General features: G+C 38.9%; 2 protein-coding genes across 3 annotated transcripts in view; one reads left to right on the top strand and one right to left on the bottom strand.

Moving 5' to 3' along the window:
• Positions 1–11,991: 11,991 nt before the first annotated feature.
• wdr27 (WD repeat domain 27) lies at positions 11,992–64,913 on the bottom strand. Its single transcript, XM_008280672.1, has 25 exons — positions 64,776–64,913; positions 64,356–64,497; positions 63,894–64,018; positions 63,488–63,601; positions 63,313–63,364; positions 62,689–62,759; positions 62,484–62,598; positions 62,448–62,453; positions 62,221–62,311; positions 60,271–60,362; positions 59,729–59,793; positions 59,010–59,122; positions 57,954–58,027; positions 45,743–45,812; positions 45,043–45,111; positions 44,852–44,955; positions 43,565–43,654; positions 42,550–42,671; positions 39,105–39,238; positions 37,274–37,371; positions 35,383–35,504; positions 32,870–32,967; positions 27,073–27,175; positions 21,934–22,032; positions 11,992–12,105 (listed from the first exon to the last, which is right to left on the bottom strand). The coding sequence occupies exons 1-25, from the start codon at positions 64,911–64,913 to the stop codon at positions 11,992–11,994; spliced, it is 2,421 nt and encodes an 806-aa protein (XP_008278894.1).
• A 1,509-nt stretch (positions 64,914–66,422) lies between these two features.
• psme4a (proteasome activator subunit 4a) overlaps positions 66,423–72,089 on the top strand; it is a 25,902-nt gene continuing 20,235 nt past the window's right edge. The window contains exons 1-5 of one of the 2 annotated variants that reach the window (XM_008280664.1): positions 66,423–67,049; positions 68,262–68,402; positions 68,660–68,776; positions 70,109–70,165; positions 71,633–71,677. In XM_008280664.1, the coding sequence (XP_008278886.1) occupies positions 66,853–67,049; positions 68,262–68,402; positions 68,660–68,776; positions 70,109–70,165; positions 71,633–71,677 (557 nt within the window). In that variant the 5' untranslated portion in view covers positions 66,423–66,852. The remainder of the gene's footprint in view (positions 67,050–68,261; positions 68,403–68,659; positions 68,777–70,108; positions 70,166–71,632; positions 71,678–72,089) is intronic. The other variant, XM_008280665.1, reaches the window with a different exon arrangement.

The raw sequence follows: 72,089 nt of genomic DNA, 5'->3' as shown, positions 1-72,089 counted from the left end.
GTAATGGTCTTTTTAGTTAAGATTTACTTCAAATATCCCCTTTAAGTTAATCCTGCCAAAAGTTGAGTAACGCCAATGAAACAAATTTGGCCAGAATGGCTGGCATTGTAAAATATGCTTGCACAATCTCCCAAATGGAATGACGGCTCTGCTTGCATGACAATTGCACTCGAATGTACAGTATGTATTGAAATATCTGGAGAGAAGCAGCATTTTACAGCTAATACTGTCATCATTAGGCATTTACTGTGCTCTTCACTTACCATAATAGTCAGTGGTGTGTTTGCTTGTGGTTATGGCAGCGGCAATCAAATGAATCTTTACTGCTCCAAAGCCGTTGTGGTCGTTCCCTTCCTCACTTCACATATGTGGATTTCAGAAATATCACCAGTAACATCTCAAACCAATGCTGTCATTCATATAGCATCTTATATGCAAAAGCCGAGTACGTGGCACATTGGCGGCACATGCATGCATCCACACAATTGGTTTGCACGAATGATTCAGTCATTGTGTGCAGCACAAACATTATTACGTCGCATTTTTACTTGTTGGCACACTTACGCCATCAGTGTTTGCTGCTTGCTAAACATCAACATATTAGCATTTTTAGTCTAGCTTTCCTGTAGACAGCTGGTCAATTATGCTGTCTTAAAAGGCATAACAACTGGAGATGCTTTCCTCAAGAGTTCTTAAAATAGCAATTTCCACTGTCAAAATATTATATTGCTTCCTTTGCCAAGCCCAGGTCAGTCACATTTCACTGTCACTGACTTCATTTGTTTTTTGTCTCTTGCCTCAATTTAAACACTTGCGTGCTGCGGCTTATTTTCTTTGTGCAAACTTTAGACAGAACGTATCGTCCTACTTGACCCGGTGACAAAGTTTATGCTTCATAAGCTGATGTATGGAGCCACATCACAGCAACCACCAATCAAATGCTTTGGGCTGCAGAAAGCTGAAAACTGAGAAAAGACTTGAGCACAAATAGATGTTCACTAGCAAAATAAGCTTTTGAGGTTGCTCTCCGGTCGCTAATAAACTCCCTGAAACCTCACTTCTGTGTGTCAGAGTTACATGCTGAGAATATTTCCATGAAAATAATCCCTTCCTGCCTTAAAATTGCTCAGATGTAACTCTACAGTGTTGTTTTCACTAGAATGTGCGGATCTATGAAGTCCTCGCCTTTCTCACCACCGACTCAGTGCAGCTCGAGCACACCAGCTCACCTATGACTCTGCTTAAAAACTGTAAAACTACGCTACACAGTGGAAATTTGTAATATTGGGGTGATTAAGCCATAGACATTCAGACCAGAAACTGATTCTGTAGAGGAAAAAAAAGAATACCGAAAGCTCCACCTGACAAGTTGACAGGATTGGTTCATCTGGGTTGTGACATATGAAACCCCAGATGGCTGAATCCGAGATTTTGAAACCGTTATTAGTATGCTGCAGTTTCAAAGTAGAAATGCTCCATCAAGGCTCAGTTTTTGTGTTTTTGCCAGTTTTTACACATTTCAAGACAAAAGCCAGCATCTACTGGAACACATGATGCTGTTTGAAACACTTGACTGTCATTTGTTTTTGCATTACGTATAAAATGACACTGTTCAAAAACCGCTCGGTTCTGATAGGACCCCTCGAGTTTAGTCTGAATAGAGCTGTCCCCCCCAAAAATTAATTAACTCAGAAACCTTGCTTTCCCTCAATTGCCTGGATTCCACATTATCGTCCACCATGGTTGTTGTTTTTCTTCCTGCTCCCACCTACTTCAACGCAGAATGGTGACGTTTGTTGTGTATCAATGACGTGTAGGTTGGATAAATGCAACCTCACCGTTCAGACAGAAGTCGCATGGCAAAAGATCAGATACCTACCAGATTTAGGACCACATATCCAAGTGGCCTGGGTTGCATTTGAAAAAACTAGATCTGTGTTGTTCAGACTGTCATGAATAGATCAGATACAGGTTGCATAGGGGCAAAAAAAAAAAGGATTTGGGTCACTTTAGCCTGCTGTCTGAACGTAGACTATAGTAACATTCATATCACTCGACCTCCTAAAGTATCTGGAAGAAGTTCTACCTAAAAACCTAGACGTCCCAATCTTATTTCCAACAGGGCATACAGAGCATTTCCCCTCATACTGACTCAGATAGTTACAGGTAGTGATTTACAGCATCTGAGTCACTTGACAGGGTGCTCTTTTTAAAGAAATGAGCCCCATGAATTGTTCTCATAGGTTCAGCGAGGCAATTGAGAAGTCAACGGGGGAGCAAGAAAGCTGTGGAAAACATTCAAGCCGATCTGTACACACCATTAATCATTAAATCGCAACACTGCAAGACTTCTAGTTTGACTTTCTGGCTTCCAAGAAATTCTAACTGCGCACTTGACAGGCTAATGATGTCCACTAGTCATCCTGCACTTTTAACAAACTGAGAAATTAGAAAGGGGTTTTTACTTTCAACAAGGATTTTATGATCTGCTGGAGGAGCAGCATCAGAAAAGCACGCGTTATAATAATACAAGAAGAAGCTCCAAAGAACTGTTTCTAGGACACCACATGTTTGCTTTCAAAGCAGCTAATTCCAGTTTTCATATAAAAATGGTTCACATACCTTGGCTTAGCCTAGGCATTACATCAAAGTGAAACTTCCAATGTTTGACTTGTTCTCTTCTCAAAGATTTATGTGTGACCTCTGTGGGTGGGATTTGTTGATACACGATTTGCAAATTCAACACAACAGAATCTTTCCTGGGTGATTTTATGCTTGGGATCATAACAGAATTAGGGCAACTTTTCAACTTGTTGTTGCAAAGAGTTAGAAAATCAGATAATTCTTCTCGAAAATGTAGACCTGCCAGCTCCTTTGTTTGTGTGCTCAGACAACATCCTCAGCGGAAGGATGAACAGGGGGAATCTTGTTTACTTCCTTTGTTGCCTGCAGGACAGTCGGGGGATGGCAGGCGGTGAGGACCCCATTAATTGCCTGTTGGCTGCACATGTTTGGCGAGGGTCAAACACTGCCAGCTTTTATGCAGCATTGCTTGTCACCATGATGTAATCGGGCCTCTTTCGAGTCAGTGGGCTAAGACTTATTCCCAGATGTGTATTTGAACTGCTGGACCCGAACACAAGCAAAACGTCCCTAAATTGCGGGTCAGAAATAACAAGGATGGGGGTTGAGCTCCCAAACTTCCAAACAAACATGAGATACAGTATAAAATGGAAGGAAGTACTAGTAATAGCAGTGTTTCCCTACATTTACTCATACTTACCTTCATTTGGGTTAATGGGTGGGTGATTACATAAGAACAATCCCCATTATGCTTCCAAACCTCTTTTCTCACAATTGCATTTTCATTTCTGAGATGCAATCATTTGCTAATGACTTCCAGATTCCCCCATTTTCCTCTTTGTGCTGTGCAGAGTTATGGCAGACCAGTAAGATATATTGAGCAAATTTATAAGCGCTTAAGAACTGGGTTCATTTTACCGAAAACGTGTGCAAGTATGACTAAGAAATCTAGAGGGAACAACAACGCAAGAGCCCAGAAGAAAGATTGATGTGTATGGACAGTAAACACAAGCACCATGAAGAGTGTTGTGTGTGTGTGTGTGTGTGTCTGTGTGTGTGTGTGAGAGAGAGAGGGAGAGAACAAAGTGAGAGTGAGATCTCTTCAGAGGAGGAGGAGGAGGAGGAGGAGAAGGAGGAGCTCTGGCCTTGGGTCCCTGGGCACAGAAGGTGCTGCAACATAACTGAAGCTCCGCAGCCTTTACAGACTCATCCTGCATTGTTGTGGCTCACGGAGGTGAATTGAACAGGTTTATGGTAAATGAAGAATTCTATGTTCTATTTTACACCATAGGGTTTTTACAGGTTGTTACACAAGTGGCCAAAAAGTGTATTAATGGAGGTTTCAAGAAAGATTGAAGCATTTCTTACTTGATTGCAAAGTAACTTAATTGAAAAGGTTTGGAAAGACTTTAAATCTTCTCTCCCCCAAGAACACAACACCTTGTACAATATTTTATGGCCATAAACAAAAGTAAAAGCAATTTTTAAAGTGCACTTTACTTCTTATTTGGGATGGCACATCTGAAAGAATGGCCCATTTCTGCTTTAATGTTTAGATTTGTTTTCAAATCTTTGTCATCATGTGCAACAACTGTATATATGGTCCACTGGTCTACTATCTAAAGATCCATAATATAATGATCAAAAATAGAATAGAATAGAATAGAAAAGAAAAGAATAGAATAGAATAGAATAGAATAGAATAGAATAGAATAGAATAGAAAAGAATAGAATAGAATAGAATAGAATAGAATAGAATAGAATAGAACTTTAAACTGAAACCTTTAAATTTTTTTTCTTTAAAAATATGTAATTTTCTAAAACTAGGCATGTGTTTTAGGAAACATCCATCAAAACGAGTAATTTGTGCATTTGTTGGACACTAGATGGAGGCTTATGGAACATTCATCCATCCATCAATTGATCTATCCATCCATCCATCCATCCATCCACTGCTTAATCCTCACTAGGGTCGCAGGGGGCTGGAGTCTATCCCAGCTGACTCAGGGTGAAGGCAGGGGACACCTTGTACAGGTCACCAGTCTATCACAGGGCTACACTTGGAGACAGACAACCAAGCACACTCACATTCACACCTACGGACAATTTAGAATCACCAATTAATCTCAACATGTTTTTGGACTGTTTGGAAGAAGCCGGAGAACGCGGAGAGAACCCACAGAGAACATGCAAACTCCACACAGAAAGATCCCAGGTGTCCTTCTTGCTGCGAGGCAACGGTGCTAACCACCGAGTCAGCATGCAGCCCGCTTACGGAACAGTAGAAGAAAACACAGTACATGAGGCATTGGCAGAAATCCCCATGAATTGAAGCAATAACTTAAATTGTTATAAGAGCAAAGCTGGATAATACTTTACTGGTTGGCACAGGTATAAAAAGAAGCACCTGAGTTGAGAAGAGAATGTACTGCATGTTGGATTTTAAAACAATAGCATAATCATTGAAAACACACTGAGGATAGGTGCAGTTAGCAGGAATGTTATGTTCCAGAGAATTTCCTGCTGATTATTGACTCCAGGTTTTGTAGCTGGCATCTTGCGCTTGTCTCTACACCAAAACTTCTAAGCATTCAGTGTAAATTAGTGTGACGCAGCCATGCTTTCCTGCAATAGCCAGTGCGTTTAGTGTAGCAAATTACATTTTGAGACATTTTCCTTGCTGCTGAACTGGAGTTCATTTGAGGGTACGAAAGCCTGGCACGACATGAAATGGAGAAATGCCACGTACAAGGTTCTTTCTCAAGTTTAAGTTAGCCAGGCAGGTGATAGTCATGGATAGTTGGCAACCACACAACCTGAAAACTCAGTTCAACTACAGCACGACACACAATATATATGAGGTTTTTTTTAATCGTTCACCTGATGTGATTTTGAGCACTGCCAGCACTCCAACCTCGAGCAGTAACTTTGATCACATCATTCTCTTCAAAGCCTGTTTGTTCATTTTATGGCAGAATTAAAAGATTACGGACCAGTGCTAAGTATTGTGTAACAACAGTAATATCAAAAATTCAAAACAGAAAGATTAACAAGCAAGACATGAATACCAATCACATCCATACACTGAAGGGGAGCTCAAACACATGTGCTGTTAATCCTCCAGCTTAGTTTAACATGATTAAAGCGGAAAACATAAAATTGCCTCTTCGAGGAAAGAAATTCAGTCATAAAAAGAAAGGAATTTGCTAATGGTGGAGGTTGATGGTAAAAAGCTATCTTTGTTCAGTGAAAGGTCGGAGTTTAGGTTGACGGGGTGAGTTAGTGAATCTGAGAAATGTGCAGAGACTTGATGGTTTATACTCATATGCCAAACTATCATCTTATCTCACCCCTGCACCTTGGCTTAATGGAGATGACGGAGTGTCTTAACCGTATGTAGACCTTGAGGAAAGATTGTGCACTTAGTGAACTTGTTCTTCTTTGAAAATGAAATCTTTGCGCAACCTTTTCTGAAGCAAAAATCTCATCTTGCAGCATTTGTTCAGACTCATTTACACCAGTCAGTCACAACATTAAAAGTTCAAAAGAAGGTAATATTATTGATCATCTCGTTATGCAATGTTCTGCTGGCAGACTTTGAGTCCTGGCATTCATGTGTATGTTACTTTGGTTTGTTGCAGATCGAGCACAGCAACGGCAACAATACTCCCTTACTTTAGTGGCCTCCCCCCAGAAAGACAAAGCACCTTGCCACATGGCAAAAAAACTGCTCAGCAACAGTTCAAGAAACATAACAAAGAGCCAAAGGCATTGACCCGGTTTCCAAACTCTCTAGATCCCAATCTGATTGAGCATCTGTGGGATGCACTGGAACAAGTCATATCCATGGAGATTCCACTCCGCAACCCACAGGAACACAAAGATTCTGCCGCTAACGTCCTGATGCCAAACAGAGAACATCCCCAGAGGTCTGGTGTCTATACCATGATAGGTCAGAGCTGTTTTGGTGGGAAACCTACACAATAATAAAGAGGTGGTTTGGACTTTGATGGCCATTTGCAAAGAGAACTCAGCCAGGAATCACTGGAGCAAATGTAGCGCTTTACATTATTTTTCAATTTGGAAAGATCAAGATTTTTATTGAAAGAGATGACGTTTGAAGAGATTTTAGAAGCTCGACAGTGTTCCTAAGTGGCCACAGTTTGGTTTAGTGATCTGGCACCTTGTGTTACGTGCTCCTGTTTTCCCCATTTTTCCCGCTAACTCCACAAGGGTCTTGTGTTGATTTATCGGAGTGTTAAGAGCTCGAATGTTTATGCCTTGTACCCTGGATGACACCATCTGCTACTAATCTGTATTTCCGTCGTCGTCTGCACACAGCAGCCCTGAGCTGCTCGGGACAGAGTCAAGTACAGAGACACTGATTTCCCTGTCTGTCTTCCTGTGTGGCTCCATCTGGATATTTCACCAGTATTTACTAGTAACTCTCCAGCTTATCATTCACCTTCATTCTTTACCTTGTATTCTCAGAAAAAAAAAAAAAGGTTACTGAGCACAGAGACATATGCTGCACCATTCAAAGCAAAAATATTCCTTTGTGTAATTCGTAGACCACATAAGGAGAAGCACAATGCAGCTAACACGTGTGCATTTTCTTAATACCTTTTAATCAATATTGATGAGAGGGAAATGTAGGGGATCCACTCAGTTATTCCTTTATCTTCCTGAAAACTGAAACAGACAGAGCAAGTTCTTTTAGGTCATACACAGTTCTGTTTTTCTTTGGACTTTGTCTTGCTGAAGTTTGACTTTCTGCATTGGGTGCTGCTTTGTTTGGCTCTAGTGACTATTGCAGCTGATGCTAAATGTCCAGATAGTCTTTCAAGCAAACTAGTGGTGTTGCTGTTGGAACTACAGCAGTGTTAGTGAGAAAAAAAAGGACAGTATTTTATCAGCTAGATGCACTTTAAGAGCTGATTATGCTGGATGACTTTGAGTAAGTATAGCACGAGTAGACAATGAGTCAACATTCCATCAAAATGTATGCAGTGGATCAGACCATGTGATATTATTTGCCTTCCAAGATAATCAGATAGATGTTCAAACATTCATAAATTTCCATGACCCGGCTAAGTGATAGGAGACTACACGTTGGATCCCGACCAATCATAGTTGGTCGACTTTCAGGACTCACAATAAATACACGAGAGCTCAGAAAGACGGCGCCATGCAAGGACTGACTTCTCTGTTCCACCTAACAGTACTAACAGTCAGTTACATCTCTTTTGCATTCTGTGCTGTGAGTCAACATCATGCAACACATCAGAGTTGTTAAGTATGGCGAAAGAAAACAAAAAAAGTTTCCCACGCTAGTCTTCGGGACTGATGGGACATTTTGAAGTATCCCAGATGCTGTCTCTGTTGGCTTCCACTGTGATACACCAAATGGGAGAAGACAAGCAATTGCTGGAGCCGTGCTCGTTATTGTTACTAATGTCCTATTATTTTTCTGTGGCAGGCAATGACAAGGATAATATCACACAGTCTGATCCAGGCATTAGTGCAGCGTTTTAAAACTCTCATCAAGCAGATTGCCTATAAGCTGAATCAATTTTACGATCCGGCAGTCACAAATAAAACCTAACAAAGCACACAATACACATGTCAAAGATTATCTTTACTACTAATCAGCTCGGCTTTAAACTACTTGTAGCGCATCGTATGCTATTCGGCACAGCTTTGCTAAAGACACAGATGAGTCACAACTGTATGACAACAGTTTTTGACATGTGCACAAATATTCCCCTCCCTTCACTTTGAGTGCATGAAAACAAAAGAGCAGAGATCCTCAGAAGTCTTTGGGGGATCATTAAACTGCACGTGGATCATGATGTATACCATGAGGAAAAGTGAAGGCCTTGCATTCGGAGCTCAGGCCAAGTCAGAGAGCCAGTAGAGTACCAAACCACTTCACAGGCGCAGGCACAAACAACTTGTCTATTTGAATTGTGTGAATTGTGTGAACTGGATGATGCAAAAATGAATGTCTTGATTTTGTGTCCTGAGCTGTACATTCCCTCAGTGCAACACTCTGCTCTGTTCAGGGCCTGTCGTACAGCCAGTGTCCCAGTTCTCAGAAAAGTTAAAAGCAGACAGAGCTCTTCTATCTGTCAAATTGAATGACAAAGCGTTGCGAGACATCAAACTTTGGACCACAATGCATTATGTTGTGCGGGTGTGGCTGTGCTCGAAATCCTTTCATGAACTTTTATTTTCAAGTATAAACACGTCATTCTTTACTGGTGAGATCAATGCAGGGAGTGCACCCAAAATGACCTCACACAGACAAGGAATGTGTGCGTACAGCAATATATTACTTTGGTTTGCGAAAGTGTGCTCTCTGAATTTTAGTGTAGCAGGTTAATTCATTCAGGAGAAGATGATAACTCCCAACACACACACACACGCACACAGCAGTACACAAATGGAGAAAGAACATGCCGACATAAATTTACTCCAAAGACAATTTATTATGTTTTGCGCCGGTAGAACTCTCAGCTGCTTGCAGGAACACTAAAGCTCATCATGACAGGGTCGAGTTAACCTTGCCAGTACATACCTATCTTTGTGGCATAAAAACACGCAAAAATACATACAAAATGTGGTGCATGACAAAGCAGTAGGTACCACCCCATTAATCCAAAGCAGCCTCAGTCTTGTTTTCCTTAAAGTATAACTGCAGTTTTTGTGATAGGAAATCTGGCAGCTGATGTTGTGCAACTTCAAAGTTATATTTCATGGCCTACTTGAGGCTGGTCGAGCACAGAGAACAATCTTCGCAGGCAGTCTGCCTTGGTATCAATTAAAGCACGCAGTCCAAAGAGACGGAGTAAATCAAACGCAGGATATTGGACAGGAGACAAAGGAGAGATGAGTGGTCCTCTGAAAATTCACGTCTGTCTGAGGGAGTTAAAAGCAGGCAGCCTATCAGTGGATTTATCATTCTAACATCAACATCAGCGTCACATAATGCGTCAAATACAATATCTTTTCCTAATGGACTGGGGATGAGTGACGCTTGAAATTTCACTCCACTCCAGATAGGCAGAGTTCACTTTCAGCCTCCCTGAAGTCTGAGTTGAGGGTTATAACATGCCGGCAGTGATAGTGGCAGCATAGTAGGAGATAGCTGGAGTTTTTCTAGTGGGAAAAAAAGCAAGGAGTGTGACCTGACTTGTAAAGAAAATAAAATGTCAATGAACTATCATCAGGAAATATAGGTATCAACTCTGTTATATAACTTAAGACAGGAAAAAAAAAAAAAAAAAACATACTATTGAACACAAGAGCACAGTATGAGACCTCTTGGGGTGTCCAGTGGTCTGGCAATGGGATTTTTTTGGTCCTGTGGGCTGTGAGGTGGGGACTCTGTGGGTCTGGTTTGTGGTGGCACATTCTTTGGATGATCGATTGGATTGGGATCTGGGGAGTTTGGAGGCCGTTTCAACACTTTGGGCTCTTTGTGCTTCTAATCGAGTTGCTCCTGAGCAGTTTTTGTGGTGTACTGTTCCTCTGGGGGAGGCTACTGCCATTGAGGAGTGCCGTGTGCTTGGTCTGTAGCAATGTTTAATGTGGTGGTGTGTGAAAGAAACGTGTATGAAAGAACAAACAGGAAAATGTTAAGTGTCTGTTTTTGTATGTGTCAATCACCCATTCTGTGAGAGTGTCACTAAAAACAACAGGATCCAGGAGTTGACGTTTTAAATGTACTCAATGAAGACACAAGACAAAAGGAAGTCTTTGCACATCTATTTCATTGCATGGATTCTGGAGGCTTAGATGCTGACTGTATTTATATACTGTGCAGGGGAGGGTTTTGAGTAAATTTATTACTCAAGAAATGATTTATTATCAATGTTTACATTTCCCTCTTTGCAATGTTTCATGTCATCTGCTCTATTTGTATATTCAGTGGTATTTCTTCATTGCAACTGGAAATTCATCCACTTATGCAACCTGTCCTTGTTTTACTGTGAATTAGTGGCCCTTGGGGTCTTAAGAATTCATATCCGAGGATTTTACCCTTTCTGTGTAAACAGTTTTTAGGATATATTTATGGTTCTTACTTTCTGTATGTTATTGAAGTTGTCATTCAGTAGAATAATGTTTGGCAATTTACAAGGGGTATGTTTGGTTGCAGAGTTGCAGCTACACACTATTCATGATGGCTTCTCTTTGAAACAAACCATTTGCTTGATGAAGGTCTAGCACCAAAATGTTGTAAATAAATGTATTTTTGTAATTTAGAGAGTGTTTTTGAAACTTTTGGGAATAAAGATGCAATGATATTTCGGTAAAATAGGTACTTTTTTACCAAGGACACCATAAAGAGGTTCTGATTAAAGCTTCGTAGTGGATATTTTTTTCAGTAAAATGGATGAAGAGTTGTTTGAGGAATATGGATTTATAATAAATCCACATGAAAATTGGTTCATACTAATTAACTGTACTCTTGCAGCAAGTGGGGGCTACTGGGGTGTATGTTATTTAAATTTATCAACTAGGTTACTGCAAATGAAAGGCAGAGAATTGGATTTGGAGTTGAATTCTGTCTCATGCCAGACTCATCTCTCTCTATACATATGTAATAGTATCGTCGGCATGTAACATATAACGGCATATACGCATCATTTATATTAATAACAGAAAACAGAAGGAGAACCAGGATGCAACATTTTATATATATACATACATTACCAAAAATGTAGCTCTTTTAAAATTGTCATTTGTAAGATTGTTTTCTGCTCTATCGCGCAGCATTGTAGCTGACATCTTGTTGTGACTGTGGTAGCAAAGAGTAAATGTACAGCTCAAACAATGCGGTCGGGTGTGTCAGTATGAACAGTAGGAGCATCTGTGTGTCTGGCAGCCAAAGAGGTTGCACCCAGTTGATGTCATAGCGCTACGTGCTGATCTGCTAAGTAGCGGCCACAGTCAGTGATATATAAGTACATCTGTTCCACATACCGGACAAACTAAATGTGATGCTCGACTATCCAGAAAGCACAAGAGATGGAAATAAGGGCTAATACAGTTGTTTTTGGCAAAGCTAACAGCAATTATCTGTAACTAAGTAAATATTGAATCACTCTAATGAGGTTAAATTAATCTAGTGAGAGACAATCATACAAAACACTGATGTTCCTTTGTCTCAGTCAGAAAAAAAAAACTGTATATACAGGAAATTTAACAAAGATGAGTGACCTGAAATGGGCGGTTTCTTTTGCAATTGGAAGTGCAGCTGTAGAAAAACTTCTGTTTGTGATCTTCGTTAAACCAATAGCAAAAAACGAAAATCCTCGGCTCTCCTTTCCCAGTGAAATCTCAGCAAGTGGTTTGGAACGGCCTTAATGAAACCAGAATGGTCTTTGCAGGAGCCAACTGTTGTTATGCAGTCATGTTGGGGACACTGTGCCCAGCAGCATTGGTGTCATGAGACAAACGAGACCCACTGCTGGACTGAAACAGCCTGAGCTTCCCATCCAGGGTTCCAGTCAGCAGCTAAGAGAGACAGAGAAGAAAAAAGAATGACATCATGTTCAGCTTTTACTCTTGTGGATGGTCTTTCTCGGGAACTGTGTCACACATCATTCTCTTTTTTACCCCTCTCTCCTTTTAGAGGGCTGAGTTGCGTAACAGCACACCTGCTTTCTTAAGGAAGACGAGCACCATGGAGGTTAAGATCCACACTGTGTTTTCCATTGAGATGCTTAATTTTCCATACCTGCCATTTGTCACGAAAAAACATGAAGCGACCTGGCCCAAACTCTGTTATATAACTTTGTTTTATCAGACGTGGGGGTTTGAGGTTCCTGCCAGTACTGGTCATGGTGAGTCAGCTGTTTACAGATTAATAAGGCACCCACACATCAATAAACTAACACCAATCCACACCCAAACACACACACACACACACACCGCACTCTGACCAACATGTGGATGCTGCACACAGCCAAGAACACATGACAATCAGTTCTTGAGTCTATTTCTTAGTGAGAAGTGTGCATTATCTCATCTCTTTCTATCAGCCAGTAGAACAGATGAGGGTGAGGAAGCATTACCTCAACACTTTGACACCCAATCAGCAGCAATAGTACTGGGAAACTCTCTACTGGAGGTTCAGAACGAGCTTATGAAACATATTCATAGCTGCAGCTGCTCAAAACAGAATATACGATATGACAGAGCTATCATAATTCAAGCTATTCTCAAATGGCTATCTTTTCATTTAGTTTTCAAGCATATGTGAAACCATTTCAAAGCTACTTCAAAGTCCTAACAGAGTTCCTAAATCCTAGATGATGACAAGTGAGGAAAACGCAACAAATTGCAAGTGGGAATGCTTTGGTAAATGTCCATGCTTTGATCAATATCATTTATGGCTATTTCATGGATGCTAAGTGGTTGTAAAGACAAAGCTTCTTTTTAAAGTATACCAACAACAGGAACTTTGGAAAACAACAAATTTGCCAAGCGGTGACAAAAACCACATTTGGTACAACAATAGAACTTTTTTTTTTTCCTCCATGCACTAAAGCAGTTCTGAGCAGGAGAAATAATCTTTTACCAGTAAGCAGATGCCTGTGCTGGGAGTCACAGGGCTGAGGTTGGATGACTCAAACATACTAAACTGGGATGGCTTCAATCTGCCGTTGACGAGTAAAAGTTACAGCCTCTCTCCTATAGACACACAGAGGAAGTGTGTCCAAAGAATTTTTTTTCAAACGGCAGCCCAACAAGCTAAAACACATTAAGTCTACAAAAGCATGTGTTGTTCTAGTGATAGTCTGACAGCTCATTTCACTATCTCTTCCATGTTCAAGAGTCTTCTTTCACCGCAACCTCTCGTCAGTGACCTTAATCAGCAATAGCCAAGCTGTCTGGGTGCTGCCCTCGGGACTGCTGAAGAAGCTACTTAAAACTTAAGAGGGTCAAAGAGCTCCATTAGCAACTGCTGCTCTCTTCATCAGCTGTCATCCAAAACCATTATCACCAAGGTATAACACTCATGTAAACATGTAGTGTAGAGTTGAAAGCAAACTGCACATTTTTTCTCCAAAAAACTAAAATGAATGGAAATTTTTTACACTCGTAGCAAACTGAAATCCAACACATTCCATCTCTGCAACCTTCAACCTTTGTCTAATTAGGCTGAAAAAAGAGCTAAAGTGATGAGGACTGACGGTTCTGGTTGACCTTCACGGTCAGAAGTCAGAGGTTGTTACGAGCTGATTCACTGTAGACGTACAGACTGGGGTCATGGTGGGCCGGAGCAAGTGAGTTATTTGGTTTTCCTCAAAATCCCACTTCTAAGAAACACAGTTTTCATGAGTCTGATTTCAGCTAAAAGATTTATTTGCCATGTCAGACATCTTTATGCAGCATTGAAACTGTTGTTATATACTGTAGGTTTTTCAGTCATACACAAACACATGTTGTACACTTTTCTTTCTTTTTTTAATATGAGCTGTAATAATCTCAAAGACATGGTTCATGCATGAGAAATTATGTCGGGCTGCTTCTTCTTCTGGGATTTTTGTTTTCAAGTTTAAAATCAGATTGAGATTGAGACGGTTCGTCACACGTGTTACATAATCTAAGTTATTGTCGGGTAAGTTGGCGCAATACCACAAAGAAAGACCTTAAATCAATAGTTTAAAGCAAAAAAATATATGAAAAAAAAGATTAAAAACACAATGTGGATTAGATTTTCAATGGTGAACACCTAACATTGAAATATTGGAAATATTCTGGAAAACAGAAATTGTCTGTCTGGTATGAACAAAAGTTAAGGCTTTGATAATACGGTGATGAATGTGTTTTCCCTCCCAAAGGATATCATACATCACTCGTAGAGCACAGACTTCACCTATGCCAGCATACCAAGATGTTCTGTACTGAACATGCTGAGAGGGGAAGGAAGACATGAAGGATGGGACAAGGAGCAGACGGTCATCACGGTTATTTGTGTCACGGGTTTTTATCAACACGGGGTCAGGAAAAGAAATGTATCGTCTGTTGCTTGTGGTGATAAATTGGGAGCAGCTTGTATGTATGTACGTATATGATCACACTGAGATCTTTCTAACCTCCTATCAATCATTTATGCACGGAGACATGGACAGGCCCATCTGTGTGCCTATAAGGAATCAAAGCTTCCATGTGTTTGTGCTTGTGAATGAGAAGATTTATACCGCTCATGTCTGTATGCTAAGTATGTAGCTGGTGTCAGCAGCCGGTTAGCTGAGTTTAGAATAAGGGCTGGAAAAAGCTGCAAACAGCCAGCCAGCAAAACCAGCATCGTAAAAGACTTTAAATGCAGTACGCTTGTTTTCTGTCTTATGTGTGACATGCATTTAAAGTGTGAATACAAATATGCATATCCTTGTCCAGCATGTTCTGTGTATTCAGTGACAGGAAGGGCAACACTTTTAACCAACACCACAGACCACTCAGAAAATTCTGTCTACTATGTGTGAACGGTTTTGATACTTTAAAAAAATGCCTCTTGTGACTTTGCAACTTCCTGTTCGTTGCAGTTCCAGCTGTGCTGAACACAGGCCAGTTGATTTCAGGGAGGCTGTCTCTGCTCAGTCTGTGTCTCACTCTGATGTGACATTCTGGAGCAGACAGCAGAGTCCACCTCTGTATTTGCTGTCTGGCCACTACAGTAAGAACAGAGCGCTTCACTCCCCGGGGTCAGGCAAAGAGGAAACGAAGAGATAAAATACTACGAAAAGGACCGAGGAGCAGAGAAGGACTGCTAATCTGCACATTCTTCAATGTCAAGAATGCCCAGTGGACTTGAACACAGTCAAAGACTGTCAAACCTGTTGAACTGAGGCGGGTCGCACCAGCACACACTGTAATTGTACACATTTCTGCTTCTACTTGATCTGAGAAATTGCTTCATTGTGCTTAAAAGCTCAGACCTTCTATGGCTATATTGTGCCACTGTCAACTATTCATATTTCTACGAGTAGCTGGTATTGGTTTCCCCTGGTGAGTCTGTTTTTGTAGTCTGTTTTGCAGGGGCACCGTTGCTGCATCTTGGGCTTAGCACTGCCCAGAACAACTGTAAAGTAGCACAAACAAGCTTATTGCAGAATATTTATGGGTCCTGCTATTTTCCAACGTTAACACAGCGCTATGAAGACAGGTGTGAGGGACTACCCTGTCTGTCCGTCTTTCTGGATGTCTGTGGACAGATTTTGTTAATGCCACAGAATCACAACCATATAAGATACTGTAACTAAACTTAACAGCCACATAGCTGAGATCAAAATCAAGGACGGGTATGAGCCGACCCAACAATACTGAATACTCGTGTCATCATGAAAAAGTGTAATAAGGACTTATGAGTCCTCATGGCTCAGAGTATCAACATGTTGACGGACGTGACGTCTTAAGTTTTTGCCTGTTTTATATTATTTTGATTCAAGTTTTGTGTCAATCAACTTGTTTTAGGGGGAAAAAAGTCAAGAGCATAGCTTTGGCTATGTGTTGAGACTGATCCATTTACTGTGTTACTCATCATAGCTATCAAATGCTATTTTAATACATAAAACTGTGCCATTATGCATCATGTGAGCCAGACACATTTTTGTTTATTAAATGGTTAAAAAATAATAGAAAAATGCGTTCTGTCAAATAACTCAGTGCCTTTACTGCATGTGGACTGATCATCGTTCCTGTTGTGTGCAGTCATCCTCCACAGATAGAATTTGGATTAGAAGTCAACCCTGCCAGGAAGCGCTGGAAGCTTGATGATTTTAAATGTAATTTTATATAAAACAGAGAAAAGCAGGATTTTTTTTTGCATTTGAGAAGCTAAAAAAACATCAAAAATGTTTTAACGATTAATCGTTTTGTTACCAGCGATGTTTTCATTCATCAGATAATCCGATTACCTAATCATTACAGCTTTAGTGGTGTCGGTTGCACCATGCTGCAGCCCTGGGTCAAACTTCCTTAATGTCCCAGTCCATCCCTGCTAAGGAGTTTGAATAAGTAACGCCAAATGGCCACAAATAAAATGATACAGTAAAAACGGTCCAGTGGGACACCAGCTGCATTTTTTTGCCTGCCTGCAAAGAGCAAAGATGATACAAGCTGACATATGGAGACAAGAGTAGCCCTGAGCATGAAAGCCGCCGAGATGATTCACTCTCTGTTCATCTTCGATTGGACGATAATACGTGTTAAGTTTTACAGACAGCTGCTTGTGTCAGTACGAGGTCACAGTCCTGCACTCACTCCAACACATGAAGTGAAAATGAGATCCAAAGTACTTGAGAAAAAGAGTTCAGAAACTTCTCGCTTGGTCCAAAAACTGAAACCGAAGACAGTGTTTCATGGGCCCTGTTTCATTCTGGCTCTATCGCTGAAATAAAAACATTTCTAATTTGGCTTTCATGTCGCGTGCCATTCCAAGAAACACACACACACACACATATGCATTTAAAAACCGAACAGGTGGTTCAGTGTGTTGCTCAAGGGTACGTTTGCTGAAACAAACAAACTTGTTACACAACAGAAAATCTGATATGAGAATGTGTTTAACCAAAAACAGTTGTTAATCTGATATATATTTTTTTCAAACTACTAAAACTGTTGTTTGGTCATCTTCACACTTTGATTTTTAAATGCTTTGACATTTAGGCAACCTTTCCACTGAATGGATCTCTTTTGTAACTTTTGCCAGCAAATAGCCAAGAGAAACTGCATATAGCGTGTTGTAAAGTAATATTTTGCCGATAGATTTATGGTTTAGTTGGCAGATTGCAAAGCACCATTTTTTTCTAGTGTCCCATTTTGACTTGAATTCTTTTTTTGATTGTTTGATTTGTGTTTAGCCCTAAAATTGTCATTAAAATTTAGTTTCTTACACATAAAAGGTGGCCTTCAAGAAGAACTAGTTAAATCTGGCGACACTTTAACATACAAGAGATTAACATGAGCAATGAGAGGATGGAGATGGAGACAGGTTTTGAATGCTCACTGATATTCAGTAAAATCAAGGTGAACATGAGGCTACTCTACTGACCTTTAAAAGAACTTATCTTCACTAATAGGCAAGATCTGGCTAATACTATGAGGGCATTTCCACTGCTGATGTGGAACAACGTAATTGGACCTATCAGCAGCTTGGGATGAGACAGTACAGAGATCTGAGTAACCCAAATAGAGCAGAGCGTCATGAAGTCTGTTTCTTCAGAATGACCTAGTAACCTGTTTCGTGAAGTCACTGTTTCTTTGCCTCCGGCTACTGCATTCTTCTTCGATTTTTCTTAGTATCCCAAAGCTCTTAAATTGAAGAATCCTTTGGGGGAGGTACCTGCAGGTACAGTACAACAACTGGTTGGTTTTCAGGTACTGACAACAGCTTCATTTGCCTGTAACGTAAGCTCAGTGTATGTCCGACAAGCACAGACAACAACACTCTGTTACAAGTGTGAAAAATACTTCTGGACAAATTTGCAAGTCAACTTTTATGGTAGCACATTTAAGTCCAACACAGAGAAGCTTGCAAAACTTTACAAAGGCATGCCATGTGAAATCCCGCAAGGTTTTACAAGACAACAAAGTGAAGTGACAATAAAAGCTGGGACCTCTCATTACAGACTTAAAGTACAGGAATAAACCTGAGGGAATGAACCCCAGAGGTAGATCCGCCTGCTTGATGGTCTTTTAAGTATTAGGGTGGAAAACATGAGTGAAAAATGAGTGGAAAATATGCATTGCATTATCTGTCTGTGTCTCGCATCAGAAGGTTCTCACAGCAGTAAATATGTACAACATCTGGACCTCAAATGTAGCTAAATAGCAAGGTGAGCACAGGTTGGGGACACTTTTTGCCAACATTTTTTATAGGAGAAAGCACAGGCTCAGGAAATACAGCAATGTTACCATTATATCGCATGGCCTTGGTCTCAGTTAACTTTAAGACATTTCCCAGGACTACCTGAACTTCTAATCATTTTTTATGCATCTCTTTTTTTGGCCAAAGAAAGAGAAAGTAGAAAAAAAAGAAAGAAAAAAAAAGAAACGATATGCATGCATCAATTCAAGTCAGATAAACCAAATCAAGTGGAACTAAAACTGCCTAAGCAACAGGAAAGATACACTTTTCAGTTGATATGAAGTACAGCTGTCTGTAGCTCTCAAAGTATGTATAGAGGGGAAATTCTACACTTTCAGCAATATTCAATAAGTTTCCATACATTTATATGAGTACGCCACTTAAGGCTTAAAACAAACCATCTGCATGACAAGTGGGGAAACAGCATCTGCCGGCAAAAAGCATGTGACAAAATTTTGGAAAATGCTAGTAAGTAGGCCTTGAGGAGCCGAAGAATGAATAATGAATCACTACCAAGAGCGGTTATAAAGTGCTATGGATGGAATCATAACATTTACTAAGCTTGCATGTCAAGAGATCCATCTCTAGTGACAACTGAGAAAAACTGCCTCCCCTGACTGGTTCTGTTAAACCACCCCTGAAAAGATCTGTGAAGAATGCACATGAATGTCCCCAGCTGTGTGGTAACTGAGTTGAGATAATTGCTTGACAAACACTGCAGGAGACGATTTGCCAACACAGAACACGTGTAATAGGAAACTGCAATTCAGTCCACTGAACTCCACCAAAACTCAACAAAACAGGCAAAAATGACTAACCTCATCCACAAAAGACCCAGATCTGGTACTTAACTAAATATTTAGATGCCACAGCTCCAGTGCATGTCAGCATTGAGATGCAGTACTTATACTTATACCAGCTTTTCACCTTGTTTGAACTAAGATAGTCCCACGTGGACATGCTGATTTTCATTGTGGGAAGACTTGTCATGGCTCTTTATTTAGCGAGTCCTCCAGCTTTTGTCATGCGTTCGTGCATTTTACAACTTTTCCTCGCAGGTTTCTGTATTCTCAGAAGGGCAGTGACACTAACTGGAGAATTGGAACAAGTACTTGCCAAGAAGAGAAGATGCCATGAAAAAAACAAAGATTCAGTCTGATACATGATACATACAGTAAATCGTGTATGTAAATCATTTTTTGTAAAAGTAACTATGTTGACAAAAAAAAGAAAATCAAGCAATAAGCTTAGAATTCCATGTGGAAATAATTTGTTATGGTATTACTGTAATATTACTATAGTACGAGTTCACATGTGTAATGTAATTCATCATACACATTTTCACTTTGATAAGATTTAACTAATGTTTACTCTATTAAAATACAATAAAGGCTCAGTCAATTGTACCAATACTTCTTAATTTTTTGCGTTCCTGCTTGACCGCATGTCCCATCAAATAAAACAGAATGTGCAGAATACTGATGCGGAGCAAGCATGCTCTGACTGATGAAGTGTGTCTTCAAACTCTGCAGATCACTGTAATTCAGCCAGTTAATGGCCATGGACCAAACTTTCCACTTTTCAGACTCTGAAATCTGAATGTATCATTGTGCCGCAACGTTGAACTGAATGGAGTTACACAGATGGACATGCAGATTTAAAACATGTGCCTCCAGTCGAAAAGACAGTCAACAAGTCTCATGAGGCGTCCAGCAGAGGTTGTGATATTATATTTTAAAATGTTTCTTTTGCAATACTACTTGCTTTGAAGAGCTCCAAAGGAAATCCATTAAAACAATAAAAACATTTGTAGGGGGAATTGTTTCGTTCTAAAAATGCTCTGGAGTTTTGTAAGAGACATTGGAAGGATCCTCGAATAAAGTAGCACTGTAAACTCAGATTTCCTATTTTCCAGTAATAGCAGGATAAGACAAAACTATTTTCTGTTATGTGTGAGTTTTTCTTTTTTGAGAGAGAGACTCCTTTCACTTCCATGCTTTCTGGGGATGTGTGCCAGTTTATACTGATAAAAAATAATCATATGGAGACAATCTGAAATAAAGAGATCACAGCAAAAAACTGAAGCCTCCAAAGCATTGTTGACATCTGACACTCATACAACACCATAATTAGAGAATTTTGTCTGTGCTGCATCTCTTTAGACAGAACCCAACAACATGGTACAATGTTGAACTGTATAGGATCCAGTAAAAGTTTGATAAGGAGTCAGCAGAAAAGGTGAAAGGCAACTGGACAAGCACCAACGTGTACATGTTTTGTTAAATGTGGAGCTGTGCAGCCAGTCACAGCCCTGCAGTCAGACAGTCATTCAATTGGATCAGCACAGTAGACAAAGCAAAGCCACTTGATCCCACAGGGTTATGGCACGGAAGAGCAGTGCTCATTATCTGATTGGACTATAAACTAGCCACCACTGGTTACACCCACAGAGCGTTTGTGGGATATTCATTTTAAATCAAAACGGTAATGTTCCAGGACGCTAACATCGAGACAAAAGCTTATTGTCTCAGTGGTGTTTGTTTTCATGCAGCACTTTCATTGGGTTTGTACACACTGAAATTCTAGGGTGGTAAAACTTTTATAGAAAATAATTTGTTAGTAATTTCAACATCCTATGCACTGTGTATGAAACCTACAGTGAAACAAGCATATGCTATACACAAGTGCACCCTGAACTTAGGAATGGTCTCAATAAGCTTTGCTATGCAACCTCAGCCTGAGGATATCATACCTTCTCTACAAACACTTAGAGTGCAGCGCAAGAAGAGGTGCAGATGTGTTCAACTAACTGACTCTATGCAATAATTATAAAGGTTATTATTTTTTAATCACACCAGTTTCCATTTGTTGTTCATCACAAGAGGTTTGAGGCGTTTACATTGTATCCTGGATACTCACTTTTTGGATGTGTGTTTAACAAAATACACGTTTTTATTAGAATATGACATCTTATCTTTGTTTATCAGCATGTTTCAGTCATGCCTGTTTCACATGTTTTACATAAACATCAATACTTGAATTAAAAATGCCAGTAGGTTGTTTAGGATGCAGCAAAAAAAGAAAAAAAAACAACTTCCAAATGAAATTCGAAAATTATTGTTTAAAAATATTCAGATGCTGCATTAAACAGGCCTTTTGTACCCGGAAATATTTAAGTGTTGGAGTGCATGCACAACCAGGAGCACAGCAGAGAGTAAACCCTGGGGTGTTTATGCAGAGATAACATAGGCCAACATCTGGAAAGCAATCTGTGCTTTTACTTTGACTGTGGTTGTCAGGATGTGAACGAAAAAAAAATTACCAGATTAAAACTATGCTCAACGGCTTATAAAGATGCATTTGACTGATTTATTTAAGTTTAGGACATTGTTTAGCCGTGTGAAATGGGGCATGAAGGCATGGTAGAGTTGTGAGAAAAGAAAGGAAGTGTAAAGATAGATTCTTACCTCTGGTTTGGCTGGGTGGAAAGCAACACTGAGCACTGTGTCTGAATGTTTCTGAAGTTTGTGGAGGTAGGTGCTGCTACGGATGTCATATATGTAGGCCTGAAATGAATGAGATACAGGAACAAAAGCATGAAATGTAATTACTATGGCTCCCATTCTTTTTCATGAAAAGCTTTCCAGGACATTTTCTGTGACATAAGTCTGCTATAACCGATGGGACCTCGACTGACTAGTGTTGGTTTGGCAATCGTCTTCCACATCACATCATTTGTGTATCTTGTGTTTTGGACCCAGACTTGATTGTGAGGTCAAAACACTATGACTGCATACACACACATCAACCTCAGATTTACATGAGCAAAGTAACCTGCACATAATCAAAATTTCAAATAAAGTAACAATAAGAAAAACACATTCTTGAGCAGAGAAGGATTTTAAATGAGCAATGTTTCTAAATTGTTATGAAAACCAACTTGCACACATTGAAACTGGCTTTAGTGTTTAGTCACAGTAAACATTTAATCATTCGCAAATTCAGCCAGTAACAACTCTGCAACTTTGAGGCCAAAATGAACAACCTCCAGCAAAGCTCTGTGGGGAAAATCCTGAAATATAATAAGTCTCCTTGTTCTCATCACCAGGCCAGGGTGAGATCTGAAAAACTCCAGAAACAACAGACAATTTTACTTCGATCTGATCAAAATCATTACACTTACACATGCTGTGAGTATGGTGGGTCACGCTACCAAATCAGATACAAATCTGATGCAAAAAGTATGAAACACAACAAATGCAACAACCATTTATAACTCTGCAACCTTCAAAAATGGTGCCTCATTGCTTTTTAATACTAGTGTGGTCCCAGTACACGGACCTCAGGGTGGAGAGGAATAACATTTCATGGCCCTCTAAATGGGATTATCAAGCCATGCTGACCAAGGCACTCACTGTATTAGCCATTGTATAGCCAACAGGTAAACATATCAGTGCTCTCTGATGGACAAACTGTAGTGAGGGATTAACTGATTTATAAAACAGTTTGTTTTAAGGTTGTATTGAAGGGCAGGTGTTATTCTTTTCCATCTTGTTTTTTTTTTCCATTTCATGCAGTAAGTCAGGAGTTCCAGAAGCTTACTTATGCATTAGGCAAATCTACTCACATGCATAAATGTATGTTATGTGTTGCTCAAACTGTTACCCAGTCATGATAAACAGTATTTTTTTTGTTACATATAACTACTGTCGTTGTCGGAGGGCTTGTACTCGCCACTATTGATAACATCTATATAATTATTTGGTTAGAACTACTTTTAGCATTTAAGGGATCAGGTCATATACATTTCTTTGTTTTCTGATTAGTTGTGATTTTATCTGGCTTTGTAGTTTTTAATTTGTTTTGTCTTCACCAACCTGACATGATTCAGGGTGCGTTCAGAATCCCTCAACTTGTTGGGACGTTCATCGAGCTTCGGGGACTAAACTGTGACCCTGCTGTTCTAACTCCTCCTGCTCCCTGAACATAATTTCAGCTGCCATCTGTTGTAGAGATCTCACAGCTTGCTCTCAGCAAAAGACAAGAATGTCAAAATTATTTTCCAGGATATCACAGTGGTTTTCAAGACATTCTACTCTTTCTCAGAATTTCCAGGAGTTTTCCAAGGCTGAATACAGGGGTCTAACAAATTGTAGGTTTTTCGGATTTTCCAGGATGAGTGGGAACGCTGAGCCATGCAGTGATGTACAGATGTAAGACATGATGCATAAAGGCTGGTGTAAGATGAGATGCAATGCACAACGGAATTCAGACTGAACAAGAAACACTTAGTAGCTACAGTACAACTGAATTAACAATCAATGGAAAACACAAGCAAATGCAAACAGATGAATCATTTTAAATTTCAGGGAAAACTTTGTGCTTATCTTGATTTGAGATCTAACACATCTTGGCTACAAAAGGAACTTTTCATACACATAAAGTTAGCATGCATTCAGCTAGTACTGATCGAATGGGGTGAAAAATGAAGTATTCGGTCTAAACAACACCTTAATAACACTCAGATTTACTGTAAATATCATCACACTGGTTAAACTTGACTTGATGACCATCAGGGGTTTTTAACTATTTTCAGAGATTGGCTAGACAGCAAGACTTGGCTCTGGTTGATATCAGACACATAGCAGACATGTGAATCACGTAATATCACGCCAGAATTAGTTTTCCCAACTGCTGTACTAAACTTAAATGACTCTGGAGATAAGCTCAACAGAGTAATAAAAATTCTTTTTTGAATGGAAATAATCAAAAGATGACAGTTTTCTGATTCCCTGATTGCATGCTTTGGAATAACTGTTTGTGTTAAGGTAACATTAAACCAGGAAGCTGCACACAGATTTCTAAACACTAAAAACTGTAGAAAAAAAAGTGTAAAGTTGAAAACATCAAAACATACAAAACTGCTGTAACACTTGGGTATGTCACACAAATAGCATACAAAACACTGAGTACCTCAAAGTAAAGCGAACATTGACACTGATTACTAATCCTAATGAACCCTTACATATATATTACTGTTATATTCCATTTTGGGGTAGTTAAAGCCTTTTTTTGCTTATCATCCTTGCAGGAGTTAAGCAGGTGTGGATTTTCCACTTGACCTTGGGGGATGAAAAGACCCTTCTGCGTCGTGCTTGTACAGACCTCTTCAATCAACACTTACGTTGAAATCTAGGAATAGATATGTGATTGTGTTATCAGCTTGTTAGCACAGTTTTTCTCTGTATATAATCAGTACATTTTCAGACAAATTTGTTTGCTTCTGTGCCACGAGCACAGATAAAACCAGATGTGGGGATGTTTGTTACCAGATGACGACTCATCAGATTCCTGCAGCTGTTTTGCATTATCTTTCCCCGAAAAAAAAAGAAGAAGCTTCAAGCGAGTTCTGTCAAAAAGGTCCATGAGAAGAGTGACTCCTGTCCAAGGCACATGAAGTGTGCGGTGCCTGAAAGGGAATTAGGTACTTGGAAGAAAAAAAGTTCTTTTAGGAATACTTAAATATCACATGGATCCGCAGATGTGTCAGTTTATATCAACAGTAACTGAAATAGGGAGCAGGGGGAATAGAAAAATGAATCACCAGACATACATCTCGATTAACAAATTAAAAACAAAGCTGCTATCTTCTAAATAATCAATTCAATGTCAGCTGCAAGAAGGGGAAATAAGGTGAGAGAAAACACAATATATTTTAACTGTACTGTACATATAACAGGTTAACATCGAGCACGCTGAAATTATATTCCACTTAGATTGCTTTTGGCCTATGCTTTTTGGAAAATGTGTAATATGATCTAGGGAGTCTTTTTTAGAGTATTCAGCTTCTTTTTTTTTTCCATGATTGCTTTTTGATATATTAAGACAAGTATAAATGTGTCTGGCTTATAGAAGTCTCAGGGTAGCTACAAATAAATACGATGTAGCTCACTACCGTATACTCTCCCAATTTCCAAGAAATGCTGGAAATGTCCGATCTCGACAGAGATGCTCTCAAATGTCCGTGCCGTGCTGAGTCCCCATAATTAATAATAACCAGCAGCATGCATATATTATTCCACTGCTTTCAACAAGCACGTACACCAGAAGAAAAGAGAGATGGATAAGGAAAAGGGAGGCTGTCTTCTGAAAATGTCTTGAAAGCAAGTATAAGGCACGGTCTGGAAAAGCAATTAAACAGTTCTGCTTCGACATGACTGGTGAATTTGACTTCTTTGGAAAAAGGCTTGAATCCAAAAAATAATCTCTGAGTCAAGCACAAACAGTCCTTATGTTGAATGGAGGTAAACCTGATAAAGATGCACGGCTGTTTTCCTGCAGTTTTTCACCTCTACTGGGTCAAGTAAGTCAACATTTGAACTTTTGTGATGGAGGTCAGTAGCTGGATATAAGAGGGTAAAGGAGTCCAGACCTGGGGTGCCACACAAGACAAAGCACTGGCATCCCTACTGGCAAGTTCCAAGTCTGAGACAGAAAGAATATTTGAGAGAATCAGAGGGAGCAGGGAAACAAGTCGATATGGAAGAGATTTGGGGTATTTAAGGGGAGTGAGATCATGCAGGGCTTTGAATGTGAGGATGAAAAAGTCAATCCTGTAGGTCACAGTGAGCCAGCTGAGCTGAATGTGTGGGGGTATTATGTGGTCAGTGGATTTGGAATCAATCTTGTGGGATCTTTCAGCCATAAACTTTTGAAACGTTGCGCCTCTCACTGCTCACTGCTCTGATTTCATAAAACTAAACACAGTAGAAGCAAACAACACGATGTACACTGCAGCCTCGTCAGGCCTGCTCATTTGTGATGCTAATTTCAGCAGCAAAGTTGTTCTTTTAAGTTTTCTTGATAGTCTGCAAATCATCACAGCTCATGTGACACAAGTATTTACAGTTCTAAATCCATCACATATATTGCTTAATTCGTGTGTGTACCTGAAGACAACAATATAAAACACCCACAACAGGGAAGCATATTAACAGGTTTAAAAGAACCCATGAGACGAAAACATGATGTAGGCCCAAATCAGGCCTTTAATAGCTTAAACATCACAGCTTAAATTCTATTATCTAATCCTGAAAGCAGGGGAGGGGATTTGCATCGAGCCTTCCTATACAAGGAGGAGTTAACTGTAGGAGAGAAGCCAGAGGAAATGTCACATATGTCATGTCACGGATGTCATCTATATACATATTTACAACCATACATGCATAGTTATCGTCTGTGTGTGGAATAAATACTTAAAAACTGAAAGTACTGCCTTTGAACAGTGTGTGCCATGACCCCATTAGCAGTTGCCACGGATATCTTAAGAAAGCCAGATGGTCTTTTAAATAGATTCAGTACAACTTATGAGACTAAACTGAAAAAAAAGTCAACAATATTTTTGCCCATTTTTTTTTAGCAAAAACAAGTCAAGGAACAGGCTGGATGCTACAAACTTTTGGGCTAGATTTCAAAACCTCACAGTTCTTCTTGAAAAATGTTTTTAATCCCTTCTGTGCACTTGATATCAAGCGCTAATATTATACGCATTGTATATATAATCATACAGTTCACTGGAGAAGAGAGAAGAAAAATGCACAACTTACACAGTTGTCCTCAGAGCCTGAGGCAATGAACCGGCCACATGGGGAGATGGCTAAAGAGCACGGATGGCAGCGATTTAGATGGTTGTCATAGCGCCGTACACACCTGGTGAGGAGATGTACACAGTGGTGAGAACCAACCAGACGTAAAGGAGAGCCTCAATGTTTGACTGATGTTGTAGATTGTATGTCATAACACAAGATCAACAGTTTTTCTTGGTACTGAGGTAATAGATCAATATACACATCATTTCTGGCTTGTCTCATTGCAATGGTCAGTTAAGACTGTACTATACGTGTAGTTTATGTTTAGTCCATTAGAGATGAATTTATCCTGAGCTCTGAGAAGAGATAGAAAGGGACATGTTTGATCAAACATTGCATATATCTGCTTGAGAAGTGACCTATCTTTGGAGTGAATGGTGTTTCACATGAGTGCAGCCATTTTTGTGTGCAGTTTTATGTGGAAATGATCAATTGAAGGTGCAAAGTGTCAGTATACGGAACGGAAGGAGAATGCCCCTCCATGGATTTTACAAACATTTAAACCAGCTGAGCACCAGGAGTTGAGCATGACTCAAGCAAAACACAGGAAAGAGAGCGCATTAAATGACGAATGGCCCCCCATGCAACTTTTGAGCTGTTTCATTTGGTTTTGCAACAGCATGTAATGTCTTTACAATACCACTAACAGCTCGTGGAGCTCGGGTCTCTATAAGGGCTGGCATGTTGGCAGGCCAGTGCCTGACAAAATCTGGTGAGAGCATGTCTTTGACATTCACATGCTAATGTCGTTAAGCTGGACTAAAAGTAGGTCATATTCACTGGTGACCATGAAGAAATCTGATCTACCCAGTACCAGTGAGTTCTTGAAACGTACATGAGGTGGATACAGGGGCACACACTAAAACAATAAAATTCAAGTTCATGCAATTGGTAAGCAATAAATACAAACTTTATTGAGCCTATAATGTTGAGCTCTTGCTAATACTGTGCAAGAGAAGTGCTGATTCAGCTTAAAGGGATTTCTGATTTTTTTATTGTATTCAGTGGCGTTATGTTATTTGGTGTGGTGTTTCTGTCATTTTTCCATTCTAATCAGAATCAGAATCAGTTTTATTGTCCTTGCACATTTCACAAGTACAGAGCAACGAAAAAAGCTTACTAAGATGACGATAAATGCCTCGGAAGAGCAGATAACAAAATCTTGAATAGCTGCTGAAAAAGGGCCACCTGACTGAAAAGTAATAAACTAGTAAACAAAAAGGCATATTCTGTTGCATGTCTTTGCACGGTGTCAAGACTTAATGAAAGATTATTAGCTCTTTTGTGTGAATAGTGAAAACAAAGACTCCCAAAATAAAATTGGGTATGGTTGACAGTGTAGACAATCAAATGGGGAAAAAATAGGCAACAAGACAAACACTGCAAGACAACCTACAGGTCTGACTTTGGAGATAGTCCACAATTGAAAAAATAAATAAATAAATAGCATGAGAAAATATCTATTTTTTAATGTTTCACACAATTTGGTTTTGTAAATACTTCTACATTTCTTTAGGTTTGTTTAAATTATAAATATTGGCAACATCTGACCTATTTTCCTTTAAATGCAAAGCAAGATGAAGTCAAACGCCATACAGTGGAAAATTTGTGTCTATAACAGAGCTGACACAATATGTCACTATCACGTTAATAAAAACTACTTTAGCAGAGTCAGAGTAAACACTCTTCTGGTTTTCTAGGTCAGAGTTTGGTTCTAATGTTTAGACTAAAGAAGAGGAGATGCTGGCATGACTTTCACACACATACATTCTCTGTGTTATGTGAGTGATGACAAACCGGCATTTTCCTGATGACTAACGCAGACTGCACTGGAGGGTCTGATCCTCTTGAGTGGGAGCCTATACGGTTACTGAATGCACCTGGGTATTCAGTGTCAGCCATCAAGGTAATCAGCAGGCTAATCATAGCACATTACTTCCTGCCAGTATATTTTAACTGAATCAGGGTATATCAGGTGAAAGCTTGCTGGTCTCCTGTAGTATTTGATAGTGTTTAATATAAATACATTATCTACGTATTTTTTGTTTCGCAGAACTTATTGCCCCACATTCATTTATCAAATGATGGAAAGTTGATCTGATTTAAGGGGAATACCTCACAGAACTAAAGAGAAACAGATCACCATCTGTTCTCTATCTTTAGAATCAGCATCTGAGTGGGTCTGATTTTAAAACCATGCTAAATGCTGGTGTGTAGATGCTGAAACTAGAACATTGCACGCTTAAACACATCATTTTAAAACACAAAGGACAAGGAAAGGGCGTGAGCTTTGAAAAAATAAACTTTAACCACTCTAGTGGTTCTGTCAATGGAGTTGAGTGAATAACACTCCTCTATTAACTCTATTAACTGTTCTGTGCGATGGCAACGATCCTTAACAATGTTTATGGACAACAACAGTTGTAAAATAATTCAATTCATGACATTTCTTTCAACTATCTGACCAAACTTCAGCTGTAAAACTAAACATGACTGCTTATTTAATCAGTCAGATTTGTCAGAGACTGCCTGATCTCATTGGTTTACAGAGTAATCTTATTCTCTGCCTGTCAACCAATGCATTTCTCTATAACTGATGGAAAACCATAAAGTTCCATTAAAATTAAGTTTCTTTCTGCCCGATTTAACATCAGGAAAACTACATTAACAACATTATTCTCATGTGTCTCAATGTTTTCTGGAAGTTTGCTCAATATTTGAAGGGTCAATTCAGCAAAATCACAAAAGAAAAAAAACCTGTCTTCTCTCATTGCCTATTTCTAACATCAATCTAACACAGTGAGGGAAATGGAATTTTGTGTGTGATGATAATCAAAGGAAATAATCAAATAAATCATAAAAAAAAACCCCACAAGCATAAAAAGTAATGTGTTTTCTGGAATGCACTTCAGTCATTACTGCTGATACACTTTATATATCATGAGGAAATACTGATGAACGTAAAACCTAGAATTGATTTAACTACCTCCATGTGCTCCAAATCTCACATAAAAAGAAATGCATCCATTTAGGAATGCTGTAACTCATTTCATCAGGAGCACGAGCCACTCGGAAAATGAAACTTGAAGCGCTGAGAAAATGCAAAAAAACTAAAAAAAAAAACAACAACAACAAAAAAAAACAGCTCCACATATTCTTTTCATACATCCATATGTTTCACCTCAAGGGAACTGCATCTGCTGAGCTTAATAACAGCTCTCAGAACCAGAAGTTGACCTGGAAACAAGGCACAAATATTTATCAGACGGCAATAAGGTTTTGATGGAGTCTGGGATAGGGAGTTAAACATGGAGGCAGTCTCAGACATGAAAGAATGAAATACCCAATAATGCCTTCTACCGGGCCAAAAAGAACATTCTGAGGTCCAAAAAGGCCTACTTGAATTATCAGCCTTATATGGATTTCTGCTACTCAGATCCAAATAAAAGCTTCCTACTATGGAAATTGAACAATTGCCAGTTCACTCATCAACTGAGGAATGTCTGTGTGAGAATAATGTTGATGTAATTTGAGTATAAGGTAATTTTTCACTCTCAAAAATAGCAGACGAATAAAAAAAAAAGTAACAATTGCACTTGGATATTTATCGCCTGGAGGTACAGGGGTGATTGGAAGTTTGTGAACCCTTTACAATTTTCTATATTTTTGCATAAGTATGAGTGAAATCATTATCAGATTTTAACAGGATATAAGCAGACAAAGGGAACCCAATTAACAAAATTAGTCAAAAATGATTCTACTGGGAGTGTGCTTGGTTGTCTGTCTCTAAGTGTAGCCCTGTGATAGACTGGCGACCTGTCCAGGGTGTCCCCTCCCTTCACCAAGTCAGCTGGGATAGGCTCCAGCAACCCCCCCTCAACTTGACCCCTGCTTGGTCATTTACTTGCATTTGATCCAAAATTACATATCTGTAAGTGGTAAGTGCCTTTGCTATTAGAATTTGGTGTGATCCCTTTGTGTAACAATACCTGTAACTAAACATTTCTGGTAACCGTAGATCAGTCCTGGACAGCTGCTTGGAGGAACTTCAGCCCGTTTGTCTGGCTTCAGATCTGGGATGCTGGTGAGTTTCCTCACATGAACTCTACACTTCAGCTCCTTTCACAATATTTGGATGAATGTCAAGATTTTGACTAGGCCATTCCAAAACATTACCTTTATTCTTCTTTAACTGTCTCTGGTAGAATGACTTATGTGCTTAGGATCATCGTCTTGTTGCATGACCTACTTTGAGGTTCAGTTTATGGACAGATGTCCTGACATTTTACTTTAGAATTCACTGGTATATTTCAAAATTCATTGTTGCATGAATGACAATGAGCTGTCCTGACACAGATGCAGAAAAACAGGTCCAGACCATGATACCACCACCATGAGTCACAGATGGGATAAGGTTCTTATAGTTGGACACAGTGTTTTCCTTTCCCCAAACATAATACTTCTCATTTTAAATGCTCTATTTTGGTCTTATCTTTATGCAAAACATTTTTTTTTCAGTTGCTTGCTGACGTGTCCCCATGATATTTAGCAAATTGCATTTGTGCAGCAATGTTCTTTTTGGAGAGCAGCAGCTTTCTCCTTTCAACTACGCCAATCAAACCACTGTTGTTTAGTGGCCTCCTGATAGTAGACTCTTGAACATTAACATGAGTCAAATTAAGAGGCATTTAATAATTTAGAAGTTGCCTTGGGCTCTTTTGTGATCTCACCGACTATTACATGCCTTTTTCCAGGAGAAATTTTTGTTGGTCGACCACTTCTGGAGAAGGTAATGGTTTTAAATTCCCTCCATTTGTACACAGTCTACGTGACTGCATTGGTGAAGTCCAAAGTCTTTAGAGATGGTTTTGTAACCGCCAGTCTGACAAGCATCGACAACTCTTTTTTCCGAGGTTCTCAGAAATCTCCTTTGTTCGTGCCAGGATCCACGTCAACAAATGTGTGTGTGAAGATCTTGATATTCTTTATTATATATTTATATATATACACACATATATAAGAAACATGGCGTTCAGTCACACCTGATTGGCATCTAATTAACTGAAAGAACCTGACTCTCAGTTTACCTTCAAATTAACAGCTAATCCTACAGGTTTACATTCTTTTGCCACTCACAAATATGTAATATTTGATCATTTCCTTCAAAAAATAAATGACTAAGTCTAATATTATTTATCTCATTTGTTTAATTGGTTTCCTTTCATCTACGTATAGGAGCTGTATGAAAATCTGATAATGTTTTAGGTCATATTTTGACAGATATATGGAGAATTCTAAAGGGTTCACAAACTTTCAAACACCACTGTAACTGACAGATTTGATGAAGCCACCCTATAGCCAGTGAAGGCCTCAATAGATGTAAGATGGCCTGTTATAGAGGTTGAATTTAGTTACAAATAACAATCAGTGAAGAACTTCAGAATTGTATGCCTGTTGTTCCGGATAGCAATTAAAGCCAAAGTCCAAACTGTCATGAAAAAAAAGTATAAGGTATCGATGCTTTCTTGTTTTGTTGTCATGGTGTCTAGTTGCCAAACACTACTCAATGGTGCACACCGGGGTTTTGAAAATGATGTTCCGTCTGAAAAGCCTGACGAAACTAAAGTTGCAAGGGACAATTCTAAGTAAATGTGAATGAATCAATAAATACAGAACTACCACTTTTCTTTCTTGATTTTCATATTAAACGTGAGTCGATAACAAATCCCATAGAACATATTATATTAATACAAACCTAAGCATGCGAAGGTCCCAAATCTTCACACCATCTGTGACTGCACTCGTGAGGAAGAGGTTGTAGGAATCTGGAGCCTGTGTGCTGAACGCGGATCCCTTTAAGATATACACAATAAAAACTGCTTAGTCAGCACATGCTTGACTGAAAATGGTTGTAAATCAGCTGCTCTTATTGTCCGGTGCTGGAAAATGCTGTTGCTGAATATCCTGTGTTGGCAAATAACTCTCATATTATTATTCCAGATAGCATTTATAGAACTTAACTGCAGGGGGTGACCTTAAAAATAGCATTAACACATTGAGACAGGAAAGAAAGGAAAAGAAGAGATTTTCTTTTAGTTTCTCTTTGTGTCATTTTCCATCCTTTCCATCCTTCCACACTCACATAGGCCAAAAGGTAAAGTCTCCACTGCATATCGTATATATAAATTCCATATTTAACTTTCAGATCAAGCTATCAGATGATATGGTCAAACGTGAGGGAGAGAGACAGAAAAAGAAAGCATGTGAGAGAAAGAGAGAGAGAGAGAGAGAGAGAGAGAGAGAGAGAGAAAGAGAGAGAGAGAGCAGCGGTGGGGGTGTTTTTTGTTTAGATTTCCATTAAGAGTGTGAGAACGGGAGTCTGAGAGGGCATTTCCAGTTCCATTTTCCGAGAAGTCCTCTGCTCTGATGAGTTCCAGGTGAATTCTGCGGAGGAGACGATGGAAATTTGAAGTGGGAAAAGCTGCTTCTCGTGCCGCAGTTCCTGATGTTTGGTCCACCTCGGGACGAGAAAGCAACAGGGAAGAGTGATGTTATGAGTGCAGTCGCCAGACTTTGGGCAATCCCTCTGATCCGCAGGTACAAACCCGACGGCACCCAAAGGCCCTCGGGCACCCAGGCGGAGAACCTCACATTGACGCAATAACCAAGCTGAAACAACACACCACAGGCTTTTCAAAATGCATAGCACACAATAGCTGGCGTGACAAAGAACAGGCACCTCTGGGCTGAAGGAATATAGTCAGCTGTGTGCAAGAGTGAATCTCAGTGGAATGGGTTAATGCATTTAATCCATGCCACTAGCTGCAGTGTATCCAGCTAATCCAAGCCGGCCTGAGTGTCAAGTATGCAAAGGTCAACATGCAGAAGTGACTAAACTCAATACCCAAGGGTCATAGGGTACAAGCCGCCCTCACATACAAATACACACTTTTCTGTATTCTATCAAGTTACGTAACTTCTGTAGGATCGGTCATCATTTCCATCAGCTTTGTAATGAAAATTAATGGTTTTATTGCCATTACAAAACTGGCAACTGTTAATACATGTAGAGAAACCAGATGCTTCATTTCACTGTAAAATGTAATGGCAGAAATGTAAATAATATGCAGAAACATGAACTTGGATGTATGATTTTTATAGCTTCATTTTGAGTGACGCAATAGTCTTCATAGCACTATAATGGATGTGGATACAGGCCCAAGCTGTCTATTTGTTAGACACCAGCAAATTGGGTCCACATTGGTCCAAGACAGTGATGTGGGAGTAAGGCCACATAAACCCAAACTGCATCATGGAACAGCATTACTCCAAGGCCATCATCCAGCATGGAATCTTCTGCTGCCATCCCGTATGGCAGTCTTAATCCTGATGCACCAGGGACTTACATTCAAGATGAATGATACTGCTGATGGCATGTCCTGTCTGCCTGTCATGGAAACTTTCGGATAACCATGACCTTTTTCATTCACACCACAAACTAACACTTTTATTCCCTCAAAAGACGAGTCGTGCCTTATGTAACTAGCAAAACGTTCATAAATGTCTTATGTAACATTACAGCATCTGCCAAAAAGTAGACCCTTCAAGAGTAAGATGGAAGACGGGGCTCACACTACCAATTGATGCCAAGCCAAGCAAATTCTTTGCTGTGTGGGTTAGGTCTAAATGTCAGTCAGTCTGCGTGTGGAGTGATGAGATGTCTCTGCCTTTATCCATTCATAAAGGTTTAGGGTTATCATTGGTTTTAGTCAAATTGAAAATGAGAAAAGGTCAAAAACTCAGAAGCATAAGAAGCTTGTGTTTTTGTTTTTTTTTTAGTAAATACAAGTCATTTGAAAGAAAAGCACCTCAGTACACGAGTGTACATAGTTTAAGGTAAACGTTAGGATTGAAAGGGCGAAACTGTGAAACAAATGTAGAATGAAATACTTTTCCATTCTAACAGTCACACTCACAACATAAAACTTCTTCAGAGGTTTCCAGTTTTCCTAAAGACTACTGAAAACTGTTCCTCCACCACGGGACATCTAGGTATTTGTCCAACACCCATTAAATATAAAGGCTCTGATTTTATATAATCAGAAATCTGACCAGAAACATCTAAGGCTGCCATTTGTACCTAAACACCACTATTATTAAATAAAAGATAGAAGTTTGATATAATTAAAGTTATATAGCATTAATAAACCAAAAAAAAAAAGTTTTTCTGCAGTCTGTTTTGTTACAGGAACAATTGAATGGCCTCACCTTGTTCTGTGTGATGCAGTGGACGGCTCTGCTGTGGGCATCAGGCAGCTCGGCAGCAGCTGTACCTTTGTTCATGTCAAATACTTGAATGGACCGATCTGAGCCACACGCCAGGACAATGTCTGAAACAATATCTGTTAAGAGAGCTTACAAGACTTTTTTTTAATTCTCTGACATTTATTTCTAGGACCACCATTCCAAAGTAAAATAATGTTAAGTGGAGCTGCCATGATATACTGCATATAAACAATGCACTGAACTGTCATGACTTCATCCATTGGTGTGTGTAGTAAGTCTTAAACTTGCCATTCACCATCTTGCTTGTAAGAAGCAAAGAGGTGGATCTGAGAACATTTTGCATGCTGATACAGTAGCAACCTGTGAATCACAAGGTAGACCCACCTTCATACAGACCCTAGTTTATCCTCTATTTTTCTCTAAATGGGATCATAATTTACAAAATGAGCATCGTGCTAAATTGAAAGAAACAAAACTAGCGATGGAGACCGTTAACTCCTTAGGAAAATGATAACTGAGGCAATAAATCAATGGAGAAGTAGGGTCATTTTCTCATAAACGTCTATGTAATCATACTTATCTTTGCAACCAGAGGTGTTGCCTCCTGCTGGCAATTAGAAAGAATGCAGGATTAAGTCACATTCATGCTGTTTTACTTTTCATACCCAAAGGCCATATCCTTTTGTACATAGTGTATGGTGCCGACCTGAATCAATAGCGAAATACATTCATTTGCCTTCTTGTAGACAGCTTCTATCCATGTTGTGATACAGAAGTATTTAGGTTTTCAAGGTCAGGAGTTGCCTCCTCCTCCTTTCAACTTGTTGCCTTTACTTTTCTAAACAGTTTTTACAGGTGGAGTCCATAAGAATGGAAAAAAAGACAGATAGCTAGCACACACCAAATTTACCACCGTTACTCTCTTTCCTTCTATTTCCTCTCCCCCTCCCTTTCCCTGTCTTGTGCATGATCACAAACATGCCCAAGCTTGAAAGTGCAGAGACACACTGGAATATTGTTGTCTGAGCCACTTTGTTTGTTTCCTATTTACAGAGCAAGGGCTGTGTACAAACAGAGGATTGTTTTTAAGAGTACATACAGAACCGACAGCTAGTGGACCGTGAGGAGGCATTTGCTGTATTTGACCTCAAGTATACTGGATTAGAATCACATACCCAACCTTGTATAAAGCTCAGGTTTTCAAAGCACCTGGCTCTAAACAAATAAAGTATATAGTGATGGATGTAAAAAATAAACATTACATAAAAATATCATTAAAAATATCAAAAATTATTCTCATAAAGTAATTTCTTTGTATTTAGTTTAGTGCCATGTTAAATGAATATAAAATATTATACACAAGTGAACAAGTCTCTTTTTGCATGGTTTCATTGCTTTTAATGATGAGCAAATGGATTATAAATTTATTCAGAAAATCCCAGCTTTAAATATATATATATGACATAAATATTTTTATATAGTCATGATAGAAGTCTTTTCAGCTTAGACTGTGCGAAGCATAGTGCTGCAAAATTGTTCCTGACAGGATCTCCCTCATTCCAGTGCAACTCAGTTCAGCGCATTTATTGCAAAGTAAATGCACCGTAAACCCTAACAAGGGGTTGGAATGCAGACATTCCTAAAAAATTAAAGACACCTAAATGATTTACAGGTAAAATCAGCAGTGGAAGCCCTAAAGCAACATGTGAAGACTTTACGAAGCACAGGCTGATTGCTGTGGTTGACATGGAAGTTGTCCAACCAGATGCTCTGAGTAAAACTACTGAAGAATAGGTTCACTTTGTCAGCATGTGTGCAGTCTAAACTATAATACTTCCTGTAGCAAGGACAATAACAACAAGAAGAAGGATACAAGAGAAGAAATCATTGATTGCAGACAAGGCTGTGATGTGTGTTGCTGATGTTGTTGTAAAGCATCCTGCCGGTCTCACCACACTCCGTTGCTGACATCTAAGAAGACAAATTGTTAGTTCAGAGTTTCTAGACAGTTTTCATTCCAACATTCCATACTTTTCCAGACTCAGATTTCAAACTTCTCTGACGATTTTTAGAGTAGTAACGGTAAGGTATTAATAATGGAAATAAATGTGTTGAAACTCCTGTTAACATGTATGTTACATTCTGACTATATATGCTATCATGCTACCAAATAAATGACGAAAGATTGCAGCTAGAGATACTGCTGCTCATATAAATCAGCTAAAACCAAACTCAAAACAAAGTTGAATGCACAGGATTTTATTCAGGCTGCAATGCTAAAACAGTGAGCAACAAGCAAGAGCAACATCTCTTCCCCAGCCACATACTTGTGTTATTTTCCCCTAACATACTGAATAAATAGTATTAGATTAAAGCTTCAGCCACACTTCTTGCATTGCTTTCAAGTTTACTCTGGCCCATGCTCTCTCACACAACAGTAATCATTTTGGATACCTGTTTCAAATGCCATGAAAAATACTCTGCTTGTATGATCAGTTTTTAGTCTGGAAACACAAATGGTTTTTGTGGTGACCAGACCTGGGAATAACTAAAGTCAAATTTCATACATTTCCATACTAGATGGAACCCTATGAGTTGCATTGTTTTACACAAAACAGTTTAGGTAAGTACATGAACAGAGCTTTAACATAAAGACCCATTCTTCACCTGTCTGGGTTATACAACTTCATGGAAGAATTCAGTAAGAGGCGCTACCCTTTAAAACTGATTTAGTTTTTACGGACTAATGACAGTTCAAGTGTTTCCATTCACAAAATGCATCACACAAATAACTAGAGGAAAAACATGAATAAGCAACATGCAGTGCTGAAAGAGGGTATGGAGGCCCTTTATTGTAATTTTCCTTTCCTCTATAACAAGCCCTGACAGCTAACAGTACACAGTCAAGCAGTTTGGGTGGTATTGAGTGTCAGCAGTGTCTGCGGCAGCAGCTAAATAAAGCCAGGCCCCATCAAATCAGTACCAAAGCTAGCTTAACTAACAAAGCCTGCTCCTCATAGGCGCTCCTCTTAGGCTTTTATATACAGTCTATGCTGCTCTCTGAAAAGATTACATACTTTTTAAAACAGCTCAAATCATATTCCTGTTTTACCTAATTTGTAATATTGTTGTAATATCTATATTTGCATTATTAAAAAAGCTGACTGAGTCAAGCTGAGACGTGGCAGATCATTGGTTTGAATCTTTGGAAAAATGGCCTGTCTATTCTATTCTATTAAAGTAAGGTTAACGTGTTCTTGAGAAAAGCACTTAACCCCAATTTGTCAGTGTTATATCTTAGAAGACGATATCATGCAGCCTTGACATTATGTTCACATTAACAATGTTTGTACAGCCCAGGAGTATATTTTGAGTTCACATGGCATAGCTTGATGTAGGATTTGAAGCCTTACCTGTAAAGGGTATTGTCAATTCCCCTTTGTTACACTAACTGGCATTTTTCTTGACTACTCAGCTGTGGCCCAGGTCTTTAATTGTGTGAAAAACTTAGATTCAGCTTGACACCAAAAGAGAAATGTTAGCTCTACTGGGTTCCTTAAATTTCAGAGCACAATAAATCTTTATATTAAAGTACATAAGAAGAAGTAAAAACAAAACAAAACCAACATACAGTTTATGCATCACTAACACTGAAGGCCTGTTTGTATGTCAGTCTGTATACAGGTATAATCAACTGTAATTACCTTTTTATGTCGTCACGTGCATTGTCCACATTATACAGGTACAAGTATAGAGAGGGTCCGGATGCCAGAAGCAGAAATTTGTCAAGGTAATAAAACTGAGCACCTCTAATGGGTTTGGAGAACATGGTGTCGCCCTAACAAAGAGAAAACAGAGACAAACATCAAGCCAATATCTTTAAAATATTGGGACATCTGTAATGTAAGAAAATACATAAAACTAAAATATATTAACCGATTTAAATTAATAGGCCAAGTATCTCATAATAAACATGACAAATGTCTTTTTCTCTTCTTTTTGCAGCAATATTGTTGCACAAACAAAGACAAAGGCTTTAGTAAGATCCTATATAGACTTGTCTTGCAACATACCTCATGTTGCCTGAAAGTAACATAAAGTCACAGCTGAATTTTGATGTTCCGATATAGCTTTTTTTTTCTCAATATGTCACATGCAAAATCCCCAAGTATGAAATGATAATCTGCAGATGAAGTGCCAGTATTAGTAGTGCTACACCAGTAAAACCCAGAGCTATAAACTCGTGGGTGGTCATGGGAGACAAGTAAATCTTAAGTGATTCCTCAAATCTCCATGTTTTTTATCTTCACGGTTCATAGAGAAGTTTTTCATATCAAGCAGAAAAGAAGGACTTAAAGAAAATCTGTTCCATAAAAGAAGGGTGTTGACCTAGGAAAAGGCATCCTCATCATGAACACTTTGTTCTCCTTAAGGACTGCACAGTATTGTCAGAACTATTAGGCCAACAGAAGCACACAGATAGAACATTGAGTCAGACATTTCGCTCTGTCCTGGTTAAGACATTTACTAATCATCCAAAAATATGACATGTAAGAACTCTTTTGACAGAAAGTTTAAGAATATTGCGTGATCCTCTGAGGTTATTTCTTTAAAGTTTTCAAGTATAACTGTGCAAAGCTATTTGTAATTCTGGCTCACCTCGGCATAGCTCTTGTCCCTGAAAAGACTTCAATTTGTTTCCAAGTTGTTTCACAAGAACGCCATGAAATCTAAGCCGGCCAAGCTCAAAACAATCTCAGTGAGTGAAGCAAAGCAGGGATGGTTAGCATCAGCTATGGGGAGACCCTAGGTTTTGAGGATAGACCTTTGTTTTCACTTGGCATGGGAAAGAAGACACACTTCTGACTGTCCCATTAAATCTGATACCCAATGAAGTAAGGAGGCTCTGCATATGATCAGAGTTTTGGAGGCTTTAGCAGATGCCTTGACAGAGAAAGCTGCCATTTATGAGCCAAGAAATACACCATTTCATCATACAATTAATATGACCTTCTCTTTTCGAATTCCATGATGCAACTTTTAGTACAAAAAAAAAACCGTTAAGTTATGCTTTTAAATTATTTTTTATATACATGTGTCAAATACACATTTTGAGCATCAAAGAAATTCTCCTAGGTAAACAGTTTGAATTTTTAATAAATTAAAAACTAATTTGCGAACTGAATTAAAACCCGACTGATACAGTAGTAGTAGTTCGAAGTGGACAAATAGAGTATTGTATGACTATATTGAAAATACAGGCCCCAAAGTAGATACTCAATGCATCAAAAGTGAATACACCTGTGATCACTGAAACAAAACTCAGTCTGTGATTTCCAATTTGCCCAATTGCATGACAATGATTTTTGGACGACCTGTGAACCCAGGAACTTTCTCAGTTTTGGACATATGGGCTGTGTTTATCTGCATGGCTCCACATCAAAAAGAAATGTCAGAGGAATTTAGAAGGAATTCTGACTGTAAGACTTTACAAAGATGAAAAAGGACACAGAAAAATTGATGGAAAAATAAAAATCTGTCAAAACACAGTTGCAGCAGTAATCAAGAGGTATAGAATGAGCCACAGTACCGTTAGCCAGAGCTGTAGTGCTGTTGTCTTAAAACTAGCAACAGACATTGTCATACTTTCACAATCTACCTCTGAAAAACCAACGGGCACAAGTTCAGACTTGGCATGGGGGTATCAGTGGAAATGCGAATTTTTGTTATATCTTATACAATATGAAGGGCAGTGCACAACATCAACCTCGATGGACAGTCCACAAAAAAAAAACTAACAAAACAATAAAAACCTTGCTTGTGCTTTAGCACTAAACTGTAAGATGAAACTAGAATGTTGGGAGCACACTGTTTGGTCATAGGAGACAAGATAAACTTACTCAGCTCAGATTGGGCCCAGCATGTTTGACATGAACCTTGCTAGGACTACCACAGTGAATGCATAGTCCTGACAGTGAAGCATGGAGTGTGACGATATGAAGGAAAAAGGTGTTGGGAAGATGACGTTTATAGATGGCACCAATAATGGCTGTGGATTATCCTGGCTGACAAGATGACTCACAGTATGCAGGAGCTTGGCAAAAGAAGAATATTCCAGCATGATAATAATCCAAAGAACACTAGAGTGAATACTAAAAAACTATGACACCTCTGGGGTATCTTATAAAGAAAGCTAGTGCAACACAACAAGCAAGGGCCAGTTGTAAAAAAAATAAATAAATAAAAATGTCTCTGAAGAACATCTCACCAGAAGTTTGGTATCCTCCATGTTAAGGGATTGAGAATGGAGTTTGTCATTACATATGAAGTTTTCGATTTTCGACACTTAAGGAACAACATGAAAACCTTTTGTTTTATAAAAACATATTGCAAAAAAAGATGATCCTTTAGACACTGTATCCTCACATGGTTTGTCCAGCAGGGTGCACTCCACCTTCTCTATTCACAATGCTTCCAGAACTGTCTGCAGCGCATGTAGCAGAGTACATATCCCAGCTGAACAGAATGTGATGCAGAGTCAAGCGTTGTGTCCATATGGTAAGTTACAGACTAGTTTGTATAATATGTTACTGAAAAGTTAATAAACAATGACCCCACCATTTTTGCCTTTTCAATAAAACTTTAGCATCTCTTATCTGCATTAATAATATAGGTCACCCCTTCCATTACTTTGAACGCACCATACATTTCTCAATGGAGTATGCCACTTTATCACTGAATCCAAATCTGGGACATTCTACTTGAAGGACAACAAATGAGAACATGAACCGAACATTGTGGATCAAGTGCCAACCACACTTGAATGACCGTCTAGCAATCCGTCTAGCAATCATAGCTGTCTTTGAAAACATGTGTGGGAGTGTCTGCAGTTATTTTGTCTTACTTCTAAACCAATGTAAGCTTCAGACTTTCACAATGAGGACATTTTTGTTATATGAGGTCACCCTGACTGGTCCTGGTCATTTCAGTGTTTTCCTATGGTTAGGACTTGGACTTGGAATAATAAGCCAGTGAAAGTTTCATTATGGTTTAAGGTCGGGTGTGTAGTGGTGCTGTGTAAGATTAGGGACTGAAAGCAATGCTTGAAAAACATAACTACAAGTATGTGAAAATTCATAGGGAAAATACCATGATAATTGCAGGTTCTGAGCTGCAGTGGGTCCAGATTCGTAGTGACAGGTCATCTGACGCACTCAACCACCACCGTCTGCCGAGGCTCCAGCTCACACTGCTCACTGGCTTGTCGTGCCCTACATACAAAGAGAGATGTTTGACTTTAACCTGGAAATAAAGTGTGTAGCAGCAACATTTACTTTTATGGCGCTGTTGAGAGAGCCAGGCAGACTGGATAAAAGAGACTCATGGTGACCCACACGTCACCTCAATTTCTGTCCTTTTATCTCTGCTGCCCCCTCGTGGAGTCTGAATTCTTGCTGCTCACGAGCCATCAAGTGCGAAACAGATGCTTGACATGCATGGGTCTCCTTTCTTTCCCTGTCAGTGTTTAAATTTACTGCCTAGGGTCAAGGAGACAGAGCAACTGCTCTCAGAGATACTTCTATTTGTGCAAAATTGTGTGAAATTATGTTCATTTAAATCTAGAAGCTCTTAAAGGGAATGTGCCCCTTTCACCTTTCTTTTAACTAGCTTTTATTGTATGACTAAAACAAAGACCACAGGAAACCAATTCTTGCATTGGAATATAATCAAACAATGCTTTTCTGATAAAAACAAAACTCCTTATCTACAATTTTGACAGTGATAGCTGAGTAAGTGAATTTGGATTTGCCTTGAATCTTTCATCTTAAGCCATAGTTCCATTGATTCATGGATCCATTTCAAAGTAAACTGAAAGTAATCAAAATAGCTCAAATACGTTTGAGCTAAATCCAAGTTGGGGATGAAATTCTTGCTATACATGTCCTCCTCATCTCTTCAACACATCACAGATGAAGTCTTAACCTTAAGTAACTTGAAAATGTAAGCATATTTTGCAAGGCGTCAACTACAAAGCTGTCCTTCAAATGTTATTAACAGAGTGAATCATTCTTTCCATTAAAGAAACATTCAAATGCAAAACCGACAAAAGCACTGAGGTAACAGAGGGTTACAAGGTATGCATAGTCGTGTCCATTCCACAAACCTAAGTAGACAGTTGGATTGCCAGTAAGGCAGGACTTGTACAATAATACTGAGCTGTCGCCAAGACCACACAGGATTTGTTTTCCGTCACCTGGGAGGGACAAGGAAACACAGAATTATTTTATGAAGATTTTTCTCTCAACAGCTGATTTATTACTACCAAAAATGGGCAAGCGGTTTTAAACATAACAGTGAAATGCTTTGTCTGAAACAGGAACAGTCATCCTAAAATAAAATTCTGTAACAGCAGCAGTGGTACTCTCACCCTTCCTGGAGAGGATCATGGACAAAACTGGATGTAATATACAGTCAGCGTTCACTTTATTAGAAACAGAATCTAATAAACAATAATGAAACGCAACTATTTTACTGTGAAGTCTACTTTTATGATGCCTTTTTTCTATAGGATTCAGCTTTTGTGGACACAGTCCATGCACTGACATGGAGATGTGAATTATGTTTTAGCACTGACTGCAGTCATCGTTGGATTGTGTTATATTAAGTCACATTCCTAATCCACTGCCTTTCTCATGTACTGTAGTTAAATGGAAAGAGCAAAACATGGGAAACACCCCTCAGTATAATGTAGTCCAGTACAACACTACCTTACACTATTCCCACAGTAATAAACACACAACTGAATTTACACATTTCTAAAAACGTCACCAAAAATTAGGAGTTTTGTAAGGATACTTTATGAAAGAGCTGCCATACTGAATAGCATTAAAATATCCAGCTGTACATAATAAACTGTCCGTTGAGTGTATAGCTTTAGATCGTTGGCTAAGCAATACTTCAACTATATTAGTGCTGATGAAATACTGTGAATTCAGGCTCCACTGAGTCTCAGCAATTCAAATACATGTATGCCTTCATTCATGTTGTAGAAGCGTGGAGTATCATTGTATGTTCCTGACACCAGACCATGGGAGGGTTTGGGGTTGCAATTGAGGGCTCACATGTACTTCACACTTTACACAGACCTAACAAGGATGGACACAGGTCTAGGGATAGGATTAGGTTAACTACCCCTGGTAACTAAATAGAGCAGTTGCAATGACATTTACTACAAACCCATCCAGTGCCCATTTAAGTCAGTGTACATCCAACCTCTAACAGAGGTCGATGAATCTATTTCTAAGTGCAAAATATCTGATCCTCCTCCTTCTCTCTCTGCCTACTCACACTTTTTACATGACAATTTTGTCTTGATTTTAACCAATGTTAAAACAGAAAAAAAGTTTCAGTGAATGCGTATCAAAAAGAGAGAATTATAAAAATTATTTACCTGAATACTGAAGGCATGAGATTTGTTTCTTTGTAATGCTTAGATCGATACATGGAACAGTTGGTGCCGCACTGTCTGCTGGGTAATCTCTGTGGAGTAAACCTCTAAACGACAAAAGCATGTTAACTGATCACATGTAAAATCGACTTCCCTTCACTATATTCTCAATGAAAGTAAGATGAACTGCTTACGTTTTGTTGGTAGCCTTTTTTGGGGAAGAATGCTTCTGAACATTTGTTTTGGGTGAAAACATTGTCATTCTGAAAAACAAAACCAACACTTCCTGTAATGTTTCATTATTAAATTTATTTGTACCATCAAACCTCATTTCAATTGTGTTTTTTAAGATTGTCTTTTAGAGTGGTAAGAGAAACAGTTAAGTGCTCTGTAAAAGTCAAGTGCTATGACGGACAGCATTTTGTGGATGCCTTTTATCTAAATAGTGTAACATCTGTGATGCATGTTCATATGGGCAGTCCTAAGAGACACTGAAACCATAATAGAGACTCAGTGGTGGTTGAAAGGGCTTCTACAGTGTTTCTATTTTTGTCTTCTCCATTTTACACATGTGCAATTCTTACTCAACACTGTCTGGCATTGTGGCTCTGCCATATGCAGCAATACATGAAAGAGTCTACATATAATCACGCATGCACAAAGTAGTACTTTTTTTTTTTTTGCTTACTGTAGCTGTCGTATCAACTGTCATTGCTTAGAAGCTTTAATATTATGCTTCTCCAACTGAAGTAGCATACCGCTACAGAAAATCAGGCAATCCAAGAAGTCTCTTGAATAGGTACTTTAAATTTTCTATTTGCTCAATTGTTTAATATTCTAATAAATTGCAATTACATTTTTTTTATCTAGCAATAAGTTACTCTGCTAACATACCTTGGGGCACTGGTGTATCCAGATGACTTCACTTTTGTGTGGAAAACCAGAGGCTGGTCCTTTATACCTCCTTTGTAAAAATAAAAGATGGTCAAAGACTGGCAGACACAAGTTATTGCATTAGTATAAACTGTATGATCTACAATATGCACATCCAAAGCAAATATTAAATATACTAAAAGAAAGTGAATGTTTAGAAATGAGTAATGCTATAAAGATAGAAGGATATTATTCCTGTAATTACAATGTAACTCCTTATTATATTGGAGTGAGTTTCATGGGTTATACTGGAAAAGGAGGACTTTAGATTACTGGGTGACCACTCTGTGCTGTGAGTATTAAGTGCATCAGCCACAAACTGTGGGATGGTTCATTCTGCTCCCTGTTCGCTGTCAGTGCCTTTACTATATTACAATGAGCTCACTTTTTCCATAGCCATTAAAACGTGTGAGGCTTTCCAAAAACTATTCTCCTGTCAAACACAGGCGAAGTAAGAAGAAGTCACATAATCTCAGAGTGGCAACTTAAGTTGCATCAGAAAAAAAATATATACAGATTTAGTCTAAAGCCTCGACTGCAACTCAACACTAGTTCATTATCAAACCAGAAATTACCCTGTGAAGTCTATTTGTCTAGGATTACTACTAATTAATTAACATTAATTAGTCAATTAATTTAGTGAGCAGACAAAACTACAAAATAGTAAATGTGTTTGAGCTCTTTCCATGCAATTTAACACATAATAAACTGACAGTACCTTATTTTGCAAAGTCTTGCAGGTTAGTGACAAATTACTATTAAACATGAAAACCACAGACTGATGGGAGCTGCTGTTGGATCCTGACTGATGTGCTGTGAACACATCAATGTGACTGATGTAAAAAAATTCATCATTTTGAGTGATGTCAGGTGAACCTGAGAAGAAATCAAAAAAACACTGCTATCTTACAGTGAAGCTGGCAACAGATGGCACACAAGTCAGTAGTTTTAATCTGACTATATATCTTAAAATGTATCAAACTTGCACTGTTAACCAACTGCCTATAAATCAGTACTTTTAAGGCTCTTGTACAATACAGTGTTGGCAAAGTCAGAACGCAATAATAAAGATATTTAAAAGAGTAAAACCACCCAGTCAAAAACAAAAGAAACACATCTGGATCTCCTGTCAGTCTCCTCTTATCTGGGAGTGCTTTTCATCTTTGATCAGTCGAGCCAGCATTCACTACAAGCTTTAGCTTGAAGGTCATTTTCCTGCAAAGTATGTTTGACATCAGTTGGATTTTGAATTTAAATTTGAGATACATCCTAGGTATGTGTTGTTCTGTCGATCTGCTCATTCCCAAAGAGAGCTATGCATGCTGTGTTTCTATAAAAGCAATATTCCTATTTCTGTCCTTTTGTCTTGTTTAGTTCCTATTTTTTCCCCTTTAAGATTCTTTTTCTACCAGATGTTTACAGAGCAAATGAAAAAGCTTCAGTGAACTTGATATTTAACAGAGGTTAAAGTAGTACTTTATAGTTTCTATTAGCAATGACCTTGAGAACTTGTCTTGTGACAATGGTCACTTTCATGTAGATTTTGATCCAGAACAGACTCTATGCAGAAAACTAAGCATTTTGGGCCAAAGATCTAATTACCTGACGACGCAATCACCTGGCATTGCTCCACAGCCCTATTGACCCCCTGCTGATATATAATGGTCATTTAGTTTTATGGGGCAGTAAAAATCTCATAATTTACGCTGACTTTACACCAGACGCTATTTGAAGCAAAGTGAGACTTTCAGACAAATTTCCAAGTCGAGTCATATCTGCGTAAAGTCACAGCAGTTTGCTCTGTGCTCCTTTTATAGCTCTCATTATGTGAGATTTAGCCTAACGACAAAAATTATTCAAAAATGTTTCATAACATTGAAATCCTTCATTCTACCTCAAAACACCAGCGCGTTTAGTTTCTAATGCAACAGCCAAAACAGCAAAACCATTATTGTAATAATGAGGTATTGTCTGCAATCACAGAGTGCACAAGGTGTTAGGGTTTGCACCTGTGGGACCAGAAATCATACGTGGTTGTTAGCATTAACAACTTAAAATGTGTATTGCTTATTTGGTTCCTGGGATTATATGACATGAGATTTTTTCAAAAACTCTACTCCACTAACTTTTGTTCAGAGTCAGAAAGCAGTAAGTGGCATAACTCAGACCTCCCTCTGAGTTAGTTGAACGCAACCCAAGAAAAATTCAAAATAATTCAAGCGTCTAAAAACGTATAAACCCTGGCAGGTAGAGTATATACATATCTATATATATATTACAGATATTTTGGCTATGACCAGAGTCTGTGGTATGAGTTATTGCTTTACTGACCCGTGAAAAGTGGAGCACACAGGAGTAGAAAGGAGTGAGAGTAGAAGTAAAAAGGCAGCAGTAGCACAGAGGCTGTAGGATGACAGGAGTTACAAACATGGAGCCATAGTAAGGCCCACTGGGTTACTCATGGTATTGTCATGTGATCTGTATCTGGAAACATTATCTGGATAATGACATCTGTTCCATGGAGTGTTTCATTTGCATTGTATTAAAATGATCTCAATTTGATACTACTACGACTACAACTTGCAGCTTTTGCAAGGCTTCTTTGTGTTAACAGTAAAAAGCAGAGTTAGATGACCTGTTGACCTGTTTTTTCCTCAGTAGTGATCACTACTATAAGGATTGCATTCATGCTTGGCTGTGATCTGAACAAAGTACAAGCCTGACCACCTCCATATGTGGTACGGCTGATGTGATTAAATTCTGATCCTCATGTGCTCTGTGCGCATTCGTACCTTGTATTAAAACACATTTTCCTTTATCCAAAAAAAGTTATTTGGATACAGATTGCATGTTAATGCAACAGTTCTGGTGCATGTTAACAGCAATAGAAATGGTGTCTGAACCATATGCTGACCATCTGGAACATATATGTAGCACAGTAAAGGGAAAATGCACAAAGGGGGCAAATAATGCACCACTGTATTACTAGTACAGTGTCCAATAAACAGAGAACTGGATGTTTATTAGGTGCACAGAACAATATTGAAGCTACTGTAAACAGTGCCAACTTTAACGATACTTAAAAGCGTGAGAGACTTCCCTCTTTCATTCAGACTGGACTAGTCAGGACTTAATTAGTCTTGCATAGATAGAACTATCTCCACAGAGCTGTATCAGTGCTGGATAATGCTCTGGCTAGACGTCATGATTGTTCTGCCAGAAGAGCAAAAACGCTTTGCCGCATTTGTATCTCTTTAAACCAATCACAATCGGTGCAAAGCCCAGGATGTAGTGAAGGTGCCCCTGCAAAATAGTGGTGGGGTACTGTTTTGTTGGGACGTTTGCAAGCAAGTAGGCGAGCATTGTCATTAAAATGGAAAACTCACCAAACAAAGCAAGATTTGTATAATCCAACTCTTCAGCAGAGCTTGACATTCTCAGCGTACTGGTTGCTAACTTTGAGGTTGTTGCTTTTGCTTTCTATAGTGAAGGGCATTTTGACAGTGGCAACACACAGATAGCAGAATGGGAAGAGAAAGCCATATGAAATCTACATCTGGTGAGTCATGCTAAACCCTCAACATTTCTTGTCCCTCACAGATTGTTTTCTCAAGTCATCCTACCTTAAAAAGCTCTGAAAAATAAAACTGATATTGATGCTTTCTGATCTATATCACGTCGAAGTAAAATGATGTCTTGCAGCAGTCATTCAGTTGATATTACTGATGACTAAGAATCTAAGGCTGTCTCCTCTTTTGAAATCATGTCTTTTTTGTAGAAATTAGGGGAAATTACAGTACCCTTAACTTCCAGTACATTTATATGTTCCCGACAAAGAAATGTTAATAAACTAGTTTATCTGTATTTTCATGTTTGGTGTTATTGGGGAAAGGGTTCAAAGTGAGTTCTGAATATGCAGTCAGGATTATTCAGTGCTAACTGCTGTTTTAGTAATCCTTACTGAATACCAACTTAATCCAGGCAGCAAGACCCAGGAATTATACTATACATCATACAAAAAGTAATGGCAGCTGATTATCATCATCTCAAGAGCCAACAGTCCTGGTTCCTTTCATGATTATGTTACATAGCAATTTGACATGACAACAGATATCTAATCGGCACTCACAGCTCTTTAAAAAAAAAAAAAAAAAAGGCTGCTTCAGACTCGTGCCAGACTTACAATGGAAGAACATTTTCCTTTCCAGGAGTCTCAGAGGTTTATGGTGTAATTTGTATACAATACTGCAGATATCTTTAAGAGTACAGAGATGCATGGGGGCAGCATGGTGGGTGAGTCCGTAAATGTTTGTGGTTTTTGGTCTGACGTTGCAGTCACACGGCACTGCTAGACTTCCTCGAAGATCCCCTACATAGTCTGGCACTGGCAAATCCCTTAACTCCAGCTGTGGGGAGCCCAGCTAATACTGGCTTTCTCAGCACTAACTCTCTGTAAGAGCAACATGTAAACCTCAGTATACTGTAGGTCTCCAGCAGAATAGTTTCAAGCTGCCAGGTCCTAATGATACACCAAAGAAACACAAAACGGCTCACTTTACCAGTGAATGCAAGCAGCAAGCATAGAAGAAAAGTGGGTTAATGTGAGAGAATCACCCGAAATGTTTCACACTTTCACTGATGCAAAAACCTGTTAACGTTGGAAATGAAAACGGAAGGGAATGTAATAATAAACGCATCCACACTCAGCACAATGCAAAGGACAGAATTTTACATGTGCACTGTACTTACAGTTAATGAGGATGTTTTTAGCAGCTCTTGTAATAGCCAAACAGACTTTTTATAAACCTACAAGTACGATTTAAGAGAACCATCTGTGGCCAAGAAAAACAGACAACGAGCCATTCATGAGGTGAACTATATAATGGGTCATACTTTTAAAACCCAAAGTCATCAAACAGCAGTAGCTCCCTTTTTATTATACGTGAATGAGCGTAGGTGAGAGGTGAGTGAGTGAGTGTTCAGACAGCTACAGAGATGCTGACCTTTCTTTTTAGGATGGTTGGGTTCCTTCTTCTTTATTTCAGCACTGAGAGGAGAGTCGAGCAGTGGAGGAGCACTGAAAACAAGGGAGGGGTGAAATGGGGGAAAAGAGTTACTGGAAATGAAGGAGCACAGCATTTTCCACCTCCACCGTTATGGATTATTAGTCCTTCTAATTCTCAGTACCATGATATTGTTGACTCATGAAAAACCAGATGGTGGCATGAATGGTTATATTAGAGCAAGTTAATATGGAAATGTCAGAGTCAGAAGGCATTACAGGCAGCAGGCCAACTGGAAAACAGGCCACACTCATGTGTTGTACTGCTGGTGAGGTCAGATGACCAGTACCTGAGAGTAACTAACACAAGTCTACAAGTTTATTGTTTTTGCAAGTTGTAACAAGCTGACATGATTGTTCTTTGGCTCATAAATTGCAAATTTTTAAGTAGAAAAGCGTATAAAGATGATGAAATTAGCACTTACTGGTGCTGCTGGACTTTGCAAAATAATCATTTATGGAGGCACAGGTAATACCTGAATGAATTTTGTTTCTTCCCCAGAGGACGATTTAAAAGTTTTGGCATTTATGAAGCAATGTTATAGTGAGGGTAATAAGTATAATTCTCTGGATTAAGGAGTGCATCCAATACAGACAGTTTTATGAAAACCTATGCACATTTAAAAGTTAAGACATATAAAAAAATATTCACAACATTCAGGCAGTTATAGAGCAGAGAAGTTCCTGGCTTCCACCATATGATTACGTGAGCAACAGAAAAGCTGTTGTTTGCTCTTATTTTTTTTGTCATTTGCAGACGGTTTCGACATATGGGACGCACTATTGGTCCTAAATAAAGACATGATAGAATAATAGAATATGAGTTACAGTACAAGCAGCTGAGATACACATTACTATAGGAATGCCTCGTTTCCAGCCTCTCTCTGCCAGCCAAAGCTTCCCTAAGGAAGACACTGGCTTTCTACACATACAGTTGATTTGTTACAAAAACAAGGCCACAACACTATATGATCACCGAATATAACTCAGGATTTACCTTGGGAACACCGAAAAGCCTTCACCACAAGTCCGGATCCTCCCGAGGTCACACAGATGCAACTCCAGCAGGACAACATTTGGAGTAAACAAAGCGCTCACTAAAACCACCATCTGTGTGACAGATAATTCATTTAGTACCAAAAAATGATGAAAAAAAAGAAAAAAGAAACACTTGTTGGTTAACGTTCAGGAAAACAGACACTGTTGCTAGTCAGAATGTTACATTTTTATGCTTCACTACAGCGTATAATTGCTTCTCTGTAGCAACAGAAAGATATCACTTTCCTTAACAAACACACCGTCAAATCTTGTTTAAAAAAAAAATAAAAATCCTATCTTATAAATAATATATCTTGAAGAAAAATCTGAAAAAAACCCCAACATAATCCTTGGATGGATTGTGAAAGCATAAAGTGCTAATAGCAGCATTACAAAACCACCAAGGTTTAAGCATAGCAGCACCCAAGACAGTAAAATCACACTTGGAAAGAAAACGAAAAAACTCCACATTAATCCAGTTACTTAGAGAGAACTGATCTCAGTGGTTACAGTTGCAACAAAAGCAAAATAGGATTAGGGATTGATTACAAGTATCCTGAGCCCATATTACATAACATGCCAATTGAATTATCGAAGTTAAAAGGGCAATTCGGTGACTTAATGCTTGAAATTTGCTGACTTCATGTTGTTTATCACGATTTTACGGGAATTACTTACGGAGTTATTGCTCCCTGGTGATACTGACCATGATCCAGCCATGGTGATGCTCAGGTTGGGGTAATCTACAAGAATTAACATCAGTCACGTGTTTGGCTTCAACAAGTTTCCAGTTCATATGTATCCGGGGAATTTGGAACATGAATGTGAGCAAACATATTTATATACCTTATTAACACATCAGTAGAATGTATATAAACAAATCAATTCTGTCTTGGTAAAGTTTGCAATGCAAAGAAAGTCACTTTGCCTGGAAATCTTTGTAAAATATATCAAGGCACCAACAGATCAACCAGTGAAGATAAGCATCCACAGTGCCATTTATTTGGGCATATAGCTACAGCTGAAACACGGAGGAGAAAGCTGAAATGTTCATGGGCATAGCATTGGGACAATTGCTGAATTCCGGCTTTTATGCAAAGGTAAGCATTTTACTGCCTTTTGTAGGAAGTCATGTCATTCTCCTAGAGTTTGATATCAATCACTGTTCTAAAAAAAAAGAAAAAAAGAAAAAGAAAGAAACCACACGGCTAGCAGCCTACCTTTGAAATATAGTGCTGTTACAAGTTCTGAAGTAGCCAAATCCACTACATATAGGCCATCGGAGCTTCCAATACAAAACCAGCTGTTGTCTCTGCAGGGGCTCACAGAGAAACATATGGAAAAACAGTGTTACAGGATTTCCCTTAAAAGCACTTTTTCAGATCATTTGGGGGAAAGACAACGAAACCACATACTAAAGAAAAACATACTGATGTGATGGAGTGGCAAGGCATGCACACCATAAGACTATAGCTTTTTGTTTGAGTTTCCTTTGACTTCATGTAGTCTAAAGCACACACACCAAGCAGGCTGGAAACTACTGCCACATAGTGTTGAAAGGAACTTTGCTTTTTTTGTTGTTTTTTTTTAATCAGCTTCCTGCTCTGAGCTACATGCTGGGGTTATGATATTGTGGGCAATTTACAGTATACCAGTTCTACATTTTAGTGCATCGTTACCTTCATGCTGAGCGTGTGCTTCTGAACAGGATGGAGACCATTAAAGCCATTAAGTGTGGAGTTTTAATGTGATTATCGCATCGTTCAAAATTCTCCGCAGGTAATCGTTTTTGTTTGTGGAAAAATGAGATGTGTTCACTGCTGTATTTTATAGTATCTTTTTGACTCTTACACTGGGGGGGTGCCAAAGCCTGAATTATACATTCTAGGAACAGTAGCTTTAAAGTAACAGGATTAGCAGAGTGCACATTTGTTAGACACGTGTGCAAGAAACAAAGACTCACATAAAAGTATATGATATGTTAAATATTCAGGTGAAGTGCCATGCTATTTGATGCTAAGATGTACTTTTTACTCCTTGGGCATACCCAGAATTATTACACTACTCATTAATACACTTTAACAGTAAAAAAAAAAAAAAATAGGTCACTTCTGTGGGGTATGAAGCAAGTAATTCTGCCTACTGCATATTTCTCCCATAACATACTTGAGAAAAAACTGTTATTTCTTGAAGACCATCAAATGAAAGCTAGTAAAATCATGGCTGCAGACAGACATGATGCAGTAAATGTTTTTTTTTTTTTTTACTCCAAAGCTTCTGTTTGGGTTCAGAGTAAAGAAGTTATAGACACTGCTATGAGATCACATGCTTTTCTAAGCATAAGGATTCAACGTCCATTTCATTCCAGTGGTCCACAAAACACAAAGAAAGTTATGTCTGTGCTTTTTAAGTGCCTGCTTCCTGTCATAACATCAAATGTTTTAACAGTCTGAAACAGTTTATGCTACAAGACTGCAGTTTCCTGTGATGTGTGAAGTTCCCTGTGATGTTTTTGTGTGTGTGTGTGTGTGTGTGTATGTGTGACTGTGTGGACACGTGCAGCAATTAGCCCATAAAGATGTGCCATTTAGTTGAGGAATTTTTTCCAGGCTTTTGTGACAGTGTAACATCTATATAGCCCTAATGACAGAAATATGCAGCTTTTTCTTGTTTTCTTTTCATGACAACTGTATTTGAATTGCTTTCGTAATATTTTCCTGGATCACATGCAATTTGTGCTTTGTGGAAATATGAACAAAACTGAGCCCCTGAGAATGCTTACAGTACTGACAGTATCATGCCTCGCTTCAACATTAAGAATCCCTGACACAAATGAAGTAAAACAGATCTTCCTTGTGGTTAAGCCAAATAATAAGACCCATCACTCCATTTGGAGCCCTTGAGACTAAGTGAGTGAGTGAGACTGGTCTCTGTGCTGACACTATAAAGTCCATCTTGTGATTTTTTTGTAACTAATGAATGAAGTAAAGCACAGTTCTTAAACACAACATGATTCATGCTTATCTACTCATCCATCCATTTCGTAACAGCTGATGCAGGTCTACAAATTCAAAGTAAATGTTCCTGGAAGTCAGACAGCATTAAAAAATGTGGCCTTAAGCATGAGGCTATCACTTCTGCAGCTCCTCCAGCTAAACTCTCATACTTACCTTTTTTGGTCAGTAGTAGTGTTTGTAAATGAGCCACATAAAGCCATTTGGAGGACAGGTTTTGAAGTCTCCACAGCTGATTGTTCAGTAACTCCTGGAAGAAAATAACCAAAAAGTAATGTGAAAGTGATTGAGTGACTCTGTTTGTGCAGGTCGCAGAAACAGACATATGGTTCATGAAAGGATTTTTTTTTTTTAACTGAAATTCACTCTTATTCCGCCTGCACTACACCCTCTCTGTCACTGCTTGTTTGTAACATCACCTGCTTGATGGCTCACAGGCTCTTGGTGCATCTGATGTCTCTTCTCCATCTTCTGAAGGTCCATTTTAGTCACCAGGGGACACTTGTAGTCAACACTGAGAGAAAAGCACCACACCTAAAACATATAGACAACATAGAGGCTGTAGAATTTCAGTCTCTGACAGGGATTTTGAGCTTTTAAACGCTGTGTGTTTCAGTCACTAACCTGTCCATCACTTGAGCCGGTAATCAGCTGCCTATCCTCCTCCAAGAAGAGCACGCTAAGCAGGGAAGTGGCTAAAGAACCGAAAAAGTTGATGTTTTCGATCATTTTGCTGGAACCTGTCTGCTCTAAAGCAGTCACTATACCAGGGGTCTCGAACTCCGGTCCTCGAGGGCCGCAATCCTGCAANAATTCTGATCCTCATGTGCTCTGTGCGCATTCGTACCTTGTATTAAAACACATTTTCCTTTATCCAAAAAAAGCTATTTGGATACAGATTGCATGTTAATGCAACAGTTCTGGTGCATGTTAACAGCAATAGAAATGGTGTCTGAACCATATGCTGACCATCTGGAACATATATGTAGCACAGTAAAGGGAAAATGCACAAAGGGGGCAAATAATGCACCACTGTATTACTAGTACAGTGTCCAATAAACAGAGAACTGGATGTTTATTAGGTGCACAGAACAATATTGAAGCTACTGTAAACAGTGCCAACTTTAACGATACTTAAAAGCGTGAGAGACTTCCCTCTTTCATTCAGACTGGACTAGTCAGGACTTAATTAGTCTTGCATAGATAGAACTATCTCCACAGAGCTGTATCAGTGCTGGATAATGCTCTGGCTAGACGTCATGATTGTTCTGCCAGAAGAGCAAAAACGCTTTGCCGCATTTGTATCTCTTTAAACCAATCACAATCGGTGCAAAGCCCAGGATGTAGTGAAGGTGCCCCTGCAAAATAGTGGTGGGGTACTGTTTTGTTGGGACGTTTGCAAGCAAGTAGGCGAGCATTGTCATTAAAATGGAAAACTCACCAAACAAAGCAAGATTTGTATAATCCAACTCTTCAGCAGAGCTTGACATTCTCAGCGTACTGGTTGCTAACTTTGAGGTTGTTGCTTTTGCTTTCTATAGTGAAGGGCATTTTGACAGTGGCAACACACAGATAGCAGAAGGGGAAGAGAAAGCCATATGAAATCTACATCTGGTGAGTCATACTAAACCCTCAACATTTCTTGTCCCTCACAGATTGTTTTCTCAAGTCATCCGACCTTAAAAAGCTCTGAAAAATAAAACTGATTTTGATGCTTTCTGAACTATATCCCGTCAAAGTAAAATGATGTCTTGCAGCAGTCATTCAGTTGATATTACTGATGACTAAGAATCTAAGGCTGTCTCCTCTTTTGAAATCATGTCTTTTTTGTAGAAATTAGGGGAAATTACAGTACCCTTAACTTCCAGTACATTTATATGTTCCCGACAAAGAAATGTTAATAAACTAGTTTATCTGTATTTTCATGTTTGGTGTTATTGGGGAAAGGGTTCAAAGTGAGTTCTGAATATGCAGTCAGGATTATTCAGTGCTAACTGCTGTTTTAGTAATCCTTACTGAATACCAACTTAATCCAGGCAGCAAGACCCAGGAATTATACTATACATCATACAAAAAGTAATGGCAGCTGATTATCATCATCTCAAGAGCCAACAGTCCTGGTTCCTTTCATGATTATGTTACATAGCAATTTGACATGACAACAGATATCTAATCGGCACTCACAGCTCTTTAAAAAAAAAAAAAAAAAAGGCTGCTTCAGACTCGTGCCAGACTTACAATGGAAGAACAGTTTCCTTTCCAGGAGTCTCAGAGGTTTATGGTGTAATTTGTATACAATACTGCAGATATCTTTAAGAGTACAGAGATGCATGGGGGCAGCATGGTGGGTGAGTCCGTAAATGTTTGTGGTTTTTGGTCTGACGTTGCAGTCACACGGCACTGCTAGACTTCCTCGAAGATCCCCTACATAGTCTGGCACTGGCAAATCCCTTAACTCCAGCTGTGGGGAGCCCAGCTAATACTGGCTTTCTCAGCACTAACTCTCTGTAAGAGCAACATGTAAACCTCAGTATACTGTAGGTCTCCAGCAGAATAGTTTCAAGCTGCCAGGTCCTAATGATACACCAAAGAAACACAAAACGGCTCACTTTACCAGTGAATGCAAGCAGCAAGCATAGAAGAAAAGTGGGTTAATGTGAGAGAATCACCCGAAATGTTTCACACTTTCACTGATGCAAAAACCTGTTAACGTTGGAAATGAAAACGGAAGGGAATGTAATAATAAACGCATCCACACTCAGCACAATGCAAAGGACAGAATTTTACATGTGCACTGTACTTACAGTTAATGAGGATGTTTTTAGCAGCTCTTGTAATAGCCAAACAGACTTTTTATAAACCTACAAGTACGATTTAAGAGAACCATCTGTGGCCAAGAAAAACAGACAACGAGCCATTCATGAGGTGAACTATATAATGGGTCATACTTTTAAAACCCAAAGTCATCAAACAGCAGTAGCTCCCTTTTTATTATACGTGAATGAGCGTAGGTGAGAGGTGAGTGAGTGAGTGTTCAGACAGCTACAGAGATGCTGACCTTTCTTTTTAGGATGGTTGGGTTCCTTCTTCTTTATTTCAGCACTGAGAGGAGAGTCGAGCAGTGGAGGAGCACTGAAAACAAGGGAGGGGTGAAATGGGGGAAAAGAGTTACTGGAAATGAAGGAGCACAGCATTTTCCACCTCCACCGTTATGGATTATTAGTCCTTCTAATTCTCAGTACCATGATATTGTTGACTCATGAAAAACCAGATGGTGGCATGAATGGTTATATTAGAGCAAGTTAATATGGAAATGTCAGAGTCAGAAGGCATTACAGGCAGCAGGCCAACTGGAAAACAGGCCACACTCATGTGTTGTACTGCTGGTGAGGTCAGATGACCAGTACCTGAGAGTAACTAACACAAGTCTACAAGTTTATTGTTTTTGCAAGTTGTAACAAGCTGACATGATTGTTCTTTGGCTCATAAATTGCAAATTTTTAAGTAGAAAAGCGTATAAAGATGATGAAATTAGCACTTACTGGTGCTGCTGGACTTTGCAAAATAATCATTTATGGAGGCACAGGTAATACCTGAATGAATTTTGTTTCTTCCCCAGAGGACGATTTAAAAGTTTTGGCATTTATGAAGCAATGTTATAGTGAGGGTAATAAGTATAATTCTCTGGATTAAGGAGTGCATCCAATACAGACAGTTTTATGAAAACCTATGCACATTTAAAAGTTAAGACATATAAAAAAATATTCACAACATTCAGGCAGTTATAGAGCAGAGAAGTTCCTGGCTTCCACCATATGATTACGTGAGCAACAGAAAAGCTGTTGTTTGCTCTTATTTTTTTTGTCATTTGCAGACGGTTTCGACATATGGGACGCACTATTGGTCCTAAATAAAGACATGATAGAATAATAGAATATGAGTTACAGTACAAGCAGCTGAGATACACATTACTATAGGAATGCCTCGTTTCCAGCCTCTCTCTGCCAGCCAAAGCTTCCCTAAGGAAGACACTGGCTTTCTACACATACAGTTGATTTGTTACAAAAACAAGGCCACAACACTATATGATCACCGAATATAACTCAGGATTTACCTTGGGAACACCGAAAAGCCTTCACCACAAGTCCGGATCCTCCCGAGGTCACACAGATGCAACTCCAGCAGGACAACATTTGGAGTAAACAAAGCGCTCACTAAAACCACCATCTGTGTGACAGATAATTCATTTAGTACCAAAAAATGATGAAAAAAAAGAAAAAAGAAACACTTGTTGGTTAACGTTCAGGAAAACAGACACTGTTGCTAGTCAGAATGTTACATTTTTATGCTTCACTACAGCGTATAATTGCTTCTCTGTAGCAACAGAAAGATATCACTTTCCTTAACAAACACACCGTCAAATCTTGTTTAAAAAAAAAATAAAAATCCTATCTTATAAATAATATATCTTGAAGAAAAATCTGAAAAAAACCCCAACATAATCCTTGGATGGATTGTGAAAGCATAAAGTGCTAATAGCAGCATTACAAAACCACCAAGGTTTAAGCATAGCAGCACCCAAGACAGTAAAATCACACTTGGAAAGAAAACGAAAAAACTCCACATTAATCCAGTTACTTAGAGAGAACTGATCTCAGTGGTTACAGTTGCAACAAAAGCAAAATAGGATTAGGGATTGATTACAAGTATCCTGAGCCCATATTACATAACATGCCAATTGAATTATCGAAGTTAAAAGGGCAATTCGGTGACTTAATGCTTGAAATTTGCTGACTTCATGTTGTTTATCACGATTTTACGGGAATTACTTACGGAGTTATTGCTCCCTGGTGATACTGACCATGATCCAGCCATGGTGATGCTCAGGTTGGGGTAATCTACAAGAATTAACATCAGTCACGTGTTTGGCTTCAACAAGTTTCCAGTTCATATGTATCCGGGGAATTTGGAACATGAATGTGAGCAAACATATTTATATACCTTATTAACACATCAGTAGAATGTATATAAACAAATCAATTCTGTCTTGGTAAAGTTTGCAATGCAAAGAAAGTCACTTTGCCTGGAAATCTTTGTAAAATATATCAAGGCACCAACAGATCAACCAGTGAAGATAAGCATCCACAGTGCCATTTATTTGGGCATATAGCTACAGCTGAAACACGGAGGAGAAAGCTGAAATGTTCATGGGCATAGCATTGGGACAATTGCTGAATTCCGGCTTTTATGCAAAGGTAAGCATTTTACTGCCTTTTGTAGGAAGTCATGTCATTCTCCTAGAGTTTGATATCAATCACTGTTCTAAAAAAAAAGAAAAAAAGAAAAAGAAAGAAACCACACGGCTAGCAGCCTACCTTTGAAATATAGTGCTGTTACAAGTTCTGAAGTAGCCAAATCCACTACATATAGGCCATCGGAGCTTCCAATACAAAACCAGCTGTTGTCTCTGCAGGGGCTCACAGAGAAACATATGGAAAAACAGTGTTACAGGATTTCCCTTAAAAGCACTTTTTCAGATCATTTGGGGGAAAGACAACGAAACCACATACTAAAGAAAAACATACTGATGTGATGGAGTGGCAAGGCATGCACACCATAAGACTATAGCTTTTTGTTTGAGTTTCCTTTGACTTCATGTAGTCTAAAGCACACACACCAAGCAGGCTGGAAACTACTGCCACATAGTGTTGAAAGGAACTTTGCTTTTTTTGTTGTTTTTTTTTAATCAGCTTCCTGCTCTGAGCTACATGCTGGGGTTATGATATTGTGGGCAATTTACAGTATACCAGTTCTACATTTTAGTGCATCGTTACCTTCATGCTGAGCGTGTGCTTCTGAACAGGATGGAGACCATTAAAGCCATTAAGTGTGGAGTTTTAATGTGATTATCGCATCGTTCAAAATTCTCCGCAGGTAATCGTTTTTGTTTGTGGAAAAATGAGATGTGTTCACTGCTGTATTTTATAGTATCTTTTTGACTCTTACACTGGGGGGGTGCCAAAGCCTGAATTATACATTCTAGGAACAGTAGCTTTAAAGTAACAGGATTAGCAGAGTGCACATTTGTTAGACACGTGTGCAAGAAACAAAGACTCACATAAAAGTATATGATATGTTAAATATTCAGGTGAAGTGCCATGCTATTTGATGCTAAGATGTACTTTTTACTCCTTGGGCATACCCAGAATTATTACACTACTCATTAATACACTTTAACAGTAAAAAAAAAAAAAAATAGGTCACTTCTGTGGGGTATGAAGCAAGTAATTCTGCCTACTGCATATTTCTCCCATAACATACTTGAGAAAAAACTGTTATTTCTTGAAGACCATCAAATGAAAGCTAGTAAAATCATGGCTGCAGACAGACATGATGCAGTAAATGTTTTTTTTTTTTTTTACTCCAAAGCTTCTGTTTGGGTTCAGAGTAAAGAAGTTATAGACACTGCTATGAGATCACATGCTTTTCTAAGCATAAGGATTCAACGTCCATTTCATTCCAGTGGTCCACAAAACACAAAGAAAGTTATGTCTGTGCTTTTTAAGTGCCTGCTTCCTGTCATAACATCAAATGTTTTAACAGTCTGAAACAGTTTATGCTACAAGACTGCAGTTTCCTGTGATGTGTGAAGTTCCCTGTGATGTTTTTGTGTGTGTGTGTGTGTGTGTGTATGTGTGACTGTGTGGACACGTGCAGCAATTAGCCCATAAAGATGTGCCATTTAGTTGAGGAATTTTTTCCAGGCTTTTGTGACAGTGTAACATCTATATAGCCCTAATGACAGAAATATGCAGCTTTTTCTTGTTTTCTTTTCATGACAACTGTATTTGAATTGCTTTCGTAATATTTTCCTGGATCACATGCAATTTGTGCTTTGTGGAAATATGAACAAAACTGAGCCCCTGAGAATGCTTACAGTACTGACAGTATCATGCCTCGCTTCAACATTAAGAATCCCTGACACAAATGAAGTAAAACAGATCTTCCTTGTGATTAAGCCAAATAATAAGACCCATCACTCCATTTGGAGCCCTTGAGACTAAGTGAGTGAGTGAGACTGGTCTCTGTGCTGACACTATAAAGTCCATCTTGTGATTTTTTTGTAACTAATGAATGAAGAAAAGTACAGTTCTTAAACACAACATGATTCATGCTTATCTACTCATCCATCCATTTCGTAACAGCTGATGCAGGTCTACAAATTCAAAGTAAATGTTCCTGGAAGTCAGATAGCATTAAGAAATGTGGCCTTAAGCATGAGGCTATCACTTCTGCAGCTCCTCCAGCTAAACTCTCATACTTACCTTTTTTGGTCAGTAGTAGTGTTTGTAAATGAGCCACATAAAGCCATTTGGAGGACAGGTTTTGAAGTCTCCACAGCTGATTGTTCAGTAACTCCTGGAAGAAAATAACCAAAAAGTAATGTGAAAGTGATTGAGTGACTCTGTTTGTTCAGGTCGCAGAAACAGACATATGGTTCATGAAAGGATTTTTTTTTTTTAACTGAAATTCACTCTTATTCCGCCTGCACTACACCCTCTCTGTCACTGCTTGTTTGTAACATCACCTGCTTGATGGCTCACAGGCTCTTGGTGCATCTGATGTCTCTTCTCCATCTTCTGAAGGTCCATTTTAGTCACCAGGGGACACTTGTAGTCAACACTGAGAGAAAAGCACCACACCTAAAACATATAGACAACATAGAGGCTGTAGAATTTCAGTCTCTGACAGGGATTTTGAGCTTTTAAATGCTGTGTGTTTCAGTCACTAACCTGTCCATCACTTGAGCCGGTAATCAGCTGCCTATCCTCCTCCAAGAAGAGCACGCTAAGCAGGGAAGTGGCTAAAGAACCGAAAAAGTTGATGTTTTCGATCATTTTGCTGGAACCTGTCTGCTCTAAAGCAGTCACTATACCAGGGGTCTCGAACTCCGGTCCTCGAGGGCCGCAATCCTGCAACTTTTAGATGTTTCCTTCTTCCAACACACCTGATTCAAATAATCAACTCAGCATCAAGCTCTGCAGAAGCCTGATAACAATCCTGATCATTTGAATCAGGTGTGTTGGAAGAAGGAAACATCTAAAAGTTGCAGGATTGCGGCCCTCGAGGACCGGAGTTCGAGACCCCTGCACTATACCAAACATACCATTTGAATTTTTTTTTTTAAATCACTGAACACTTTTATTTAAACGTTACCAGTGCCTAAGATTTGAAAGATTTGATACATATATATGAAAAGATGCTCATTTCAAAAAGTACTTGTAAATTTATCAACTAAATTGTACAAATTAAAAAAGGAGGATCAATGCCATTAGGTGCCATGCTCAAATGAATGCCAGTTCCTGTGGACAGGGAAACTAATTTCCTCCAACATGATTCAAAAAGTCATATTCTACCTGAAAGCACAAATGACTGGTAGACAACAGCTTCCGTTTTTAAATCCCAAACCTGAAAAAAGACAAAGCAAGACACTGCAAACTTAAGCACAATGTGTGCAATACTTGGTATTAGTTCTGTAAACCAATACACATCTTTGTCTCTTAATCAAAAGGTCGAATCCTATGTGAGTACCTTGAAAGTGCGGTCCTCAGAAGTGGTGACAACGATATCTTTATTCCAGGGACAGAACTCTGCTGAAGTTAAGGGTCCCAGATGGCCGTTCAAGGTAGAGATCACTTCCTGTTTCTGACATGAAAAACATCAGGAAAACGTGAATAAGAAAAACCTTTCACAGCTTCTAATCTATCATAAGAGAAACAATGTGATTCTTCTTCAAGCAGAGATGTCTGGCAAACTTTCAATGAATCAGAGCAAAGTACAAAGAAATGCAATACAGTATTTAGGTGCAGCATATGTAATGCATGTGAGCCATAGAATGTCATATACTGAGACAATCCTTGAGCCTAGATGTATTCACCAATTTGTATGGACACGAAAATAAACAAAACAAAAGTGTGAAATGTTTGTCTCGTGGTACCTTAGCGCTGAGAACATATGCAGTTGTTCCTGAGCATGCAGCCACTCGTTCGTCAGAAAAACAGAATGAAAGATGGACAACTTCACCCAGTAAAGTCCCTATAACTGTTCCAGATGCAATTTTACCTGCAGAAAAATTAAACCAGTCTGTGTATATTCAAAGTTTAAGAATTCAGTGACTCCACTTCACACGAGTGACCTATCCTGTAATATTTCACTAGATGGCAGGCTAGGGAAGGTTTTCACAAATGCTTATACTTACAGTACAACCTAGGACACCATGTGTGCAACAAGCTTGCTCCACAACATTACCAATTAAGGGAATTATACTATTACATATGAGAGAAACACTGAGTTCAGATTTTGAGCAAAACTCACTCAAAAAACACTGTGTGACATAGACAGGGGGAGTAAACTGTGTACATTGCACACACTTGAGGACACACACAACTATTTCTTTTACCCTCTTTGGTTCTCTTTGCACACAGTTCAACATCCCAAACAATGATATAATCAGCAGAGGCAGAGCAGAGGAGGACAGGTCTGCTTCCTTTTCCAAAAGTCATGGCACTGATGTCTCCATGGTGGCCAGCCAGCAGCAGGGGCTGTGAACAAACACAACATAGTTAAATGCATTTTAACTCATTCAAACTGTTTGCACCTCATGTGGGAGTCTAAAGCATTATTTCAAACTAAGTTCCAGGCCAGTATAAATATCTCATATTACGATATATAAGATGCATCCCAATTAAAAAAAGAAATAAGAGAAAAAGGCTTCATATAGCTTACTACAACTTGCAAACAGAGTATCTTGCTAATGACAGTAACAATCAAATAATAGTTGTTTTTCCAGCACACCCCTCTCAAAATTGTCTTATCAAACCTTTTGATGCACGTCCATGTTATTGTAAATCAGCATCTCCTTGCCGTGCAGTGGTATGCCACAGTAACACTGGCAGCATGCGAGCTGCCGGTGTGACAGCAGTCTGTCACAAGCTAAACTTAGCTTTTCTAGCATCATCTCTGTCTGACAGGTTGCACTAGTTAAGTAGTGCGTCGTCGGCAGCGTTAATAACGTTAGTTAATTCCGGGTAAATGTGACTGAGCAATCATTCTTAACCAAAATCTGCTCAACAGAAGGTTAAATCAGTTCGGTTATGTTGGACGAGTTTCTTCGATGCATTTGTTTCAGTAGCACTAACGCTACAGGTTGCTAGGACACCGCACCAAATTTAGCTATCATAGATCGTCTATTCAGGAAGACGAGTCACAATGAGCACGAAACCATCCGTGGTCACTTAAACATACGTTGCCTCACAGTTTATCTTGTAGGGTTTGCATTATAAACACTTACATTGTTTTAGATATGTCTTTGTACTGCGCTTGTTAAAACGTCAGCAGTATATTTAGCCGTTTGGAAAAAAAAGTTGCCTATGATGCATATGACCGCAGAGGTATTTGGAAATATGGTTAGAGTGGGACTTCTGTCTTAATACCGCCGCTATGCTTCTGCCTCTCAGTTTCACCACAAGATGGCGGTTACTGCTCACGAGTGTGCATTACTGCCATCAGTGAAACAGCCCAATAGATTGGTACTATACATATAATAAGATTTCTTCCTAACATTTCAAATCTCCACGAAACAAATAGCTGAATACGTGGTTTCTCATTTTTGGAAAACATCATGTGACTAAGATCTATTGAGTAGAGAGTGACAAATTACAAAAATAACTTTGTGAAAGAATAATAAAATAAAAGTCGAAATATAAAGAAGAATAAATCAATAAAATAAGGTGCTTTTCTTCTTCTTATATAATAATAATAACAATAATAACAATAATAATAATAATAATAATAATAATAATAATAATTATTATTATTATTATTATTATTATTATTATTATATCTTTTGGTATGTTGTTCTTTGAATCCAGCATGTATAATCAGTGTGGGCTATTTTTAACATCGTTATGTTTTTATTGCTTGCTGTGTAATAGTAAAAGTGTCGTAATAAGCAATCACTCATTACTTATTAATCTTCAGCACCATTAAAAGTGAAGTAAACACATACCCGTAGAAACAAAAATGCAGTTGGTCATATCAACAACTCATTACTGCTTTCTCTTTTGTTACTACTTGTTGTGTCTATCATTTTGTGTTGGAATCATGATATTTAAAGTGCCATGACGCACGTAAATATGAAATAAAAACCCAGGCTTGAGTACAATGTCCAGGAAAAGATTTTTGTAAACAACAAACAAACACTTCCTGCGTAGTTATTCTTGGGCTTAACGTACAGCTAATTTCTGCTATAGAAAAGACATCAGAGGACACGAACGTCTTAAGTGGATTTCGAGTCATCCTGTTTGAATGGCTAAAGGTTTATAAAAAGCATGAATGGACAGGGGCATGCTGGGAGGCGTAGTTCTCCCGGCAGCTAGCGGACATGACGCGTGTGTTGTGTAGCTGGTAGCTGGGTGTCGTCTGCAGTCTGCTTTGCCGTAGTTGGATGAATCAGTCGACGTTGACAGTCCTTGGGATATGACAGTGCTTTTGTAGTAGAGAGCTAACTTTAGCTAGACCGTTAGCGGGTTGTCAGGTTTTTAGGATTACATTAGCCGAAGGGGAGGAATTCCAGTGCCAAGGCGTTTTTTTGGACAAAGTCGTGTTTTTTGTTAGCCTTAATATCTTTATAAGATGACGCTGAGAGCGTTAATGTTTTCTGGTAAAGGAAGCTAATTTAACTTAAGCTAGATGGCTAGCTAGCGTGTCATCAACTTGTGAATCTCTTAACTTAGTCTCTGTGTGGGCCATAACAACCTTCTGTTCACCGGGGAGAGTAGCTAGCTGGGGAATTGCTAACCGTTATATTAGCCAGGTAGCATAACAACGTGCACCGGGGACCTGAACGAAGTTAATATTTGCTAGCATAGAGAAGCTAGCCGGTTGATATTTGTAATATGAAAAAAGCAAAGTCTGACACGTTGGATTTTGTTCCTCAAAAAGACATCGTATACAACAAACTTCTGCCGTACGCGGACAGGCTAGACGATGAATCTAATGATATTTTGAGCAAGATTAAAGGAAACCTGGGCCGAGCTGTTCAGCTCAGAGAGATATGGCCCGGTGTCCTGTTTTGGACAAGGAAACTTTCTACGTAAGTAACGCTTATCCGTGTTTTTCTTTAATGAACGGTTCATAATGCTTTCAGTCTGGAGCCTCTTTGAGTAACGTCGACTAATGTTTGTGTAAGATTTCGACGTAATGTGCAATGTTTGTTGTGCTCGTTATATATTTGGCTGAAGACGTACTTTTCTTTTGACTCACTGTTTGTTTCAAACTGTGCACACATTTGTGAATAGCTGGCTGAGAAAACTTTGACGTTAGCTTGGTAGCTTGTTAATGGGTTTTAAAGCGTCGATGCCCAAAAACAACAAACTGTTCTGTGTGTGTGATTAGGGACGGTATGGGTTTTATAATCGGGCCAGTGGAGTGTCAAATAGACAACCTGTCCCACGCAGTGCAGCACAGTAGTGGGTCATTGTCATCACTGTTTGCTTGTGTTCTGCCTTTGACCTTTTTTCTTTTGAAACAGCGAATCAGGTGACAGCTCACCAGATATCGCAACGTGAAGATAACAGATCACAATTCTATGCACTTAATAGCTTCACGTGGCCTCAAGCGGTCCTTATTTGTGCCCAACTTCTGATCTGCAGTGTCATGCCTGTGGATGAGATCATACTCACAATGTGTCACTTGGTTTTAGTGTCCGTTATCTCTTCAAAGTTCACTGCTAAACTAATACATCCGGCCACAGTTGTTGTTTCCGTCCCAAAATACAGACATTTATAAACATTCTATTTAACCTGATTCCACAGTCATTTGTTAAGTAATGAGTCACATGGAATGTGCTAAAAGGCTCAATATGACGGTGGATTATTTCAAGTTCTGTTTCATTTTGTTGTACTTGGTTGCCGGGCTGTCTTTAATCCGTTTCAGTCCCCAGTGCTGGCACATTGCTCTGTCCAAGACTGACTCACTGCCGGCTCAGGAAAGTTTACTGTCGGGTTGACCCAGATTCTGTTTACTGGTATTTTGGCATTTCAACAGAGATAGCATTTTAAATGGACAGTTTAAAGGGCCTCAACAATTTTTTTCAGCTTTCGCTGTGTTATTTAAAAACTGAACAAGTATTTTTAATATTTGGATATCTGATTTTGTTATAATATTCCTTTTTTTACCCCCCCATGAAACACACAGTTTGAACACCTTATGTTTGTGCTATTCATGCTGCTCACTGGGGATCAGACCACTTATTATGCATGTTGAAACTGGAGCAATTATCCCTAAATCTGTACTTCTTATCAAGGTACATGAGACTGTATGGACGGAAATTCAGCAAAGAAGACCATGTGCTGTTCATCAAGTTGCTCTACGAGCTAGTGACAATCCCCAGACTGGAGATCAGCATGATGCAGGGCCTTGCTCGGCTTCTTATCAACCTCCTCAAGTAAGAATGGGCCCCATCTGTTTTATCCAACGGCACTTCCCACTTTCCACAATACATTTAAATTAAATACAGTCAAGTTTTATGTTGATTGTTTTTGTTTTTGTTTCTCTGGAAGTTAAGTTAGTTGTAAAATGTTGCAAACTCACCAAAGAAATATTGTGCGACCTTGTGGATTTTTTCCATAGGGGGAGGCTGTATGATGAGTTGGTATCGGTGTGTTTGTTCTTATCTATGTGTACGTCGTATTCCTCTAATAGGAAAAGAGAACTACTGTCAAGGGAGGACCTTGAGTTGCCGTGGCGACCACTGTACGAGCTGCATGACAGGATTCTTTTCTCCAAGACCGAGCATCTCGGCCTCAACTGGTTTCCAAAGTATGTCTCTCTTCTCTTTAGTGTTATTGAATATCATTAGTTTTAAAAAAGCATGCCTTATCTCAAATGTAGGGTGTTTCTATTGATATATCCACTACACAGTTCACTACATTTAAATTGAATAACTTTAAATATATATTTTTGGATGCCATAGCTAGCATTTGATAACATTCGGCGACAATGAATGATTTACGATCTGTCTTAATGGCATTTCAGACGGTCAGATAGCGTCAAGAAACCCCTCCCACGACACCTTTCCAATATTGGTTAGTGGTGTATGTGTCGACCCTTATCTTTAACTTTACAAAAAAAGGAACTATTTGACATTAACATGCACTTCACACAGCGAGTGACCAGCTGTGTGGAGGTGAGAGGAACTGTGATTCTCTTTTTACTATTTCTGGCATTTTTCATGTGTGCAACCAAATGCAACATGACCATTGCCTCCCTTTAAAATGTGCCTCGAAATGTGCGTTATCCTCATTTTTAAATGACATTGAGTTTTCCCCCTTCTCTACAATGCCCAGCTTTTTGCCCTGCCTTCCATTTGATATGGTCAGACAGCCTTTATGAAAAACGTGTTCTGAGATACCCTTCTTTTTTAAAAATAATTTCCTACAATTATATGTCTGGCAGAGCTCGATATCTGCTTTCTCGTGTTTACTTTTTTTTTTTCTCTCTCTGTAAATTCCATTTCTCAGATTGTGATTATGGCAAAAGTAATTTACCTTGAACAAAAAATACCTAGGATTAGCTGCCTTTTCAGTGAAATTACAAAACCCTGGCCTGTTCCAAGATGACAATTCTTTTGTGTGCCTAGTAAATCGTGTGCTTTGACAGCTTTTATGAATTGTAAACAGAATATTTTAGTCATTATAGATAGAAATGTTTACATATACTGCGAAACGATTACACAAGCCAAACTTGTTCTTACCTTCGGTCACCTCTGTGAGTTTCGACAGTCGAAGTGAAGTCTGTGATTCCTTAATTGGACCAGTTGTGGGAGAACAAGTGGAGCATGTTTTGTGCAACATCCTTTTGAAATTCCCTATGAAGTTCTTAGCAAGCAGTGCGAGGTGCTCTATTATGGTGCTATGGGAACATTGTATGTTCATCACAAACTGACTTGCCAGCGCATCACTTTTACATCACACCTGATGAAAACAAGCTGCTTTGGCTGATTACCAGCTCGTCTCTTTCAAACCCACAAAACAGGATACTCTGATTACACAGTCAGTTGTATAAGTAAAGAGTATGTTCATATTTGGAGTGATTGGCCCTTTGTCGTGTGCTGAATGTGTTCTTTATGCCTTTGTCTCCTTTTACATTCAGTTCTCCACGGCCTCGTTCATCCTGTAAACTCATAATGCTAAAATTGGTTCAGAGGTGGTAAGGACAATACTTCTCTTTGTGTTGTACTTTGAATCCATCCTTTGAGGCACTTACTTGTTTTTTTTATATACATTGCATGTGAAAAAAAAAAAGAACAACAAAAAAACTGGACACCCCATATGCAGCTTTTGACCAAAGAAAAGTCAAGACTTAATCAATGTTAACATTTCACTCATATTGGAGACTGTCGCACTGCAGCTAACAGATTTTTTTATTTTTTTAATTCTTTTCCTATCCCCCATATCAACTATAAGTGTGATGATGATAGACTCTTTACTGGATTACGAGGGAGCAGTTTAGCGAGACAATATTGTTGACCATTTTAAGAAATAATACAGTGTTTGATTTTATGTTAATTATATGCCATTTATTGTGTCATAAGATTGCCAGTAGCATTGACATTAATGATCACTCAGTAATTAGACAGGTGACATATTCCACTTTAAAGCTTGGTTTGGACTGAGCCATCTCTGCATTACTAAAGAGCATTTTTAGGGGTCAGACAGGAGCCCAAGTTCTTGTCACGTTTCCTCCCCTCCTGGAATGTGTTGAGGGTGAACGTGAGGGTTCACTTTAAGCAACATACAGAGTTCATATAGTGTAGTCTGGTTTCTTTCCCCCGGAGTGTCCGAGCACTTCGTAATGGGACACTCAATTTGACTAGTTGTTGTTGGATTTGCATGCGTTTGACCCCAGTCTGCAGCCTGTGTGTCGTGGGCTTACAGTGTTAAACACTGGGCTAGATCCATTCATTTAGATGGTTGCAGTTTGGCTTGCACAGTGCCATCCACATTTCAGCTATTGTTTTCAGTATTAAATGTGGAGTGTGTCAGCTACATGAAGACTTGAATGACATGGCGGTAAATAACCAGTCGCTGAGTGGGATTGGCAGGGCATTTCCAACCAGGCATGGCTTTAGCTTGCATGCGAGCAGATAGGTGGGATTGTGGGCAGGGAGCTCAAAAGCTGTGGTTATATTAGTCCCAAGCTTTCAACACTGTTATGAGACTTGCATGTAAAGTGTATGTGTGAAGGTAATTACATAAGGAAAGGAGTTTGCACTGCGTTAGAAGTGTCATTATTATTATTAGCACATCCAAAACCACCTCTAAATAAACAGTCTTAGCAGCGATATTACTGTGTAAGGATTATGCTATGAGTGAGCAGTTGAGGAACAATGACCACGTATATCTGTGGAGCACAGCAACAGGCAGGAAGATCAACCCATATTAACAGCATTTGTTATGTTTACTTTCTTGCAAAGTGATCTTAGGCTGTTAGATTTTTATTACAGTGTCAACACTATGCAGCAGCACACAAAGTTTCCTCTTTCACTACACACCAATCAGATGTGCATGCAATCAAAGTCAAATCGCATTGGTGTGAAGGCTGTTTAGCTGTAACTAACTTCAGCTTTTTTTCACTGACGACTTCGTAACATTATTTCGTTTTCTTTCATTGTAGCTCTGTGGAAAGCGTGTTGAAGACACTTGTGAAAAGCTGCAGACCGTAAGTACATCCTAATAAACCTGTCTGTGTATGATCCGCCTTTAAATTTAAGCTCCTGCAGGCTTTTAATACACTTTATTTTATGTAATTTTGTCAAAGTTGCCTGTGTATTAGTCTGAGAAGCCATTGATTTTATACATATTGCATTTGCTAAACTGACAGGAGATATAACAGCAAGAACATGGATGCATAAAAAATTACAGTTGAAGAATTCTGAGCTAATAGATAAAACAAAACCTTTAAGTTTTGGATGCTATTCTGGGTAAAGAAGCCTGGTGTTAGTACTAAAATGCTTTATTATCACAATGCTTTGCTGCTACCAACAGGTCCCTGATCCCGTTTGCCATAGTAGTGTGCACGCAGGTATCTTAGACGAGCACTAGGACTTGTCCCTCAGTTTGCACTTACGCAA

This window comes from Stegastes partitus, unplaced genomic scaffold, assembly GCF_000690725.1.
Source record: "Stegastes partitus isolate 25-593 unplaced genomic scaffold, Stegastes_partitus-1.0.2 Scaffold206, whole genome shotgun sequence".
In the NCBI taxonomy this organism is placed as follows: Eukaryota; Metazoa; Chordata; class Actinopteri; family Pomacentridae; genus Stegastes; species Stegastes partitus.
Note: the sequence above shows the minus strand (reverse complement) of the source record. Positions and strands in the feature narration are given on the sequence as shown.

Excerpts from the sequence above, each read along its gene's own strand:
- wdr27 (XM_008280672.1), bottom strand. The coding sequence starts at position 64,913 with ATGATGCTAGAAAAGCTAAGTTTAGCTTGTGACAGACTGCTGTCACAC. Across the intron at positions 63,602-63,893 it reads CATATGTTCTCAGCGCTAAG|AAACAGGAAGTGATCTCTAC; the intron begins GTACCACGAGAC and ends TTTTCATGTCAG. Across the intron at positions 32,968-35,382 it reads ACTGCATCACACAGAACAAG|GGATCCGCGTTCAGCACACA; the intron begins GTGAGGCCATTC and ends TATATCTTAAAG.